This window comes from Sturnira hondurensis, unplaced genomic scaffold, assembly GCF_014824575.4.
Source record: "Sturnira hondurensis isolate 20B ecotype Veracruz unplaced genomic scaffold, ASM1482457v3 Scaffold0004136, whole genome shotgun sequence".
Taxonomy (NCBI): Eukaryota; Metazoa; Chordata; class Mammalia; order Chiroptera; family Phyllostomidae; genus Sturnira; species Sturnira hondurensis.
In genome coordinates this window covers 32,165,088-32,235,909 of record NW_028076767.1, presented here as the reverse complement: position 1 = coordinate 32,235,909, position 70,822 = coordinate 32,165,088, and the positions used below count along the sequence as shown (strand labels likewise).

General features: G+C 44.6%; 3 protein-coding genes, 1 non-coding gene and 1 pseudogene across 9 annotated transcripts in view; 1 reads left to right on the top strand and 4 right to left on the bottom strand.

Annotated features, from left to right (window-relative positions):
- The window catches only part of PTPRA (protein tyrosine phosphatase receptor type A), a 142,334-nt gene extending 109,113 nt beyond the window's left edge, over nucleotides 1-33,221 (bottom strand). For 2 of the 3 annotated variants that reach the window (XM_037044322.1, XM_037044323.1), the window contains exon 1: nucleotides 32,937-33,221. The gene's annotated coding sequence lies outside the window, so the exon portion shown is untranslated. The remainder of the gene's footprint in view (nucleotides 1-32,936) is intronic. The other variant, XM_037044324.1, reaches the window with a different exon arrangement.
- Nucleotides 19,900-20,403, bottom strand: LOC118985622 (60S ribosomal protein L21-like; annotated as a pseudogene).
- Nucleotides 33,222-38,943: 5,722 nt separating the features above from the next.
- Nucleotides 38,944-64,235, bottom strand: VPS16 (VPS16 core subunit of CORVET and HOPS complexes). The gene is made up of 24 exons (XM_037044317.1): nucleotides 64,092-64,235; nucleotides 45,511-45,599; nucleotides 45,190-45,287; nucleotides 44,973-45,101; nucleotides 44,739-44,883; nucleotides 44,498-44,613; nucleotides 44,273-44,395; nucleotides 44,097-44,152; nucleotides 43,658-43,747; nucleotides 43,458-43,552; nucleotides 43,229-43,305; nucleotides 42,637-42,768; nucleotides 42,403-42,530; nucleotides 42,233-42,268; nucleotides 41,931-42,039; nucleotides 41,638-41,772; nucleotides 41,437-41,545; nucleotides 41,250-41,347; nucleotides 41,062-41,166; nucleotides 40,662-40,739; nucleotides 40,397-40,566; nucleotides 40,220-40,316; nucleotides 39,337-39,440; nucleotides 38,944-39,221 (listed from the first exon to the last, which is right to left on the bottom strand). The coding sequence occupies exons 1-24, from the start codon at nucleotides 64,142-64,144 to the stop codon at nucleotides 39,077-39,079; spliced, it is 2,517 nt and encodes an 838-aa protein (XP_036900212.1). The 5' UTR covers nucleotides 64,145-64,235; the 3' UTR covers nucleotides 38,944-39,076.
- Nucleotides 56,583-56,724, bottom strand: LOC118986053 (small nucleolar RNA SNORA48). The gene has a single exon (XR_005066286.1). It is a non-coding gene; the product is annotated as a small nucleolar RNA SNORA48 (small nucleolar RNA).
- Nucleotides 63,907-69,756, top strand: PCED1A (PC-esterase domain containing 1A). Of its 4 annotated transcripts, none has more exons than XM_037044319.1 (8): nucleotides 63,907-64,053; nucleotides 64,996-65,137; nucleotides 65,660-65,739; nucleotides 65,849-66,087; nucleotides 66,188-66,338; nucleotides 66,453-66,699; nucleotides 68,574-68,837; nucleotides 69,173-69,756. In XM_037044319.1, the coding sequence occupies exons 2-8, from the start codon at nucleotides 65,014-65,016 to the stop codon at nucleotides 69,418-69,420; spliced, it is 1,353 nt and encodes a 450-aa protein (XP_036900214.1). In that variant the 5' UTR covers nucleotides 63,907-64,053; nucleotides 64,996-65,013; the 3' UTR covers nucleotides 69,421-69,756. The 4 variants fall into 4 exon arrangements, with proteins under 4 accessions (XP_036900214.1, XP_036900215.1, XP_036900213.1 ...); XM_037044318.1 differs by lacking the exon at nucleotides 63,907-64,053 and adding an exon at nucleotides 64,246-64,708; XM_037044320.1 differs by lacking the exon at nucleotides 63,907-64,053 and having other exon boundaries at nucleotides 64,245-65,137; nucleotides 66,188-66,278.
- Nucleotides 69,757-70,822: the final 1,066 nt, after the last annotated feature.

Here is a 70,822-nt window from a genome sequence, read left to right as displayed (position 1 = left end):
AGGGCTGGGGCAGAAAAACAGGAAGGAACTGAATATCTTGTTCCATCAGAAAGTAAGGAAGGGATGTAATCAAAGAATGATAGGACTTGCTGAAAGGATACAGGAGCCAGCTTAAAGCCAGGGCTTCCACTGGGCAAATCTGGGACAAATTCAACATCGAATAACAAATTATATTAATAGATAATAACTAATTCAATGAATAAAGTAGGAATCCATATATCCTTTAATAAATATAATAAAATAAGGAAAAAAGAAAGCTTTTCCTTATAATGGCATTTCAATTGATGAATGTGGGAGAAATGGTGAAACTAGAAAAATCACCATTTGGCAACCACTGTAGTAATAATACAGCCAAGAAATATCAATGATGCTTAAACTAGTGGGTCAAAGTTTGACAAGAAATGATATTACCATGGTCACAAAGTGCCTCTTTCTCACAAAAGGCTTACTGACTACAAGTGGAAAAAAATAGATAAATTTACAGTAGAGAAAACTGGCAGACACCATCTGAATCAAGTGATCAAGGTTAATTAACATACATAAATGGGACACAGAAATTGTGTACCTCTGACAGGCTAGAATAAGAATACAGTACAATTTATGTGGTATTCCTGACAAAATGCATATTCTGACTCTAACTATGAAAAAACATCAAACCCAAATGGAGGAACAATTCTCAAAATAATTAGTCTATATTCTTCAAAAGTATCAAGATGATCAAGTCAAAGACAGACAGGACAACTAAATGCAATGTGTGACTCTGAACCGGACCCTTCTGTTACACAGGATATAATTGGGACAACCGGTACAACTTGAGTGGGATCTGAGGGTTAGCTGGTACTACTGTAACACTAAGTCCCTGATTTTAATGGGTGTGTCATGGTTACGTAGGAGAATACCCCTGTTTGTAGGAAATGCACACCAAATATTTAGGGCTGATGGCCATCAAGTAAACAATTTACTTTCAAATGGTTCAGGGAGGGGAAAAGCACTATTTGTACTATTATTGCAACTTATCTATAAATTTTAAATTATTTCAAAATAAAGTACAAATGCAAATACCAAAAAAAAAGCACATACCCATGTCTCAGTATTATAAATACCCAATTCTTCCTTAGTAAAATTTCCAGATAAAAAGTACTCCATTACCCCTACTTACTTTTACTAAGTTTTATAATACTGTATCAAATTTTCACACTGTCCAACAGAAATTTCTGTGATGTTGAAAATGTTCTACATATATACTGTCCAATATAACAGTACATGAGGCTGATGACTGTCATATTAGACAGTGCAGCTCTAGAAAACAGAAGTAAAAGCCATAAAAGATTAAAAAACTTTTTCATAAAAATGTTTTAATACTAATCAGATTGTAAAACAAGTTATGTTACTTTATTTTTTCTATACTTGCTGATAGGCTAATGCCCCATATATTTTTCAAAACTCTTATCTTCTAATTTCTTAAGTCTGAATATCTATTAGAAGTAACTACCTACCTTTGGTTGAGAGCAGTTTTTGTTTTTCTTTAAACTGACTTCCCTTTTGGTATACCACCCTACTGAGTCACACCCATGTCTTCTCCACTTTCTGAAGTATGCTTTTCCAAAATCTAGGGATGGGTGCATGTCTACCCAATATCCCCCACCTCTGGCTCTCGCAAAGTTACATCACAAAATCACTATCTCCTAAACTTCTTATAATTTACACTTCATTTTTACTCCTCTTCCCCCAGTTATAGCTGCTAAACTATATATAATTGGCATTACAAGTTTATTTCCTGCCATGCTCAAAATAAGGTTCCTCCTGATCAGATCAGTTTACTTCAGGAAAGTATACTAGTCCTTGTCTACATGAAACACGCTAATTATCACTTACCCAATCATTCCAGTATTTTAAACCAAGCTCTAAAAGCCCAAGTCTAGTTTAATGATATCATCTACATAGACTATAAGAAAAGAAAAATAGCATGTTTCATGTACATCAAATTCTACAACTTCCGATTTGAAAAGAAATGCAAAGTAGAATTCTCATCCCTGGTGATACACCCTGGTAATCTAAATGCCTTGAGCAAATGCAACAATACCATTCACTCACCTACCAGGCTGTTTTTATTCATGACTGACTTAATTCAGAACTAGAAAAAGATGCACCCATGAAAGTAACACTTATGCCAACCATCTTCAGAAACATTTAACAAATCTAGAAAAGTCTAGAATCCCACCAAAGATACAACTACTTTTAGAAAAAGATGATTTAGAAAAACCCCTTCTGCCCTGGCTGTTGTTGCTCAGTGGACTGATTGCTGGCCTGCAGACTCAAAGGTTGCTGATTCGAGTCCCAGTCAGTGCACACGCGTGGGTTGTGGGCCAGGTCCCTGGATGGGGGTGTGAGAGAAGCAATTTACCAATGTTTTCCTCACATATTGATGTTTCTCTCCCTTCTTTCCCCTCTCTCTAAAAGTAAATTTTAAAAAGTCTTTAAAAAGAAAAATCCCTCCACCCCTTGCTTCTATTAATAGCTATTTAAAACAATAAAAATAAAATTAAAAATCAATTCTAAATTCTTAAATTCAACTATTATTTATAAGATGCTTAATGAAACCAACAAAGTTCTATCTCATTTGAAAAATCAAACCCTCAGCTTTGATGTTAACATGGCATCAATGCAGGTAGTGCCCACTAGGTTGCTCTTGTAAAACAACCCAGGAAGACCCAAAAGCCAAGACTTGGTAGGAGAATCCGATGGAGCCTATACGTCACATGTTCTGTCTTCTGAACAGAACACGTATAGATAGCTAAGGCAGGAAAGGAAAAGGACTAACCCTCTTCTCTCTACTCCATTCAGGGATACAAAACACAAGACAAACGCTTTCAAACAGATTTCCCTGTCTCTTGATAAGCTGATAGGTGTTACCAACATTGCTCAGTTGATGTTTATTCAGGGAGTCAATGCCAAGTTTGAAGTGAGCAACTAAAAAACAGAAGTTGAGAAAACAAACTAATTCAGCACAACCTAAAGTGGAAACTGCTAAGATGTGTTAATATAATTGAGGATAAAAATATGTGTGAAGTAGCCCTGGCTTGTGTGGCTCAGTGGCTTGAGCGTGGGTCTGTGACCCAGAATATTGCAGTTCGATTCCCAGTCAGGGCACATGCCTGGGTTGCAGGCCAGTTCCCAGCAGGGGACACACGAGAGGCAACCATAATCTCTCCCTCTCTCCTTCCCTTCCCCTCTAAAGATAAATAAATAAAATCTTAAAAAATATGTGTGAAGTAGGAAAGGGCTTATGATATTTTTCATCAGCAAGTACTCAGGAAAATACTTGAATTTATCACGTGCTCTTGAACCAACAATGTTGATGGTGAACTCCATTTGCTGTCATGGACTTAACCATCATAAATACAAGCTGAATAACCTGATTTACCTGACCACACAACAGCCCGACTATTAGCAGTAGTAAAAAGTTTTACTGTGATTTGTTTTTATTTTTTAGTAAAAGGTGAAACACTTATATGATCTGAAGAGAAATCAGACTATAACTTATTTTTTTAAAGCCAGGGTTGAGATTGAAATTTTTCAAAAGAATAAGACCTCTTTTGGCCACTATTATCAAACAATGATAATTGTTTCACCCAAGTTTCTAAACCAGAAACTTCGGTTTACTGTTGATTTTATAATATTTTAAAAATTCAACCAAAAATTACAGGACCAAACAGTACTTACATGAGAATCAGAAACTGCATACAGTCACATGGTTTAGATAAAAACTAATATTTGAATGTCAAGGTGGTTTATACACTTCCCATGCTGTCAAAAGTTGATATAAGAGGAGAGATCTCAATTCCCAAACAAATTTTCAAGGGATACACAGGGTGGGGCAAAAGTAAATTTACAGTTGTGAGTACATGAAACACAGGATTTATTCTTATATTATTATTTATTGTTGCATTTTTCTCCATATGAACAATTGTAAACCAACTTTTGCCTCACATTGTTATTTTCTTAGCTCAAACTACAGTTCTCTCTCTCTCTTTTTTAAAGATTTTACTTGTTTAGGACTTCCGCCAAGATGGAGGCATAGGTGGAAACACTGTGCCTTCTCCCACAACCAAGTTTGAATACAACAAAGGTTTGGAGAACAAAGACACAGCCAAAGAACAGAAAATTGAATTATACGGAAGTCCAAGAACAACTAACCATTCAACCAGGATGGTAAGAGGGGCAGAGCCAGCAGCAGAGCAGGGTCGGGCAGGACAGATCCCCCGACCTAGGTGCACAAGTGGCCCGGACCCAGTCAGGGTGTGGGGCAGACTGACCCAGTCGCACATTCGCCCACAGTGAGGCGGATCACCCAGGCCCCAGGGGGCGAGGGCTGACGGCAGTGGCACACTCGCGTGCAGTGGGACGAAACGTGCGGGCCCCGTTGACGGTGGCAGCTGCCACACCTGTGCAGGCCACGGTAGAAGACGGCAGACGGGACGCCATTGCTCCTCTCTGACCCCGCCCCCACACACAGCGTCACAACCCAGCGACTGAGTTGCCCTGCTCTGGTGAACACCTAGGGCTCCGATCCTGCTGCGGAACAGGCACGAACAGGCCAAAAGATGGTGCAAGAAGAACTCAAAGTCCCAGAGTTGATAACTCTAAGAGAAAAACAAATAGCGAACCTCTCAGATGCACAGTTCAAAATATTGGAGATCAGGATGCTCACAGAACTGGTTGATTTTAGTCACAATTAGAGGAACATATGAAGGCTAAACTAATTGAAATGAAGGGAAATGCACAGGAAACCAATAGCGATGGAAAGGAAACTGGGACTCAAATCAATGGAATGGACCAGAAGGAAGAACGAAACATCCAACCAGAAAGGAATGAAGAAATGAGAATTCAAAACAATGAGGAGAGGCTTAGGGACCTCCAGGACATCTTTAAACGTTCCAACATCCGGATTATAGGGGTACCAGAAGGGGGAAAGAAACAGCCACGAGTGGAACACTTATTTGAACAAATAATAAAGGAGAGCTTCCCCAGTCTGGCAAAGGAAATAGACTTCCAGGAAATCCAGGAAGCTCAGAGAGTGCCAAAGAAGTTGGACCCAAGAAGGAACACACCAAGGCACATCATAATTACATTAGCCAAGATTAAAATGAAGGAGAGAATCCTAGAAGCATCAAGGGATAAGGGGACAGTCACCTACAAAGGAGTACCCATCAGACTGTCAGCGGATTTCTCAAAAGAGACCTTACAGGCAAGAAGGGGCTGGAAAGAAGTATTCCAAGTCATGAAATCCAAAGACCTACAGCCAAGATTGCTTTATCCAGCAAAACTTTCATTTAGAATGGAAGGACAGATAAAGTGCTTCTCAGATAAGGTCAAGTTCAAGGAGTTCATCATCACCAAGCCCTTATTATATGAAATGCTAAAGGGACTTATATAAGGAAAAGATGATGAATAATATTAACAGTGAAAGGACAGCAAATTCACAGTTATTAACAACCACACCTAAAACAAAAGCAAACCAAGAGGACAGCTAGATCAGGAGTGGAACCATAGAAATGAAGAACACATGTAGGGTTAGCAACAGGGGATTGGGAGGAGGAGAAGGGGGGAGAAGGTACAGAAAATAGCATAGACAGTAGGTAGAAAATAGATAGGGGGGAGGGCAAGAATAGTGGGGAAAATATAGAATCTAAAGAACTTGAGACACGTGGTTATAAACTAAGGGGGGGAGAATGGTGGGGGAGGGGGTGTTGTAGGGGGGAGGGGAATGAAGAGGGGGAGTAGAACAACTGTAATGGTATAATCAATAAAATATATTAAAAAATAATATTATGAAATATAATCAGTTTTGTTTCTAAATATGAATAAATTAAAAACTGAACAAAAAAAAGATTTTACTTGTTTATTTTTAGAGAGGGGAAGGGAGGGATAAAGAAAGGGAGAAAACATCAGTGTATGGTTGCCTCTCATGAGCCCCCTACTGGGGACCTGGCCTGCAACCCAGGCATGTGCACTGACTGGGAATTAAACCGGCAACTCTTGGTTCTCAGGCCAGCACTCAATATACTAAGCCACACCAGCTAGGGCTCAAACTACAGTTCTAGAGGCATTTTCAGGACTTTCAAATGCAGGTGCAAAGAAAACTTCTTTGTTTAAAAATCAATTTATTTTTTATTTTATTATTTATTTTTTAATAGTGCAAATATGGAGCTTCTACCTAACCTTCAAATCAAAGTACTTAATCTGCAATGTAATGATATGCTAAATGGCAAATATTAAAAGAAAAATCTAATATAATTCTATAAATGTTTTTTCAAGTTATTAATATGCTCAATTAAAATCATATGCTTATGGGTTGATATTAATACTTGGCTGTAAACCTGTGTAAAGACATTTTCAAAGATAAAATATGTAAAATCTCATTACAGATTGTATTAATAAATATTTTAAACCAATTCTGATAATGGGAAACAGTGACTCTGAACCCCTGCTAAGCAAAATATATCACCCTAAAAAAGAATTTCATTTTCTCATCAGTGTACTTATATTACAAAAAATTGTACTTAATAGCAATTCATTATTTAGTATTAACAAAACATTATATTTGAATTTCATTAATAAGAAACTTGTGAGAATTGTGTTTTCTCTTGTTATAAAGGCTATTTACCTATGTAATAGCCTCAATTTTGCTTTCTGGCCTGCAAAGCCTAAATTATCTACTCTCTGGCCCTTTACAGAAAATGTCTGATGACCTCCTTTGGAGAAAAGTTTTCCTTCAGAGTATATAAAAACATCTCCTTCATTTCCTCCAGAGACTGGTAAAAAAACTTTTACCCAACAAACAGAACAGGGGCTGGGTTAGTACAGAAAAAGTACAGTAAATTAGGTAATCAAAAAATACATATAACATATATTTGACTTCTACTTAAAGCAAATATATTTACATTCATTCATCTGCCAATATTCTGACAGAAAGCCAAGGCCTCATCTTTGAGTACAGATGTACTAAATAATATTTCACGTGTTTATTCTTACATATATCATATCCATAATACATGTCTGTGATTTCAAATTTCAATTTCTTTAAAGTAGAGCAAGAACTTACGCAACTCTGAGACAACTGAATGTCAAATCATTAATATGATTTCCCCTCCTAATCTTTGAAAGTATTCATGCTCACAACTAAGACAGTAATTGGGGGGAGGAGGGTTCTGTTTATCTAATTCTTTCAAGATCCTCAACTTAACTTTCTTAAAAACAACTATTTTTTACTCATATTGCATTAGTTTATATAATATGTAATTAGGTTACAAAATCACAATAATAAGTATAACTGGCATAAGCAGGTGTGAAGCATACTGACACCTAAAGTATAAAATTCAACTAGTGACTGCAGAAGGCAGGTGTAAGTAAAGGAGTCTATGAGTTGTTTCTTACTTTAAGAATCAGTACATTCTAGAGAAAGGGTAAAGAATGTGGTTACTTCAGTAATTCAGTAATTAAGTATACTCTATAATCTGGTGATCATTTAAGCATAGACTAAATTAGCAATCTTCACATATTTTTTCACCATACAGACCACTGTTGCAGGACCATTTTATTGAATATTCCACCCTTTACTCCTTGAGTTTTAAATGTTATTTTTTATCACATTATCTAAACTCCCACACATGTCCAGGTCTGTTTTGGAACTTACTATTCTGATCAAAATACTTGCTTGTTGATTCTAACACGAATGTCAAACTGTCTTAAATACCTTTAACCTTCTGATATATTTTACTCTGGAGTCAAGTATTATATGCCTTCCTCATTCCTACCACCCTCCAATTATTGTTCCTTTTCAAAATTTTCTCAACTATAAATTTACTCATCCAAATGAACTGCATGTGCAACCTGTCAAGCTCTCAAAAAGGTGCACCCCACTGGGCTTACGAAACTATCTGTATTAAGTTTGCAGAATAAGTTGGGGAATGCTGACATCTACACAATAACTTTATAATATCTAAGTCTTTCACACTCAGGTACATAGCATCATAGCACCCTCCTATCCCCACATCACTTTTTAAAATTTAAAATTCTGCACGTGTAGCACTTTAACACAGTGTATAAAGAATTAAGCGTTGTGCCCTGGCTGGTGTAGCTCAGTGGGTTGAGCACAGGCCTGCGAACCAGAGGATCTCGGTTCGATTCCCAGTCAGGGCACATGCCTGGGTTGCAGGCCAGTTCCCTGCAGGCCAACTCCCAGCAGGGGACGCACAAAAGGCAACCATACATTGATGTTTCTCTCCCTCTTCCCTCCCCCTCTAAAGGTAAATAAATAAATAAAATCTTTAAAAAAAAAGAATGTAGCATTCTTCATGGAATTCTGGTAAATTTGTTTTTTATTTAAAAAAAAAAAAAGAATTAAGCGTTGTAAGAGGTCATCCGCACTTCATCTTTCTCCACTCACACCCCTCCAAAACAAGAAGCTGTCAAAGGAAGAGGATGTGTCTTACTCACCTTTGAAATCCTATCATCTACCTAGCACGTAGTGATCAATCAATCAACCAATCAATCAATCAGTCTTTCCCAAACTGACAAATATCTTGCTAAGTTATATAGAACAAATACTAAATATTTATAAGGGACAAGAAAATGGGTGGTTTATTCATTTGGGGCAGACAGGCAATTAATTCCTAAATCCTCCACTCCTGTTAACTTGAAAAATAGTACATGTCAACATGTCCTATTGGCTTAAAAATAGTACATGTCAATACCTTTCTTTCTTCCCCTGGCCTGTGTGGCTAAGTTGGTTGCAGCGTCACCCCATGGACTGAAGGGTTGCTGGTTTGATTCCCAGTCAGGGCACATACCTAGGATGTAGGTTCAGTCCTAGGTCAGGCATATAAGGGAGGCAAACAATCTATGTTACTTTGTCACATCGATGTCTCTCTTGCTCTTGTCCCCCTTCCTCTTTCACTAAAAGCAGTGAAAAAATGTCCTTGGGTGAGGATTAAAATAAAAATTTAAAAACCTTCCTTCCTTAAAAGGTCTTTCATGAGTTCAGTACAAACCTTCTCTAAATTTATTTTTCAGTCTCTACAACCTCATCAAGTTTTATTTTTTGTGAATAAATAAAATAGCCAAGTGCTCCCCAAAAGTTTGGTGTATTAGAGAATTCAACTTATTTACTCTTCACCACAGCTCCATGAAGTGGATAGTATTATTCCCCATTTTGCAGATGAGGAAACTGAGGCACAGAAGTTTTAAATAATTTGCCCAATGTTACATTTCTAGCAAGTAGCTGAGATGAGATTTCAACATAGGCAGTCAGCTTCAGAGTCCACAAAATATTTTTTTTGTAATTTTTAATTTTTTTTATTTAACTTTTGTTCAAGTGCAGTTTTCTTTCTTGTATTTATTTTATGTTTTATTTTTAAAAATTTTTATCATCACCCAAGGATATTTTCCTTTAATTACTTTTAGATAGAGAGGAAGGGAGAGTGAGAAAAATCGAAGTGAGAGAGAAACATCAATTGACTGCCTCTGGTACATGCCCAAATGGGGTAAGCACCCAGACTGGTGATCAAACCCCAAAACTAGGTACGTGCTCTGACCAGGAATTGAATCCACAACTCTTTGATTACAGGATGACCCCCCAACCAACTAAGCCACACAGGCCAGGGCCACAAAATATTTTAAAGAGCACATCATTTCATATTTTAATCTCACTAGTGACTAGACTTCAGTGAGTCAGTTGAAAACTTTCATTTTGCTAAATAAAGCTTAGCATATCTACAACTTGTAACATTCTGAATTATAAAATTAAAAATAAAATTCTTATATTATAATTAGCAGTGTTTTAAAATATTCTTAGAAGGAATTAAATATTAATAATTTTATATTTTATAGTTCTGACATTTAAATTAGACATAAAAATCTTGAGTTAAATCACTGAAGTTTTGTTTAGCAACCTGTTAACACTTAACTGAATCACTTAAATCTGTTTAACATCATTCCCAGCCCCCGTCTGGGATGACGTGGAATCATTTGGCACTAATGTTCCCAAAATGTAATATTGAAAAATTCTCATGTTTTTAAAAGAAAGGATCAGACTAGTGCTGGCAGCTGCCAAAGATTGAGTTTACTGAGTTTACTGCCTGGTTTCCATGACTGCATCTGTCTGAGACCAGCGCAAGAGAGAAGATGTATCCTTGGAAACCAACTCTTCGCTTCCTTCAATTAATAAAGGAAGTAGGAAAAAAAGAAAGGGCTGCAGAATAATTTAACTTGTGTTCAATATGCCCATGGTGCATGGTAATCACGGGCAAAAGCCCTGTCCTGCCTGACAAACTGTGAAGAAGTTGTGCAGCACTGAGTAGAAAACCGCACACTGGTTTTATAAAGAACATCTTATGATCCATATACAATATGTACACAGGTAGAGCAAAAGTAGATTTACAGTTGAAACAGAGTGTATTCTTACATTAGTACTTATTAATCATTGTATTATTTCCCATACAAACAACTGTAAACCTACTTTACCCCACCCTGTATCTTGGTTTCAATTTTTAACAGACAATAACAGAAGAAACTGTACCAATAAGAACTTTATAATAATATCTAATTAGTAACAATATTTAGTATTCCTTCAATATCCTTATTGTAAACTGCATGCAACCATCTAAATTTTTACACACTTCCTGCATAATCTACAAATGTCCTTTGCTTTAGGTGTTGCAAACTGTAAAACTTCAAAATGAAATTTTTTTTCAAATGCAGGAGCAGACTGAATATATTTATGAAAATACTTATACTTCATAAATTATAGATTCATTCATCTCAACTACATTTCTGAGGTAAGAACTTCCTATGAAGTACAAATGAACTTTAATGAAACATATTAAATATGGCTTCCCAGGTTTTCTTAAATCAGGACCCTTCTTCCCTGAACTATAAATATATTTCCTGTAATCAATAGCAATGGCTGGAGCAAGCCCCAGGTTCAAAAGAACTAAAAATACATTATTGTACATATCCTTTCTTCCGCTACCCGCCCACCATTCCAAGAGGGACGGACAGAGGGCAATGCACAGTTGTGTAAAGTTCGGCTGAAAGCAGTGCAGAGATTGTAGTTCTTATTTAAAAGGCTACCTTCGATTTAATGATGTCCAGGAAGGAATTAATCAGCTATTACAGGATCAGAGTAAACTTTTAATTTTTTGAAAAGCCATCCCTGGTTACAAGTTAGAGTTTACATTTCGTTAACTGATACTTAGAAACCTGTTATTTAATTAAACCATGTTAGTAGAAATCCATGCATATCAGAACTGAACAAAGTGAGAATTAAACTTTGTGAGAGAGGTGAGACAGAGGTGCTCAGTCAGCACTTCAGGGGGCTGGAATTGATGAGATGGCCCTCATGGTCAGGAGGTGTGATCTACAGAGGGTAGAGCAAAAAGGATAGAGAGCCAGAGTCTCAGTGTCAGAGAAAGGACATATGAATTCAGAAAGGGGAAAGACTGAAATTCATGCTTTTCAATATTTGTATGCAGATATGGGTGTCTGCATGTTTATATGCACATGTATGCATATACATGAAAATATTACAAACCCTCCAACCACAAACTCCAACATCTGTGTTTTACTTCCTAACCAACAGTGGATGTTCCCATCACTACAGTAACAAAGCCTCTCACTGTTTTCTACTCCCTCTTCTGCCTCCTGACTGACCCTGGTGCTTCCCTCCTGTGGCCCCGCATAGCACGGTGTCCCTCCTGCTTCTAGGAAACTATGAGTAATAAACATTCTTCACTGATATTGACCTCATCATGTCATACTTATAAATTAAGTCCCATGTACATTTTAAAACAATATCCTATCCTATCTCTGACCTCTAATAGAGCCTAAGAGCAATGACACCCCAGTAGCAAGAAATACACCTGGTGTCCAGGTCTTTTTTTCTAAGTCCATCCTCTGATAAAAGGAAGCAGAGTTCCCTGATAAAATGACTGATTCCAAGACTCAGGAAGTAAAAGTACAAGATGAACATGGAAAATCTCATCGTAACAAAAAAGTAAGAAAAGTAAGTGATCAAAGAACGATGGGGACATGAAAAAGGGGCACAGGAGCCTAAAAGAGTTCTGGGACAATTTGAGTATCAAAATAAACGAAAAATGACTGAAACAGAAATCCAGGAGTCCGTGCTGATGNCCTGATAAAATGACTGATTCCATGACTCAGGAAGTAAAAGTACAAGATGAACATGGAAAATCTCATCGTAACAAAAAAGTAAGAAAAGTAAGTGATCAAAGAACGATGGGGACATGAAAAAGGGGCACAGGAGCCTAAAAGAGTTCTGAAACAATTTGAGTATCAAAATAAACGAAAAATGACTGAAACAGAAATCCAGGAGTCCGTGCTGATGTGTTTGATTTCAAAAACAAAAACAGAAATAGAAAGCATTTCCTCACAATAAAATGCTGTATGATAAATGCAGAAGGAATGATGAAATTAAAAAAGTTAACTATTTGGCAACCACTACAGTGATAACTAGTTCAGGCACAAATCATCAATGCATGCTAAAACACATAGGTGAAAATTTAATTTAAAAGTAATAAAGCATTATGCCTGCAATTTATTTCTCAAATGGTTCAGAAAAATTATAGGTATAAAAAGAATAAGGTGACAAAGATAAGGCAATTATGGTAAAATGTTAATGATTTAACATTAACAATGTGGAATGTGGGTGAAGGATATACTAGGCCAAGCAGAAAATAAACAATTTCCAAAACGCTGAAATTATATAGACATATTCTTTAGCTGCAATGTAATTAATCTACAAACCCACTACATAAACAACTACAGAAACCTCACATTTGAAAATTAAGACACCTACAAAAAAACCCATGGATGAAAGAAGCCACAGCAGAAATTAGAAAACAGTCTGAACGGTTATTGAAAATAAATTCTAAACAAAATATTGCCCTGGCTGGTATAACTCAGTGGATTGAGCGCCACAGGCCTGCGAACCACACGATTGCGGTTTGATTCCCAGTCAAGGGCACATGCCTGGGTTGCAGGCCAGTTCCCGGTTCCCGGCAGGGGATGCATGAGAGGCAACCATACATTGATATTTCTCTTCCTCTCTCCTTCCCTTCCCCTCTAAAGATAAATAAATAAAATTTTTTTAAAAACTTCTAAACAAAATATTAGTAATCTGATGCCATCAACATATCAGATAAAAAAGATAATACAGTACACATCATGATCAAATTGTGTTTAATGTTAAAAGTGAATTAATGAAAGGTAGTTGCCAGAAGCTAGAGAAAAAGAGAAATGGGAAGCTACTGTCTAAACAGTAACTTCAGAGTCTCAATTGGGGATGATGAAAAGTTCTGGGGATGGATGGTGGTGATGGTAGCACAACAATCAATATGTGAATGCACTCTGAATTGCACACTTAAAATAGTTAAAATGGTAAATTCTGTTATTTATATTTTACAACAAAAAAATAGATAAAACAATGAACTTAAAAAATAAAACAGCATTTTCTCATTAACTAGGTTAATGAAACTCATTGAAAATTTAAAGAAAAATCATATGAATATCAACAGATGCAGAAAAAGCATGGGATAAAATTCTACAGTCATAAATATTCTTTGCAGACAAGAAATGGAAGGGAACTTCCTTAATCTGATAAATGGTATCTACAACCAAAATGCCCTAAGAATCACAGGGTTGGATTCAACAGATTCCTGCCAGATCAGATACCACTGCAAGGAATATAAAATTTTTACCTTTCTGGTCATGGTTTGATTCTGGGTCAGGGCACATGCCTGGGTTGCAGACCAGGTGCCCGGGAGGGGGCTCATGAGAGGCAACCACTCATTGATATTTCTCTCCCTCTCTCCTTCCCTATGCCCATCCCTGTGAAGTTAATCACAAGGATTAAAGAGTTGATCTCTACTATTATGATTATTTGAAATGTATAAGGCAAAAAAGGAGCTACCTCCTCTATGCCAAGAAACATTATTTTGATGTCAATGACCTCAGAAAATGGTTTTTCTAAGCTACCATCAGGAAAAAAAAAATGCCTTAAGATCAACAACCTTAAAATCAAAATCATCCTTTGGGAAAGTTAATATCCAACAATTTCTTTAAATACTACAATTCTAGCCCTGGCTGGTGTAGCTCAGTGGATTGAGCGCAGGCCTGCAAACCACATGATCGTGGTTCGATTCCCAGTCAGGGCACATTCCTGGGTTGCAGGCCAGTTCCCAGCAGGGGTCTCATGAGAGGCAACCATACGTTGATATTTCTCTCCCTCTCTCCTTCCCTTCCCCTCTAAAGATAAATAAATAAAATCTTTAAAAAAAAGAATTGTGTTAGTGAAATCTTTAAATTCTACTTTCTACAGTTACCTGTTGGACCCACCAGGAAATTATGCTGTTTGAAATGGGGACATTCCATAGGCAGATTACCAATATCTTTCTATAGCTAAAATGAATACCTGGGTACTCAACTCTGACATTTTTTCAGACTAATTTCATTTAAGTCATGATCTCTTCAGTTGTAGAGAAAGTTGAAGCCTGATTTATTCATTCATTTGTGGGTTGGAGCTCTTGAACTTTTTTTCTGATAATTGTCTTGGTCCTGCCTGCAGATGCTCCATGTAGAGACTGAATAATCACCTATTAAAGGCAGTGTTGTCTTTAACCTCCTTTATGGTTCCAGTAAGATGGATTTATCACTCATCAAAAACTGCACTCATTATTTCAAAGTTTCTCTTCCAAACTAATTGAAATTCAATTATGAGAAATGAGGTACAGAAAACTGCCTTTCATTTGGGCATTTTTGGACTATGCTTAAAATGAGTAAAGCTGTGACAGTATCTATAGCAAAAGCACTACTACAGAGTTTCTCAAATTTGAGAGCTACAGATCCTTTTTAAAGGACAACAAACATTCTTGCTTGGCCTACCAGTGTCTCAGGTGCTTAAAGCATCATCCCTCTCTCTCCCTTCCTCTCTATAATACATATCCTCGGGTCAGGATTTGGGGAAAAAATTCTTAACACACCTCCAAGTGCTAAGTTGAAATTTCTATTAATAATAGAAACATAAAATTGCTACCATTCAGCTATAGAAGCAGAACAAATTTACAAATTAAATATAAAATATAAAACTAATGAAATTCAGATTAACAATATTAATAGATTGCAACAGATTTAATGCTGAAATCAAATCATCACTCACAACACAGACATGGTATTGACTACTACCGTTTGCTTGCTTTTTAGTTTGGCATGCCTAAACGTAATAAATAGACCATACACCAATTCTCCCACCACTCTCCCATTCAAAAAAAAACTGCAAAGGTGCCCTGTGTGGCCAGCATTACTTGGCCTTCCACTGGTCCCAATAACTACTTAATTCCAAAAAAGAAGTATATAACCAATGATCCTAAACATACACAAACATGGACACTGAAATTGTGTAGCAATACTCAGTTAAAAGGTGGGCAGTCATTCATATACTTACTTTTCAAATTAAAATTTAAAAATCTACTAGAGTCTACTCAGAAGAACTTCTCTCCAAAATATATTCAAGGACTCCCATTTGAGATACTGCACTACAGTATGACTGTAGCAATATTACTGAAAACCTCTCCCATCATATCACACAATACCCCTTTTAAGAGAAAAATACCTCAAACCTTGGTGGCAGGGAAGGGTGTTTTCCACTACTAATGACGGTTTGTATCTTGTAAGTCAAGTGAATCTCTTCAAACCACTTTGCTTTGATCTCAGTATGTGTGTATAGTCTTCCTTAATTAACGGCATAGGATCTAATGGACTGCACTCTCTGTACTAATGTTCTCATGCTGCCTCTCTCTTGCCATGAGACCCTCACAACCCCTTTACTCTGATTTTTATGTATATATTTACATATTTAAATTTTATTTGTCCTTACTGACTAGGTAATCAAGCATATATTATAAAAATCAAAGAATAGAAAAAAAATACAATGAATAGAAGGGATCCTTCCCACCAGCCATCTAGTTCCGCCCCTGCAGAGGCAGTTACTATTACTGGTTTCTTCTGTGTCTTTCTAGAGAACTCCTAAACCCTCTCTCTAAATACATACACACTACATTCTGGTGTTACATGCACTGTAGCAAATCACTTCAAATAATTCTTATGATGAATTATGGGTGAAAAAGGTGAAAGGGTTAAGAACTACAAACTGACAGTCACAACACAGTCACAGGGATGTAAAGTACAGCACGGGAAATATAGTCAATACTATCGAAATGACTATATACAGTGCCAGGCAGGTACCTGAAATATCAGGTGGAACTACTTTGTAAAGTATGTATGACTGTCTAACCATTATGCTCTATACCTGAAACTAATACAAAAAATATTAAATATAAATTGTAATTGAAAAATAAAATTTAAAAAAACACATGCTCCTCAATAAATAATTTTCCTCAATAAACTACCATGAAATCAGACAAGAAAAGAGTAAATTAAAATACACTGTGATTAATACTATAGTTGTTATGTCAACCCTAAAAGAAGGAAAAATAATTTCTGGGAGAATTTAGGAAACTTCACTAAGTAGGTGATACTTTAGCTAGGTCTAGAAAATCAGTAGTAGCATGGTTACTTAGGCTTTTATTTAATGAATTCAGTTTCAAAGAAAAAGATACAATGAATCATATATATAGTCTTTGGCAGTTACAGTGAGGGCCACAACCTGGTAGCACAGTTTTAAAAAAAAGACTGCAAATTCTTTTAGATAGGCCACGGAATCCCCCGTGTGGCACAGGACCCAAGAGATCTACTGCTCTCATTCATTCTGACTGCCTGGCCTCCAAAGACATATCTGAGTTTGCACCCCCACCACTAAATGCCAAAGATAAGGGGGATAAGACGAGGAGAGGAGAACAGAAAGGCATCTTAAAAACCTTCTTCTACCCTGATTGGTGTGGCTTGGTTGGATGTCATCCTGCAAAGTAAAAGGGAGCAGGTTCGATTTCTGGTCAGGGTACATGCCTGGGTTGCAGGTTTGGTCCCCAATCAGGGCACAAGGGCAACTGATTAACGTTTCTCTCACACATCAATGTTTCTCTCCCTCTCTTTCTCCTTCCTTTCACTTCTCTCTAAAAATAAAGTCTTAAAAAAAAACCCTGAGTTTTGAGGGCATTATAGGGGCATAAAGTTTCTTATTTAAATGTGTTTTCCAGTTTTGGAATCAGAAACTAAAACCTACAAAACTAGAAGATGAACAGGAAAAATGAGAAATAATAAAAAGACAGTTTTAGATGCTGAGTGAGGTTAGGCTCACTGAATAGCTACCTGCTGCTACCAGACAAAGTGCAAGCAATATGAATCTATGCCTCAGCAAAATTACACATTACTACACATTTTGGACCATCAGAATCCTTCTGAGACCATTAATCTGCACATGCCAATGCATGGATTATCACACAAAATAAGTGATTTTGATAGAAATAAGCACAGGATCCATACCTAGATCAGAGTTGAGACAGTTAGTAAAGTAATGCTGATTGGAGGAGCTAATCGCTATCTAAGAAATTATAATGACAGGTAAAGAAGAGGTAGATATGCAGTTCAGCCAAAGGCAGAGGGCATGGAAAAAGCTAAAGCTAAAGGTTAAGAGGAGTTGGATTGCTCAAGTTTGCTCTGATAAGAAGTTTGGATTTTATACTGAGGATTTTAAGATAGAGAATGCTGTGACTAGATAAGGAAGTCAAAAGGATCACTCTTGGCGGCAATGTGATAAATGACCGGAACAAGAAAGTAACAGTGAGTAGACAACTAAGGAACCTGCAGCAGTCATCTAAGTGAGGAGAACCCTGAAATGAGCAACTGAAGAGATGAGGGAAAGCAAGCAAATCTGAAAGATATTAAAGAAAGAAAACAGACAGGAATGTATTACCAACCATATGACCAACATTATCCTGGTCTGTGGGTTGGGTTACTGGGCTGTGCCATCTATTGGGATAGAGGATATAAAAATAACACATTTCAAGGGAAGATGAGCCCTAAAACTGGTGTGGCTCAGTTGGTTAGGCATCATTCTGCAAAATGAAGGGTCACTGGCTCAATTTCCAATCAGGGCACATGCTTGGGTTGCAGGTTTGCTCCCCAGTCGGGGCACCTATGAGAGGCAACCCCATCAATGTCTCTCTCTCTCTTTTTCCCTCCCTTCCCCTCTCTCTAAAAATAAATAAACAAAATATTTTTTAAAAAAATATAGGGAAGATGAGGTCTGTTCTGAGTGTGTTGTAGATGCCTGGGAAACAGCCCAATGGGCATGACCAGTAGGTTGTTGGCTATTATCCAGTCTGTGCTAAGGATAAGTTTTCTCCTAATTAGCAAGGAGCTGGAAGCTGAAACCATGGGCATAGGCACGTGCTTCCAGGAAAAACATGCTGGGTACAACACAAGGATGGAATCTCTGATAAAGCCAAACAAGGGCGACTTAAAAAGAGGGGCCTAAGGAAACTGAGGGGTGGCCACTGAAGTTGGAAAAAACTAAAAGAGTGTGTCACCGAACTCTAGGGAAGATAGTTCAGGGGGTAAATGTAATTCTTCTCCACCTCTCTTCCCTCTCCCATCCTTTCCACATCTTCCCCTGTTAAAACCAGGAAGATAAAAATTATTCTGTGATAATTCATATGGCTACACCATATCCCAATCAACTACTAGGGAGGAAAGACAGATACAATCAAGATCATTATACTATTTCCTAACATTTATTGAAGGCTTACTATTGCTAAGAACAATATAAGTACTTGACTTGCACTATCTAATCCTTCAACAAACATATGCAGTAAAAAAATACTAGTGTTGAACCCATTTATTAAGAGAGAAAACCGAGTCTCAGAAGGGTGAAGTACTTCGCCCAACTAGGTATGGGCTATGATCCTAGTCAATTCAACTCCCCAAATTAAAATAACTATATGGCCTCATAAGAAATATATAGAAGAAATTAAACATCCAATTTGATTTGGAAAAATAATTAAGAACTTGAAAAAAAATATGTATAGGAGGTTGCCAATATGGGACTCCTCACTGATGCTCAATTCAGACTCTAATACAAAGATGGGCACCTCTTAAGTAGAATTATCCTGGAAACACAGAGTCCTTAGTTCTCTTCTCAGTCTCAAACCTCTGACCAATAAATAACTATATTGTAGTCCTATATTTTCAACCCAGTAACCCTGGCTCTATTAGATGAAAGGCTGTCCTCCTTAATTGGGTGACATTATAGTGCCAGAAGAAAATTTTATAAGCAACAGGATGAAGCATATCAAACTCACAGTACTAATACTTTCAAGTTAAGTTTAGGATATACATTTTTAAAAGATATTATTTTTAGAGAGGGGGAAGGGAGGGAGAAAGAGAGGGAGAGAAACATTGAAATGCGTGAGAGAAACATCCATCACTTGCCTCTCATGCTCCCAACTGGGCACCTGCCCTGCAACCCAGGTACATGCCCTGACTGAGATCAACCAGCGACCTCTCAGTTCACAGACTGGCACTCAATTCACTGAGCCACACTAGCCAGGGCAAGATATGCAATTTTTAAATGTTGATAATTCAGATTCAGCTAATGAAAAGCACTGCAAGTCTTAGGAGAACCTGTTTTACTACATTTATGTTTAATTTTTTTGGTATTGTTCAAGTGCTCAAGGAGATTGTTAAGGAGGTAACTCAGACCTGTCAAGCACTGGTTGTGCTTGACAGACTGAATGTATAAAGGTATTTTTAAATATCTAAAGAAATTTAATTCACTAACATAGTTGTATGGAAGAATTTAATACGTTAAACCTGAGTTAACATTAATTAAAGAGCAAGTGAAAGTTATTGTTTCTTTTTTATCAGTATAGAAGTCTTTTATTTTTTCCACACTTATCATGCCATGAATTCGCAGGGAATGGGTTCCAGCAGCTCCCTCCTTTGCATTAGTTCTCACAAAGTGCGCTTCCTGGGTGGAGCAGGTTGATGCTTCAGTTGAACCCAGGCACCTTTCTCTCTGGTTTCCTTCTTTTTCTGATCATTTTCCTTCACACATTTCAAGATGCTATCTCAGCTCTTAAAGTGCTTAATATGCTCAATTCATACATTAATTCTCTTGGCAAGAATCTTGCCCTTAACTTGTTTGTTTACAACAATACCCACCACATGCTGGCTGACACTGACGACTCTTCCCGTTTTACCATGGTGACATTTGTGGGGCATTCCTTTTTAAACACTGTCCATTCCCTTGATATCTACAATATCACCTTTCTTGTAGATCCACATGTATGTAGCCAAAGGAACAGCTCCATGTTTTCTAAAAGGCCTAGAGAACATATAACAGGTACCTCTCCTCTTTGCCTCTCCTCACGAGAGGCAACCATATATTGATATTTCTCTCCTTCTCTCTTTGTGTTAGTCATTTTGGTGAATTACTAGAAGATGGCGGTTCCAGCCAAAAAGCTATAGTTCTTGTTTCTGTATGAAAAATACAATGCTTACAAGAACAACAAAACTAAAGAAAACTAGGTTTTCCCTGGCTGGTGTGGCTCAGTGGACTGAGAGCCCGCCCATAAACCACACGATTGCCAGTTCAATTCCCAGTCAGGGCACATGCCTGGGTTGCGGGCCAGGACCCCAGTAGGGGGGCACATGAGAGGCAACTACACATTGATGTTTCTCTCTCTCTCTCTCTCTTTTTTAAAAAGATTTTATTTATTTATCTTTAGAGAGGAAGGGTAGGAGAGAAGGAGAGAAATATCAATATATGGTTGCCTCTCGTGAGTCCCCGGCCAGGAACTGGCCTGCAACCCAGGCATGTGCCCTGACTGGGAATCGAACCGCGATCGTGTGGTTCACAGGCCCAAGCTCAATCCACTGATCTCTCTCTCTCTCTTTCTCCCTCCTTTCCCCTCTCTCTAAAAATCAATAAATGAAATATTTTTAAAAATAAATTTTCTTCATTTAAAGTCATGTATGTATCATGATTTTAAGAAGTAGCAAGATCCCTGGCCAGGCTAACACCCCAGACTGGGGAAAGAAACACCAACCAGAAGTTACTGTGAATTTAGCCCCTATTAACAAAGTAAACAGATCCAGGTGGGAAATAAGAAACACTGGGGAGCAGTGGTTTCACGGGGAGGGGGGGGGCAGGAAACCACTGATAAAGGCACTGCCTCACTCCTTGAAAGGTAGGTAAAGCATTCATATCACTGGAGCCATGGAAAGGGCCACCAAAAGAGAGGCATCCCTGTAAGAGCTCTGCTCCCTCAACCCACTCTCAGTTCCTTTTAGAAAAACAGTGGAGGGAGTAATAGAAAACTGTACTTGAAAAATAATTAAATAAAAAAACTGAAAAAAAAAGAAGAAAAACAGTGGAAGTCCTGGAACTATCCATACTGCTCTGGTAACAGCACTGCTGACATAGCAATGAAAGACATTCTCTTTATTAATAGGTAGTATTAATGCAATTATAATATTGTAGTAAGCCACCTGTCAACCAATGTTTGAAAACTAATTGCTGGTTAAGCTCTTTGTCTATCAATATTTGAGAACTACTTGCACCACTCACAGCACAGGATTCAACTTCTTCCCACATACAAAAGCTCAGTTCACTACAATCATTTCTGCCAAAAAGCCAGAAACATGGAACCCTACTAATGCCTCTACTACTCAAATCATACTTCCTCACACAGCTCCATACCCGTCACCGCTCCCGCACCCCAAACCAGTCCAGAACACCATCATCCCTGGCCAAATCTGCTCTAACATCACCAAATTAGTCTCTATGCTCCGTCCAGTTCATACTTCACTGTAATAACAATCAAATCTTTTGACTACACACCGGCCAATCAACCAATCACTATGTACATCCTCAACATACATTCACTTACAAACATGACAAAAGTACTAATATAGTATGGGCCAAAAGTAGGCTTACAGTTCATATGGAAACTAATACAATAAGTAATAAATAATATTACATGAATAAATTCTACCCCTGGCTGGTGTGGCTCAGTGGATTGAGTGTCAGTCTGTGAATCAAAGGGTTGCAGGTTCGATTCCCAATGTAGAGCACATTTCTGAGTTGCAGGCCAGGTCCCCAGTAGGGGGTGTGAGAGAGGCAACCACACACTAAGCTTTCTCTCCCTCTCTTTCTCCTTCCCTTCTCCCCTCTCTAAAAAATAAATAAATAAAATCTTTAAAAACAAAAAAACAACGAACTATCACTTAACATCCACTAAGATAGCTGTAATGAGAAAGACAAACAGCAGCAAGTGTTGGTAAGGATGCGAAGAAACTGAAACCCTTGTGCACTGCTAATGGGAATGTAAAATGGTGCCATTGCTTTAGAAACTAGTTTGGCAGCTCCTCTAAAAGTTACAGTCATTAACCAGGAGATTCCAATCCTAGGTATAGACCCAAGAGAAATAAAAATATATGTCCACACAGAAACTTGTCAGAAACTTGTACATGAAAGTTCATGGCAGCACTATTCATAATAGCCAAAAAGTGGAAACAATCCAAACATTCACTAAGTGATATACAGATAAACAAAATGCAATCTGTTCATACAAAGGAATAATATATTATTCAGCTGTAAAAAGAAATGAAGTACTGATACAAGCTACAACATGGAAAAGCCCCCCAAAACATTGTGCTAAGTAAAAGAATCTGGTCACAAAGGAAACATGCTGTAGATGTCAAACGTTCACATCAGGTGAATCCAGAGACAGACAGATCAGTAGTTGTTAGCAGCTGGGGGAAGGTATACTGGGAGAGAAGCTAACGGGTACAGGGTTTCTTCTTGGGGTGATGAAAATGTTCTAAAATTAGATAATAGTGATGACTGCACAACTCTATGAATAGACTATAATTTTACCACTGTACACTTTAAAAGGGCGAATTTTATGGTATATAAATTATATCTCAATAAAGTTTTTAAATGACCTATCTCATAGCATGTTTCTTTCCAAGAAAAAAGGAGTTACTTTTTCATTCACTGTTAAAATAACACCTTTACTTGAAGAGACAGATTAAGGACATTAATTTTTCAAATAATATTTGCTAGGTAGCCATTTATCACAGGAAAAGTTGGCATTTTTTTAAATAAAAGAAAAATGTCACTCTACCACAAGACAACCAATGAATGAAAACCTGCCTCAGGGACTTTTGGCCAAGATGGAGGCATAGGTGGAAACACTGTGCCTCCTCGCTCAACCAAAATTAAGGACAACAAAGATTCAGAAAGAAAAAACACAATCAGAACAGATAGAAAACTGAACTGTATGGAAGTTTGACAACCATTCATCCAGAATGGTAAGAGGGGTGGAGTTGGCCACTGGCGGAGAGGGGTCGCGGCAGGAAAAGGTGGTGGCTGGCAGACCCCAGGCACAGGGGGTGGCAACGAGAAGACCCAGTGAGGCACACGAGGCTGTTGGCTGACGGCGGTCACACATTTGTGCATAGATAAACAAGGCAAAAATGGGCAGTGAGACAGACTGTGCAACCCAGGGCCCCAGCCAAGAAATAAAACCCAAAAGCATCAGGAGAGACTACAGCCTAACAGGAGAATCCCACAGGGTCCTAGGATGTACACAAGCCCACCACCCAGGAACCAGCACCAGAAGGGCACAACTTGCTTGTGGGAAGCAGCAGAAGAAACCGAAATGAGTGGAGCAAGCACCATTGTTCCCTCTCTGAGCCCACCCCCACACACAGAGTCACAATCCAGCAACTGGGTTGCCCTGCCCTGGTGAACACCTAAGGCTCCACCCCTCATACATAACAGGCATGACCAGACCAAAAATATATGGCTCAACTGGAAGAACAAATCAAATCCCCAGAGCCAATACTTTTAAGTGACCAAGAGAAAGCCAACCTATCAGATGCACAGTTCGAAATATTGGTGATCAAGATGCTCACAGAACTGGTTGATTGTGGTTGCAAATTAGATGAACAAATGAAGGCTACACTAATTGAAATGAAGGAAAATGCACAGGGAACCAATAGGGATGGAAAGAAAACTGGGACTCAAATCAATGGAGTGGACCAGAAGGAAGAAAAAAATGACCAAACAGAAAAGAATAAAGAAACAAGAATTCAAAAAAATGAGGAGAGGCTTAGGAACTTCCAGGACATCTTTAAACATTCCAACATCTGAATTATAGGGGTACCAGAAGGGGGAAAGAAACAGCCACGAGTGGAACACTTATTTCAACAAATAATAAAGGAGAACTTCCCCAGTCTGGCAAAGGAAATAGACTTCCAGGAAATCCAGGAAGCTCAGAGAGTGCCAAAGAAGTTGGACCCAAGAAGGAACACATTAAGGCACATCATAATTACATTAGCCAAGATTAAAATGAAAGAGAGAATTCTAGAAGCAGCGAGATAAGGGGACAGTCACCTACCACAGAGTTCCCATCAGACTGTCAGTGGATTTCTCAAAAGAGACCTTCCAGGCAAGAAGGGGCTGGAAAGAAGTATTCCAAGTCATGAAATCCAAAGATCTACATGCAAGATGGCTCTATCCAGCAAAGCTTTCATTTAGAATGGAGGGGCAGATAAAGTACTTTTCAGATAAGGTCAAGTTCAAGGAGTTCATCATCACTAAGCCCTTATTATATGAAATGTTAAAGGGACTTATCTAAGAAAAGGAAGATGAAAAATATGAACAGTGAAAGGACAGCAAACTCACAGTTATTAACAACCACACCTAAAACAAAAGCAAACTAAGCAGACAGCCAGAACAGGAGCAGAGCCACAGAAATGGAGATCACAAGGAGGGTTAGCAAGAGGGGAATGGGAGGAGGAGAGAGGGGGGAAAAGGTACTGATCCTTCTTGGGTTGAATTATTAAAAGAGAATTTACCAAATATATGCTAGAAGCTCCTGTACTTTTGTTAACTATATTGCAAAACTCCAATTTGCAAAATTTGTTCTAATATCATTCGTTCAAATCTTCAGCAACATTTTATATGCATATTATAAGAGTATTTGCTGCCCTGACCAGTGTGGCTCAGTTGGTTGGGCGTCATCCAAAAAAGCAAAATTTCAAGAGTTCGATTCCCAGTCAGGGTATATGCCGGGGTTGCGGGCCAGTCCCTGCTTAGGGCATGTGTAAGAGGCAACCAATGGATGTCGTTGTTTTTTTCCCTCTCACTAAAGAATAAATAAATAAATAAAATATTTTTTTAAAAAGAGTATTTGCTGATAAAGGAATGCATTTTGGTTTCTTCACATATTATTTTCCATGTACCAAATCAGTTTTTTTCCCCTAATGGGCCTTTTCTTGGTGGGAGGGAGAGGGGACAGACGACACAGGAAGAACTTGCCAATGGTATGCACCTTTTGTCTTTTGTAAGAACCAGAAACCTCAAAATATATACTTTAATAATTAGGTTAGCCCTGGCTGGCGTAGCTCAGTGGATTGAGCAAGGGCCTGTGAACCAGACCATCGCGGTTCGATTCCCAGTCAGGGCACATGCCTGGGTTGCACGCCAGTTCCTTGCGGGCTAACTACCAGCAGGGGACGCACAAAAGGCAACCATACATTTCTCTCCCTCTCTCCTTCCCCTCTAAAGATAAATAAATAAATAAAATTAAAAAAAATAATAATTAGGTTAGTAAAATTTTGTACAACATCTGATTGAATACCCTAGGACTTTAAACATCATTGGGGGGAAAACACAGAGGTTCTCTTTATGCTCCAGATGCTTAGTTTTCAAATGTCCCAATGTTAGTGATAGCCTCATATTTTATTATTTAATATTTCAAGGTTCTACATACTCTCAAAGCAAGGTTCCTATTAATGACAGAGGGTGTAAATCCATGTTTTAACACGGATTTAATATTCTTGATAATTCCAATGTAACAGGAGCTGACTTATTTAATCAGATTTAATAGCTCACCAAGAATTCATAGTAGAAGATGGACAAGGGGACAGCTCTGCCATTTTGTTTATGCTCGAATTATTAGTATTTTCTTCATCACTGGTTTCTTTGCAGAAATAATTTTAAGCCACTTGTCCATTTTGTAAAGGTCAGTTTAATGAAAATTGCACAATATACACCATTACCAATATGTTGTAATACACTGAAAGCAAATGTATAAATATGGCTCTGCCTGCTCACTGCAGAACTCTCTTCTCTACTCTCAGGACACTCCAAGTTCTAACATGGTAACACTGACTGACCAGCAGACCCCAAGAAGATATCAGTGACAACTCCTAAGTTTAATGTTTTATCATTTTTAAGATAAAAATAATAAAAAGCAGCTCTAAAATTTTCTTTCAGCATCCCAGTAAATCACCTTACCAGCCTCACTTTGAAAACTACTGTTCTAGATTGCTGCCACAGTGGACTTTTTTACAACTGCAAATCTAGCTGAGAGATCAGTTCACTCTCCTCAAAATCCTGCAATGGCTTAGCTCTACCTTCAGGAAAGTCCAAAGTCTCTGCATGGCCCTGGCTGGTGTGGCTCAGTTTGCTTACCAGCAAACCAAAGAAGGGTCACCGGTTGATTCCCAGTCAGGGCACATGCCTGGGTTGTGGCCCAGGTCCTCAGTAGGGGACACACATGAGGCAACCACACATTTACGTTTCTCTCCCTCTCTTTCTCCCTCCCTTTGCCTCTCTCTAAAAACAAATAAGTAAAAAATCTTTTTAAAAACCCCACAAAGTCCTTGCATGGTACATGGGGTCCTCAACTCTGGCCCCTTGCATCTCTCCAGTCCAGTGCTTCCCAACCCTGGCTGCATACTGAAATCACCTAGGGAGTTAAAAATATGAAGTCTGTCCAGAAAAAGGCCAGCCATTGTTAATATAACAACGATGGTTTGTGCAACATCCATGTAACCTGGCAGGCAAGGAGAGTGGACTGGAATGCTCATGTGTGAACAATAATGACTTCACTGTACTAGTCAGTGTCCGGTGGTAGGCACCCTTGAGTAAGCATGTGTAGTGCATGGCCGTTGCATTCAAAATGACTGAGCGAGTACAGCAACAAATCTGCATCAAATTTTGCATTAAGCTTGAACATTCCTCTACAGAAACTATTCAGATTCAGAAGGCTGCAGCTATAGGCAACTGGTGATTGGCAGCTTCATCATGACAGTGCACCCACTCACACATCATGTCTCGTGCAGAGTTTTTTTTTTTGGCGAAACATCAAATTGCCCAGATGATTCAGCCCTCCTATTTGGGAGGGTTGAATCCCTCCAGATTTGGTGCCTTGCAACTTCTGACTTTTTCCAAAACTAAAATCACCTTTGAAAGGGAAGAGATTTCAGACTGTTCATGAGGTTCAGGAAAATACAACAGGGCAGCTGACAGTGATTGGGAAGACTCTGTGAGGTCCCAACGGGCCTACTTTGAAGGAAACTGCGGCATCATTGTCCAATGTACAATGTGTCTTGTACCTTCTTCAATAAATGTCTCTTTTTCATAGAGATACATGAAGAGATACATAGAGATTACATGGCTGGATACCTTCTGGACAATAATATAATAATAAAGTCTGTTTCATGTACTTACAATTGTAAACCTACTTGTGCCCACCCCTGTATATATACATTCTCAGGTTCCATCCTAGACCAATGAAATCAAAATACCTGGGGATGGGGCATTTGCATCACTGATAGTTCCCCAGGTAAATCTACAGTACTGCCTGGGCAGAGAACTACCTTGGTCAGTCAGCTCCTGGCGCTCACTAAGCTCTCAATTAGGCCTTCCTACTCCAAGTCTGACCCACCTACCAGTAGCATCTGCCTCACCTAGGAACTGGTTAGTCATGCAGAATCCAAAGTTCCACCCCAGACCTACTGAATCAGGACTTGGCATTTTAACAAGCTCCCCGGATTGTTCGTGTGAACATTCAAGTTAGAGAGGCACTGCCCTAAGGTACCAAACCTGTTCCCAGTTCAGGGCCTTTGTAAGTGATGTTCAGCTACGAACGTCATTTAACGCTGAACTTCTCTGGCACTCACAAAGCATCCTATTCTTTCCCTTTGATTATACATGTAATTACCATAAAATGGTAAATGCCTGTCTGTTCTATTAGCCTTCTAAGTATCATCAGGATAGACATCAATCCATGATACTCTGGGGTGTCCCCAATTCATGGCACAATGTCTGGTATTTTCAATCAAACAGCATCTAGTCTTTTGTTTCATACCAATATGATCTTATCCTAAATTTCCATAATATTTCTGTCCCATCAATAATACCTTTCTTAAAAAATAAGCTGGTTTTAACTCCATAACTCTTAGATATGATATATATCGCAGCACTATATTTATCTCAGAATCTAAAGAGCTACTAGTCTCTTTTTCTAAAGAAATATAAATTAAACATAATTCAGAGTTCTATTATATTTCTTTTAAATTAATAACATCAAATATTAGTTTTTGTTTGTAACAGCATTGGATGGACTGTCAGGAAATGGCCACATAAATTGCTGATGGTGTTGTTAATTAGTTCCCCCTTTCCAGACAGCAAGTTGGTATTGAAGCCATATACTGAGTCAGGGAGCCCACTTTAGTAGTAAGAGTCCAAGAAAATACTTCCAAGGAAGTATCTGAAGAAACGATGCTCAGAAGTACTATATATATATATATATATATATATATATATATATATATATATACACCAGTAAAAAGGAGAAAAAATTTAAAAGAATGCACAAACTGTAGGAATCAATGTATAGAATACTATTCTATCATTTAAAATAATATACATAAATAAGTAAACATAAAATAGTTGGTGCTATGCAGGAATACAAAAACATGCCCTGACCAGTGCAGCTCAGTGGGTTGAGTGCCAGCCTGCAAAACAAAAGGTTGCCAGTTCAATTCCCAGTCAAGGCACATGCCTGGGTTGCAGTCCAGGTTCCCAGCTGGGGGCATTCAAGAGGCAAATGATAGATGTATCTCTTGCACATGAATGTTTCTCTCCATTTCTTTCTCCATCCTTCCCCTCTCTCTAAAAATAAATAAATAAAAACCTTTTTTAAAAAGCCCTGGCTGGTGTGGCTCAGTGGATGTGCCAGCCTGAGAACCAAAGGATTGCAGGTACAACTCCCAGTCAGGGCATATGCCTGGACTGCAGACCAGGTGCCCAGTTGGGGACGCACAAGAGGCAACCACATGTTGATGTTTTTCTCTCTCTCCATCTCCCTCCCTTCCCCTCTCTCTGGTAAGAAATCTTTTCTTAAAAAATCTGTATGTACTGATTACAACTATTAAAATTTATGCCTGTATACTGACACAACTGGATATGAATTTAAAGTTTCACATTTAATGGATTGTGTTTAGAGAAGATATTAAAGCAAATTTTAATGTTCAGTTATTTGTGGGTTTGCTGGTCAGTTTTACTAAGTAAGTGTTACAGCTATTTTTACTCTCAGACTCACTAAAAACAAAAACATTTCTCCAGCTTTGGCATTTGAGAACATTTATTAGTTATTGAACTAGAAGTAAAAGACAAGATTCTGTATTTGGCCAGCTTCCTGCTTATACCTCAAACTCCATCTGCATCTCACTTTTTTCCACATGAAGGTGGAGACTACTAACATAACAAGGATTACAAATCGACTCAGTACCTCCAATGAAAGGTGCTGGGCAAATACAATGTCACAGCTGCTTAAAAAACAAACCACCACCCACACTGACTGTCTTGCACAAGTCACTTTATCTTTCTGAACCTCAATGTCTTCCTCTGTAAAATGAAAGAAATACGTTAGAATCACATGGTGGGAGGAGGTTAAGTAAGGGAAAAGTAGGCACATGGTATCTGAAAAAGCACCCCAAAGGATCCTGATGAATATCCCTTGAGTCCCATTCACACTTTAAGGGGAGAGGATAAGTTAATACAATCACTTCAAGGGAGTGGTGATTTGATTACATGTCTAAAACTTAAAAAAATGCACATGTATCCTTTGAGCCAGTAATTCCACTTTTAGAAATATACTGTTCAGATAATTTTATACATGAGCACAAACTGTATATACAAAGACACTCACTGTAACGCTGTAACAGAAAAATCTGGAAACATACATGTTGTTGAACCCAAAGATCAGTTACAAGTTATAGTGTACTCAATGAAATAAGGAAAAGGATGTCAATTAAAGAAGTGAATGGCTCTATATATACTAATATGGCATGATTTCCTAAATATGTTAAGTGAAAAAGAGCAAGGTGTGATGGTGTGGTACCACTGGGGAAGGAGTACGGAGGGGGAGACACATGTTTATAAAGGAACAGTGTCTACACAGAGCCACAGAAACTGGAAACTATAGCCATCTCTGGGGAAATCAGGGTAGGAGGGAGACTTATTTTTCTCTACATGCCCTGTTGTACTGCTGGAATTTTTTCTCATAAGTACTTACTATCTTTTTTCAAAACTGAGCAAGATTCTCTACAGGCCTCTGAGTCTTCAAAAGGTTGTGATTGTGCCTCTGTGGAGCCTGGCCACTGTCTCCCAAATTGCAGGGGCAACAGCATCTGGCCCCACACTACCTCAAATGACCTTTCCAAAGTCCAGTCAACCCAAGTCCCTGACCTCCTTTAAAATCCTCCAACAGCTTTCCACTGGCCAAACTTTAACACAGCACACATAGCCCGTCAAGCTCACTCAAATCTCATCTCCCATCCTTCTTTCCTCTATACAGTCCAACTACGTGTAACCTCTAGGGGCTCCCCAACAACAGTGGGCTCCTTGCACCTCTAAGCCCACCTGTGCTGCTCCCTCTTTCCAGTATTCTGTCCACCACACACAAACTCCTACATGCAACGCCCTTCATGATCCAAAAGCCGCCTCCCAGTAAAGCTTTCTTGAACCACCTAAGGAGGGAATGCTCTCTATACAACCTGGCAGACGCCCTGGAACTAGACTGCCAAGATTCAAATCCCTTCTTCCCTAATCTCATCTTATCTGCCCACTTATCTACAGTCTCAGTTACTATTCTTGTCAAGTAGGAATAAGCCCCTATATGACTGCTGAACACATCAAATATAATTTGTAGAAATGTATTACACAGTTTGTCACAAGGCAAGTAAAAGAAAATTGTTATTATTATACTTTCATACCACTTGTGATATATTTGTATCCATCTGTCCTTCATTGGACAGCGACCTCCTCACTTTTAATTTGTATCCCAAGGACTTCCCCTAAAAAAGGGCACATGAATGTACTTCAGTCAGAGGACTGGCCTTTCCGGTTCTGAATTTTGCCCACATGGTAAATAAGTGGCTAAAAGGTGCCAGTGAACAGCCTCCAAGATCCCACCATGCCTTAGGGTGCACGTATCAGTCAGATCACTTCAGGAAAGCACAGGTGGAAAGAGGCCATGGGGCTTTTGGCTTTTCGGAGATAGTCAAGCAGATTGGATGCTAGTGGGATATGAGACTGACAGTGCCTGCCTGCTCACTGCTAATGGGGGGTGGAGGGGCTGGCAGGGATGGAAACGGAGAGATGGGGAATCAGAGATACTGAAAGTCCTAGGCATGCACTCCAAGAAGGCCTTCAAGAAACAGTCAGAAAAGATTCTTTGGGGAAGTGGGTACATGGAAGTACACAGGGCCAATACATAAGGGGGAAGAGACGGGATAGAGCCTACAAGACAACTCGGAGGAAGAATTCTCTCAGCATGGGAGATGGAAAGGTGCATAAGACACAGCTCCTTTCCTCAAGAAGCTTCTCTAGTGAAAAGGGATTTAAAGGAAAAGACAGAGCTAGCCAGGTAAAAGTGGGGAGGAAAGAGGATCACACAAGCAGAGACATCTAAACGTGTGAAGAGGCAGAGAAGTGGCTCTGGGTGGCTAGGGAGGGGGACAATGGGAAGGAGAATCAAAATTCAATTACAACTAAAAGGATAAACTGAGGCAAGACTGTCCAGGGCCTTGTACGACTTGATAAGACATTCTGGGCTTCCCTCATCCCATGGGAAAAGGAGAGTGAGGAAATTTTTAAGTAAACAAGTGACAGCATCAGATCTGTGTTTTGGGAAGGAGTGGCCAGGCAGGAAGATGATGTTGCCCGTCTTCCACGTCAGTCCTCTTCCCACCCACCATCTTCTGGTTCTAGGGCTGCCTTCACCGCAAGCAGGTGGCAGTGAAGAGATCGCTGGGGAGATGTGACTGGTTCTAGAGCAGGAGTCCGCCACCCTGGGCAAAGGCTCCTGAAGGCATTCACCCTGTCTGGGGAGGTTCTGCACATTCTTTTCCTGTCTTACAAACAACATGACCTCAAACACACACACACACACACACACACACACGGCTCAGCTCATTATTATTTTTATCTTCAGGAAATAAAATTAGGAGTTAATTTTTCAAAAAACGATGTTCTTGGTTTTATTTACCAGAAAGTAAAAAAGGAGGGGGGAATCTGCATTCCCAATTGGTTCGTTCTGAATTCTGGACAGCTCTGAGACCCTATTTCCCTTCTTAAGCCGCCTCAACAGTTGGGAGTGGGCGGAAAAAAGAGGGGCCTTGGGGGGGCTCTAAAGGAAGGAAAAGTTGGTCTCTGCAAAAGCAAATTTTCTCATGGCGGGAGTTCTCTTTCTTCCCATTACATGGATCTGAGCAAATTCTGTTCTCACTATTCCAAGTTTCTTCTTCCAGAATGAACTACGGCAGCCCTGGCCTGCCCCCAGGAGGACGCACGCAAAGTTCCCGAGCAGTCCACAAGGGTCAGCGCCCTGTCCCGCACGTTTCCGGGGATCCCCACCCCCGCCCCCGGACAACCTAAGGATGTGGGAGCCTCCTGGATTCTAGACACCTGAAGGATTCTACTCGGAAAACATGGATTGGGGCTCCAGCCACGGACCCCTTCCACGCGCGCGGGGAGCCACCACCCCCCCCTGCTTCCGAAGCCCCCCGGGGCGGCTGCGGCCGCGAACACTCACTGAGTCCGGCTCTGGGCGGGACCGCTGGGGACGAAGACGGCGGCTCCGCCTCGGCTCCGCGGCGGCGTCTCGGCCCGCCACACGCCCTCAGGGCCGCCGCCTGGTCCGTGGCTCGCAGCCCCGCAACGGCGGCGGCGGCCTCGCCTCCATGGCGAGGGGAAGTGGCTGAGGGGCGACTGGGCGGGCGGCGGTGATGGCGGCAGTGGCCAGGGGTCCGGACTGGCTCGCGCGCGCGCGCGCGCGCGTCTCTGTCAGCGCCGCACTCACCGCAGCCTCGCTCCCGATCCGGCCTGGGCTGTAAGGCACCTCTTTATTGGCCGTTCAGAGACGGGCGCTGATTGGCCCAAACCGAAAGGGCGTCTCCCCGGGCCCTCCCGGGTCCAGCCCGTGCGCGCCTCCGAGCGCTCGCTCATCAGTCCTGGACGCAGAGCAGGGTCTCACTATCTCAAGTGTCACACACGATCTTGGGGTTGTGCGCCCCATCGCAGCCCTGTTGTCGGGGAAGCGAGACTCCGGGAGCACTGACCACCCGTGCACCTACGCCTTCTGCCTCTCTACAGCCCCAGTCCCTTGGACATGGGCCTTCTTCCCAGTTTACAGATGCGGAAACTGAGGCCAAATACAAGTTACATCAAAGTCCAGCAACAAGGGCGGACCGGAATTAAAATGCCATCTTTCCACTCCTCCCTCCAAATGTGTTCCACTTGAATTTTTAATTTTTTATTTTTTTCCTAATTGGAACACGGTATTTAAAGCACGAGGGCTCTCTCGGGGGCGAGAGAGGAACCTGCAAATCCCCCAGAACGAGTCTGGCATCATGGGTGTGGTTTATATGAAGTAAGCCCACGCCATCCCCACCCGAGCCCCAGGGAAATCTTCGCTTTCCAGATGCACGTACGGGGGCCTGGCTCGCCACAGAGCCGGGTAGAAAAACTACACATGGTGCTCTGCGTTGGGGGTGTTGTTTGCGTCAGGCCTGGCGCTGGAGGGAAGGGGAGGTTCAAGGCGCAGAGAGGACCTGGAGATGCGTTCTCCCCACCCCACCCCGCACCAGGAACGGGGACGGGGTAGGGGGCGCGTAACTCTGCCAGTGCTCCCCACCCTATGTGTGGTGCCCCAAAGCCAGCAGGAATGGGTTCCCAGGCTGCAGGACTTGGGCGTCTGCAGCTGAAGGCCGATTACAAAGTAGTGGTGAGTCACTCTCCTGGTTATGACCCCCTTGTGGCATCTTTCAGACAAAGCCGGACCTACAGAGGGAGAGTGGCTGGGTGCCTGCGGGGTGGAGACAGATTGCACAGTGGTGTGCAAGCTGAGCTTTGCTGGGCCCCTTCACCGGAGACCTGGAGTCTTCCCTGCCTGGGGTGGGTGGCGGCAAGCCTTCCCTCCTGGCCTGCTGCCCCTGAATCCCTCCTCTCCCACTTGCCTGGCAGAGCCCCACAGTTCAGCGCACCACAGTGGAAGGGTCTGTGGCCAGCATCAGCTCCTCCTGGCGGAGTATGTGCAGTGGAGACATTTGGGGGCAGGCGAAGGAGCCCGCATCAGAAGCCATTTTCACAAGCTTGGTTCCCCTACCATGCCAGTGCCCACCACTCCCAGCAGTTGGGGCGCCAACTTAAAAATCTATGCACCCCACTCCCCGGTATTTGTGGAATAAATGAATGTATGCCAACCAGAGTTACTGCCTGCGAATACGGAGTGCAGTGGGCCTCCTCTGGCCATCCCCTCGCCAGCAGAAAAGCCCCTTCTTGGGTGAGAGCTGTGTTTTCTCACTCCCTATCTGCAGGGCTTGTCCAGAACTGCCCTGAAATGGCCAGACCCAAGGGGACCCTACAGAACATACAGTTCAGCTCAAAGATCCCTAGGCCACATACAAAATCTCCTTTTAGACCCAATGAGAGTACGTTCTTTCGCATGCTCACCATTTACATTTCCCAGAAAGTCCAGGCTCAATCTATCCACACACCAACAGTAAAGTGAAAAGCCTACATTCAAAGTGTTTAGACACCCTGAAAAACAATGACCGAGAGTGTAGGAAGTACTTGAATAGCTAGGATAGCAGCATCTTAGGACAAACCCCACCAGTGTGGTTTTACTTTACCTACATTTGAGCTACACTATTATTTCTTAATGTGTTTCTTTTGGCTAATTTATGTTTTATTTATACTTTTATTTATATTGCCTAAAAAGTTTTGACCTGCCACTTATATTTTCTAGCATTAAAATAAATAGCTGGCTGGTGTGGGACAATGGAGTGAGTGCTAGCCCGTGAACCAAAAGGTCACCAGTCAGGGCACATGCCCAGGTGTGGTCCAGATCCCCAGCTGGGGATGTGCAAGAGGCAGCCAATCCATGTGTCTCTCACACATCAGTGTTTCTTTTTCTTTCCTGCTCTCTAAAATAAATAAAGCTTAAGCCTCTCCATTGGCTGGGTGACCCGAACCTCTTTCTGCTACTCTTCCTGGAACCTCCCAGGCCTATACTGAGAATTGTAGGCATGTACAGCTTGGCAAGTAACCTGTCTCAGTAAATGCAGTTCCTTTTCTCCGTGAGACAGCAGCACTGTGGTCAAAACCATTTTTTGTGTGTGTGCAGGGGTGACAGAACCTCAGACCAAGAAGAGGTAGGGTCTTGGGTGTCTCATTCTAGAGACCCGGGGAAGGAGAATTCAGCTTGGCAACCACACACACCCTGTTTCCACTGGAAAAAGACTGAGGCCCATCCTCAGCTGCCCACCGGTGGACACCTGCCTGACCTCCCCTTCCCAGCTGATACCCAGGAGGTCCACAGTTTCCCCCCATTACTACAGGACAAAGGGCTGTCTTCAAAGAGGAAAGGAGAAGTGAAGAAGTCAGATAAGAAGGGGAGGCGGGCTTCCTGTATCCAGGCCCACCCAAGTGGAAGGCCGAAGTCTTCCCCCCAGTCCTGGATTAGCCCTGCCCCACAGGAACACATACCTACAGAGAGATGCCCTCAAAAATCACAAGAGTCATGAGAAAAGGACTAGACTAGAAGGAGAGCTGGAGGAGGGGGGTAAAGAACTCTTTCTGTAGAAAAGTCACCCACCCTCTCAGGGCCTCCTTTCCCCATGCAGTAAATGGAACAATGAGTCATTTACTCAACAAATACTTATTGAATGCAGACCATGTGCTGGACACAGCAGGGAATAAGACAGAAAAGATCTCTGCTCGTGAAATATTTTGGATGGGGCAACAGACAATAAACAAGTGAACAAGAAAACTTACACGCTGTAATGAAAGTAAAGCAAAGCAGTAAGATAGACAGTTGAAGTAAATGAGAGCCAAATGCCTTTCCAGGCTACTGTTCTACTCCCAAGGGTCATTTGCCAGCACTGCCTACAAGAGACTGCAACCCGCCTCCCCACCCCCAACTCCATGAGAATGTAGTTTGTAGGAGCCTTTGCTCTGCCTCTCACTCCAGGGCTGCCATTAATATCCTAAGCTAGAAGAAATATTTCCAAATTCTCTGCCCCAGCCCTAAAAGTCCTGGTCCCAGGCCCAATGCTAGTCCCAAGCATTGGCCAAGAGTTGGCCCCACCCATGACTGTGGTGCAAATTGTTCAGGGTAGGAGGTATTTTATACACATTTCAATTGATCAGTCAAGGATTTGGGGGGGAAATCCTGGTTGTTTTTAAGATATCACTATAGGTGTATCCAGTTGTCAAAACTCAGCAAATGTACACAAGATCTGAGCATTTTATATATGGATTTTGTCTGAAAAAAACCCCTGCACATAATGGACTCTAGTTAATGAAATGCATTCTGAAATATTTAGAAGTGTACTAATGACTGCAACTTACTCTGAAATGCATTAAAAATAAGACAGATTAGTAAAATGGATATAGGGATGGATAACAGAGATGTATGAAAAATATGTTAAAATGTAGAATCCAGGTGGTGGGTGTACAGGTATTCACTATAAAATTCTTTCAACTTAGCATATGCTTGAAAGTGTTCATGATAAAATGTCAGAGAGAAAAATCAGGGTTTAACTGTACAAAAAAGTGCACAAGCCTGCCTTTAATTTTCAAACAACTCTCCCCATGAACGATCCCAGTGCTTCTCTACATGGATTCACTTCATATGAAATTGTAATCACTGTTTGTATGTCTTCATTGTTATTTCTCACATGTTTCTAAAACCTCATGTGTTCAATGTTTAATGTTTGCATGCATAAATATGCTGTATGTTACATTGGGGATATAGGCTTTTCATTGTGTTCATTCTAAAAGCACCACGCAAGGTCCCCCTTCCACAGGGTGTACTGGGAACAATGAGAAAAGCTGGAGAAAACATTTTTAAAAGTCATTGAAGAGAAGTGAGGAAAAGGGAGGACTGGAGAGGAAAAAAGCCCAGGAAGATGAGCCTAGTATTGGGCATCTCCTTTTCTTTCCTGGGAGGTGTCTGCTGGTTCTAAGAAAAGAGAAATCTGTTAAGCTGGGCCAGAGTGTGATTCCAAAAACCAGCCACATTTCCAGTTCTGCACATTCTTCCAGGACCGTGCTACTCCTGTACCAAGAGGTGAAGTCGATTTCCCTTTGAGATTGGGTGGGGTCGGCCTAGGTGACTCGCCTTGACAAACAGAATGTGACAGGTGTGACTCCCAAAGCTAGGTTAGGGAGGCAGTACAGCTCTGCCTGGCTGTCTTGGGATGCTGCCCTTGGGAGCCGGCTGCCACGCAGCGAGGTACCGCAGGTTGCAGGTGTTCTGACCAAGAGCCCCAGCCAAGGCTCTAGGCAACAACCTCTTCCACTGGCAGGTATGAGTTACCAAGCCTTCAGATGATGTCAGCCTTTAGCTATGAAGTCGCCTTCAACCTTCAAGTCTTCCAGCTGTTGCCCCAGACATCGCAGAGCAGACAAACCATCTGTTTTATCCTGTCCCAATTCTTGACCCATGTAGTGGGTGGTAAGCATAACCAATGGTTGTTTTACAATTTGATTTAAATCTGCTGGATTTCCAAAAAAATTACTTTTCTAAGTCAGGTGGGAGAAGGAAAAGAAACATCTTACTAGGACTCTTTTTTCCAGTGGCCGGAAGATTTGGTGAGGCCTATCCTGCCTGTGGGCTTCGGTTTCCCCTTTTGTCTTCCTTCTAGAGTAGCAGGGTGACAAAAGGAAAAAGTAACGCCCTCAGTGCTGGGTTGGGGCACTGGGACACAGAGCCGAGGTGCACTGAAGTGTGAACTGAAGGCTAGGGGTAGGGTGACCAGGGGCCAAGCAGGCATGCCTACTGACTGGGGGTGCAGCTTCCCTTGGGGTATGGTGGAGTCAGGAGTCTCCGGCTTGCAGTACTTCCTTGGCAGAATTGTCAAAAGAATTCCATCCTTTTCTCTTCAGCCCTGAGACCATCCAGGAATTGCTCACCTCTGCTCAGTAGGAAGAGTCTCCAAAGGCACCTCCTCCACCCCCATAATCTGCTGCCCCACTGAACTGCAAACAGGGCAGAGCTTGTGAGCCTTGCTCACACTCCCGGCTCACAAAAAGGCCAATTTCAATTTCAGCTCTGAGTCATGCCTCCTCTGTTGCCACAACATCCAAGGAGAAACTCTAAGATCCCCAAATGTCCAAAATGGCTTCAAATCCATTTTGTCACAAATTCCCTGTTACCAAACCTCCCTGGTCCTCATTCTGCTCTTCTGTAAAATGGGGTTATGTTACTGATCTCACAGGGCTGTCGTGTGGGATAAATGAAATAACGGCCAAGTGTTTAGAATGGTTCTTGTGTCTGTGTAAGTATAAGGCTTTTCAGTATAGCTCTTGATGAGTTATTGCTTCCATTTCATGCCATCTCTCCCCATAACCTTTCTAGGGGCTGGGACCTTAAGAGGGTTTCCCCTGGTAACTATGCAAAGGGGCAGGTCTCTTGTAAACGTAGAGGGAGAGGATCCTTCTCCAGACTCAACACAGACATGGAGTTTTGCTGAGGTGTCTCTATGGTTCTGTCTCTAGCTTGCTTTTGCTTGGGTGGGATGGCATGAGACAAGCACTCTAAAACATTCCAACTTTATTTACAACCAGACCCCTCGTTCCCCTCCCACCCCTGCCCCTCGGCTTAGCTCTGAATGAGCAGTGACACTTCTGCCAAGCCCAGGACTCGAGGAGACATGCAGGGCGGGCCCCTCACTTCTTCTGGGCTTGTGCCCTGGCTCGCTGAATCTTGTCAGCTGTGGCCCCATCTGTGGCTCCCGTGCAGTGGGACAATACGAGGCTCAGCTCTGCTTCATTCCGGCGTTCAATGGCCACGTCAGCAGCCTGAGCCACATCCCTGTCATTTGAGCAGGAAGGGAGATGGTGCTGGGCTGACCAAGGATACAAGCTATGCCCATCCTCAATCCACTGGCCCAGCCGCCCAGCACCCACAGGGCTCTCAGCTGACGCACCCAACGAGAAGCAAGGCCTTGACTTTCTGCTCAGGGCCCACGCGGGAGGCATACTTCTTGGCCTCATATTTGTTGTGTTGCTTCATGCAGATCTCCACAAAGGGCTTAGAGAGGAAGTGGGCAGAAGGAGGAGATAAGGCAGAGCCCTTATCTTGTCATCTCCCTTATGAGTGAAAGCCCACTGGATAGACTACTCCTGTTTATTTTACACACCCTTTGGTGTCTACAATACCCCATCCCTGCCCCAACACACCTGCAACAAGTGTGATCTCAACACTCTTAGGGCAGAAACAACCTAAACCAAAGATCTGTGAGAGCCCTCAGACCAACTATTTCCACACGTCCACCCCACCAACCACTGCTATCTCCTCACAGCAGGCGTTTCCTGTCCTCTTGGGGCCTGTGTTATCTCTTGTGGCTGTCCCACCTACCCACCACACCCCTGAACTGCCTGCCACAGAAAACAAACCCCTTTGGTATCTTCCACTGCCTGGCAGATGCGCTTTCCCTGTCCACCCTCCGCCTTCCACTCAGATAGGACTTTTCCTTCACATTTGCAGGCTGACTTGGGCCCATTCTCCCCTGTACCTGACCTATGAATGTGTATACACAGGAAGCACCCACTAACTACCGTATTTTGCTGTGTATAATGTGCACTTTTTTGTCCAAATTTTTAGGGAAAAACAAGGATGCACATTATTCATGGGTATAATAATCCCATGTATAATGTGTACAAAACGTGGTGTGCATAATACATGGCAGAATACGTTATTTTGGCCAGCTGAACACATGGGTCAATAGGTCATCAGCCTATCTCCAGGCCCAGTCCTCTCCCTCGGACTACTCTCCCTGGCAGGGGGTGGGAGGAGGGCCCCCACCTTACCAGATAGCCAATGGGTGATTTCTTGCTCTTAGAAAATTTCTCTAGCTCCTCCCAGTCTTCCAGATCTGCCAAGGCGGTCAGCTTCAGCCACCAGAGTCTGTGGGAAAGCTGGGCTTGGAGGTGCTACAGGAGGGGCAGGGATCCCACGCCCTACTCACAGCCTGGGCCCTCACGTACCTCTTGTCAGGGATGCGAAAGTCACGTGCCAGCTGCTCTGCACGCTTGTTGTGGCCATTGAGGATGAGGGTGGTGACCGTGTCATGTAGAGACAAGTCTAGGAACTGACGCCCAAGCTCGTCCTCTAGGCGTCGCTGTAGCCGTAGGAGCCGCATTTGATCCTCTGTGGCCTGGAGGCAAGAATAAAGCAGGATGGGGATGAGAGGGACAAGGAAAGAACACTGGGAGAGAAAACAGGAAGCTTTTAGAAAAGAGGAGGCCAAACCTTGGCTGCAAACTCATTCTTGGCCTTGTAGAAGGCATCGGCTGCTGTCTGCAGAGCTGCAACCCGCCCCTCAATGCGCTGGAAGGGCGAGAAGGGAAACCTGAGCTTACAGGTTAAGGGACCTCAGCCCTCACCACCCAGGTTACAGTTTTCTCTCTGATCCCTGTGCCAAGAGTCACCAGGGCCAGCCTTGCCCGTTAGGTGAACCACTCTGGTGTCCCTAGTAGGAAGGCTAGCTCCTCTGGGACCAACCCTCATCCCGGCCTCCTGTGTTCTCAGACTCTCCCTCAACAGTGAGGACCAGATGGGGTGTATACCAAATATGAGGCCTAGAGACCTGGTGGAGGAGCCACATCAACAGCCCAGCCCACAGGCCCCACCCGCCCTGTGGGCCTCGGACCTCCTCTGCATAGCTGGATCGGATGTGGAAGCTGCCCAGCTCCTGGTGGTTGTCGTCCTGGTTGTAAAGGTCCTTCAGTGTCTCTAGCTCCTGATGCTTACAGAACTGGCGCGGGGGTAGGCAGGCAGTCAGCAAGGACAACTCAGGGGCTCAGGCGGCTCCAGCCCTACCGCTGTCCCTGCACGTACCTGTCGGTACAAGCTCAGGGCCATGGGCTGGTTCCGAAGGGTCATGAAAAAATCTCCTCGGTTGAGCTCGTTCTTCAGGTGCAGCAACACCGTGAACACTGCAGGACAATAAGGTGGGGTGAGGACTCCAGCCTGGCCTCTTACTTAACCCAGGCCCTGGCCCTGGCCTCACCCAAACCCTGCTCACCCAAGTCAGTGTCCCCGCTCTCGATGGCCTTGCTCAGTGCCAGTTTGCTCCTCTTCATTTTTAGGAGAAGAGGTACCTGCTCCCCAGAGCGTGGCTCATACTCCAGCAGCTGTGGGGTAGGGAGAAAGACACAGAGAGGAGCTGGCCTGGGGGCCTTGGATACCCATGTTAGAGCTTTCGGAAAGGGTTGGGCATCCACACCTTGATGGCCAGCTCCGTGCGGCCACAGCCATAGGCCCGCGCAGCAATGTCGGAGTAAGAGACACCAGGTGTGTCTCCCAGCTTCTGGTTAATGGCCCGAGCAACATCCTCATCAGACACATCCTTCTGTTGTACCTGCACAGGGAAGGGGTGTCATGCACACCTGGATCTCACACCTCACCCCAGTGGCCCTCACTAAGGACCTGGACATTCAGCCCTACACTTCGTATTTCCTATACCTTACCGGGGCCTGAAGTCCCTAAATGCCCTCGGAGCCTCTCCTACCTCCTCACCTTGTAGCAGGCCCAGTGGGCCAGGATCCTGCTGACACCCTGCACTTCAGGAAGGCGCAAGTACTGGCATATCTGGATGGCCAGGGGGTAAAGCCTCCGCAACACAAGCCTGGCGGGCAAGGAAGATAGAGGGTATGGGGGTGAAGTAGAGTAGAGAGAGAGGGCAGAGTGGCCACAGTCTGAACTTGGGCCTCCCGGATCCCAAAACATTTAGTCAGGAGCAGTGGCCATAAGAGCCCACCAGTGGCTGTAATGCTTGTCCACCTAGACCCCTCCTCCCAGCACCATTGGGCTTGCTGTACCTGTCCAGCAACACCTGGATGGTGAGCTGTTTGTATCTGCATTTGACTTGGTTAAGGATCCAGCTGGTGAATAAGCCGTTTGCCAAGGACCTTGAGGTGGCACCTCCAGCTCCTTCCCCTTCCCCTGCTAACCCTGGCTGGGAACACCCTTGTAGCATGCTTGGGGATACTGGCTATAGGTGAGGGGGATCCCGATGTGATAGTCCCGAATGGCATTGAGCACACGCAGGTCCTGACACATGCGCACGAAGCTGTCAGGTGGAAATCTGTCGAGGAAACACTTTCCGAAGGAGGCAGCCTGAGAAGAGCCAAAGGGCAATAGAGGAGAACTCCACACCCCCACCCCTGCCGCCAACCCACCCCCACCCAGTGCCCCTCCCACTAGCCCTGTAGTCCAAGCCAACCCTAAGCAGACTCTTCTGCATGTCTGGCCGGTGCTCATGTCCTGCAGCCTCAATGCACTGCTGCACAGCCTGGGTCAGCTGCCCCAGCTCCTGGATCTCCCGCAGGTATTCATCTGCCTTCTGGCTCTCTTTCTGGGGGTAAGATGCCAGGGACACAGCATCATGATGGAGAACACACCCACATCTAGCCCCCATCCCTCTGGGATGTGGTTCAAATGGGCTGCAGAGACTAGCATCCAAAGCACCTCAGTCAACTCGGTCCACCCAAGGTGCTCACATATTCCCCATTATGAGTCCACAAGTGCCTGTGAGAGGCCCTAAGACCTCTTAGTAGTTCTGACTTGGGCCTGGGCTGGGAATAGTGAGGGTTCCCTGCCCCTCCCCATCACCACGTGGAGGACACCACGTGACTTTAGCCCACCTGAGCCGGCCCTCTCTAGCCCAGTCTAGTGTCCTGCCTGGGCCCCTCTTCACAGATGGCATCTAGCTGTGTCCACCCATGGCCAGGAAGGGGCATAGGGCTGAGCCAGTCAGGGGAAGGGGAGGGGGAAGAGGAGCATCTTGGGGCCTGGGGAGAAGCCCAGAGCTTTACCTCATATTCCTTCTGGGCCTCTAACAGCAGTGCTCCAGGGGCCATCGAGGCAATTTTGAAGATCTCCTCACTGGCCACTGGGAAAGGGAGATGGTGAGCAGGGTATGGGGACAGGGGATCCTCAGCTCTGCCTCAGTGCCTTGATCCTGCTCTGGGGCCCTGGCCTACAGGAGCTATGTTTCTGAGGTGCCCCACCCTGGGTCACATGGCACCCCTGTGAGAGCCTTACCTGGAACCTCGTGCAGGAACTCATGGGTGCTTCGGGAGAAGATGCGAACCCCATCCAGCTCAGGTACCAGGTAGGAGTCCTCATCCAGTACAAACCTGAGCTTGGTCAAGGTTCCTAAGAGCACCCAGAGATGGGACAGGGCAGGTGACCCCCCTCTCCCCCCTCCTCTGCCACCCCCACAGGCAGCCCTTCAAGGATACTGGATGCTCTCAGGTGCATCACCCACCACCATTAGCCGCCTCTCCCAGGCCACCACAACAGCCCGCTCCTTGCTTCGAGGACGGCTGCACCTGCGGGCGGCACCACACATACATGTCTGAGCCACATGCAGGATGCCAAGCCCACAGCCAGGTCTCCCACATCACTGCTTGTATCACTCTGCCTCGGGACAGCCCTGTGTATGTCCCCTGCTCCTCGTCACATCCCTCTGACTTGTCTGCTTCCCTTTTACCCTATGCTGTCAGCTCCCGGGTGTATCCAGGGCCCACAGTGGGGCTGGGGGTTCCCTCAAGTGTGCACTGGCAAAGGAGATATGATGCAAGCTCCACCTGGCTTAGGCAGTAGACAGGATGAATCAAGGTATCCCAGGAAACAAGCCTACGTCCACCCCCAGCCCCAGCATAAAACCCCCTTCCTCACCAGACCATCTGTTTAGGCGGGGCTCGGATGTTGCAGTTGAACTCACACAGCTTCTCCTGAAAGGACGCGGGGAGTGTCATGGCTCTGTCGCAGTAGTCAGGTGAAAAGCCCCTCCCAGATCCCAAAGAGATCTCCCCCGGACAAGGCACAGTGCCCCTGTTATCCCAGGATCAAACCTTGAGTGAAGCTGTCCCCATCCAGATACAGCCTGTGTCTGTGAAGAGTGCCAGGTGTCGGTAGGTGAAAGAGACAGCCATCTGCAGGAAGCTACTCACTCCTGGGGCCAGGCCAGGGGGCGTCTGGGGCAGGGATGGGGAGGACACCAGCGATGTTAACTTCTCAGTGCCTCCCTGTGGTCCCCTCCAACCCCTCCATTTCACTCCCACTTCAGAGGTCCTCACCACTGAGGAGCAGGCTGCGTGGTCCAGGAGGTAAAGATCAGGCCCCACAGCCAGCAGAATGTGTGCCACTCGGTCCTGGCACAGTATGGTCCAGCACGAGGGTGCACTCTGCAAACCTGTGGTCAGGAACAAGGACAATCTCAGGATGACTGGAACCCACAGCTTCTGCCTCTGCGGATCCCACAGTCTGGAAGAACACCTATGGGCACCGAATGATTGTCTCAGGGGTGCCAGCACTCACCTGGCACTTCTGGCATTCGGCGGAGTTTGAGGTCACCCACATTGGCACTGAGGGTGAAGCGGTGGGCCCCTGTGAGGATGGCCACTCCAGAACCAAACTCAGTATGGAAGATCCGGGCATCTAGAACCCGGTTCTGGAGCACCTCCTGGGAAGAGGGGCAAGCGTAGAAGGGTCTTGAAGAGGCCACAAGGTCACAGACTCTATCCCTTTCCCCCAGCCTCCTGTGGCCCCTACATTGCCCATACTGAAGTGTCTCCGGAAGTCACCATGAAGCCCATAAACCAGCACTACACCATCTTCCTGCACACAGAGGAGCTCCTCTTCAGCTGACCAGCCCAGGGACACCACTGGTCCACTCTTCCACTGTAGAGGAGATGAAGTTCATGAGGCTGCCTTGGGATGCAGAAACCCTGCCCATCCCCCAGCCCCCGGGCATGCCAACGGGGCTCACCAGCAGACTGGCCAGAGGCATGCCGGAAGCAGAGTAGATCTCAAGTACTGGCCGTATACTGGCAGCCTTCTCCTTCTGCCAGGGGTTTCTCAGCAGTGCTGCAGTTTGAGAACAGACCTCCTGTCCTAGCTCCCTAGGCCCAGCTCATGTGAAGCAGGCCTCATGAGAACCAGAATCAAAAGCATCTCCATGGGGGTGGAAGTAGGGGCAGGAGGAAGGGTGGCATAGGCCAGAGAGAACCCAACAACAAGACCCCCAGGAATCAAGAACCTTGAGTTCCTCTCATGGTCACAGAGCATGCAGTGGCAGAGGATAACTTACCAATGGGGCCCCCATAGGGTGCAGCAGCCACCAGGTAGTCCCTGAGTTCCTCCTTTAGGTCCCAGTCCATGCTGTACAGCTCGTATTTCCTACCCACAGAGAGGAGAAGGGATTAGCTTCCTTTGGCCCATGCATCCGGATGAAGTGAGCCCCAGAGGAAACCCTAAAGCCTCCATTTGTCCCCTGCAGGAATCTTGAGGAGGCCCCTCCAGGGGTGAGGAGGGAGGGTGATGACTAGAAATAGCCAGAGGCATGCTTAGCCGCAGCAGACAAGGGAGTGGAGGCTGTTGGAAGGAAGGATGTGGTTCTTAGGGCAAGTAAGCGAGAATGGCAGGGGTTCCTGGGACAGGCAGGCTGTGTGGCCAATATCCAGAGCACAAACTAGGTAGGTCTAGGGTAGGGTGGCTGGCTTGGGCTTATATTAGCAGGAGATAAAACCCTCTAAGAGGGTCTCAGGGTACACAGCCTTTCTTCTATTTGTTTTTTGTTTATTTTTTTATATCCTCACCCAAGGACATGTTTTTCATTGCTTTTAGAGAGAGAGGAAGGGAAGGGAAAAAAACATCAATGTGAGAAAGAAATATCAATTTGTTGCCTCCTATATACGCCCAGACTTGGGATCAAACCTGAAACCTAGGTATGTGCCCTCATTGGGACTGAACCCGCAATCCTTTGGTTACAGGAGGATGCGCCAACCAAGTGAACCACACCGGCCAGGGCTCTATTTCTGGTTCTTAACACTGAATCAGGCTGTGGGCTTTATACGCAGGGGGGTCCAGCTCAACACTGGTTAATGAAGAACTCAGTTTCAGAGCTACCAAGTTAGCAGTTCCTGAAAGAAATCCAAGAGAAACTCTTCAGTGAGTCCAGAGCTGGAGAGAGTCCTGTGTTACAGATGTCAATCTGTGAGTGCTTGGCTCATAACGAGTAACTGAACTCCCAAGCTGGCATGAGATGACTGCAGTTTGAGATGTGTGAGGAGAGAGTGTGTGCTACACGAGAACACAGAGTAGGAGGGGAGAAGAGACAGAGAAGGAGTGGGCACTATTCCAGGATGCCAAGAAAAAAATGATGGTTAAGAAGGAGAGTGTTCTGACTGGTTTCAGTTCAGGAGCCTTCTCATTAAAGATCACAAAGATGCCCACCATTGTGCGCTTTCTATTTCACATCCTTCTTGGGGTTCTGGCCCAAATAATTTAGGAAAACAGCAGGAAAGGGAGTGAGAGTGCTACTATTTGCAAATAATGTGATTGTCTACTTAGAAAGTCCAAACCAGTATATGGAACAATGAATAAATGAGCTCAGTTGGGTGAGCAACAAATATCAATATATTTTCTATGCTAATTATCTATATACTATAAAAACAATCAGAAACATAACTTTAAAAAGATCCTAATCATGAGAGCAATAAAACTATAAATACCCCCAAATAAACATAATAAAAATTTTTACAAAGGCAAATCAAAGTTAACTGTGGATACAGAAGACGTGGAGAAAAATATTCTAAAATGATCTGTATATGTTCAAGAATTCCAATAGAAATCAGCCCCAATCTTGGGGGGGAAGGGAAGCACAAAATGATTCTACAGTTCATCTCAGAAAAATTTCACCTGACAAGAGAAAATACTGGAAGACATTTAAGAACATTTGAAAATATGAGAACATATGCATATGAGATATCAAGTACACTATATGAGTATAAAACTAAAGTTAATTATAACTGTTGTTTTGGCACAGGAATAAGCAAATAGATCAATGGAAGAGAACAGAATCCAGAAAAAGTCCCAGGAATGAGCATGTAACAAAGATGGCATTTCAAACAGGTGCAAACTGATACCTGAACTGAGACTATGAATAACCCATATGGGAAGAATTACAATAAATAGTATTTCATTACTTAATCACTAAAGATTTTTCCAGACAAAATTCCAAATTTTACTTTTTAATTATATTTATTGATTATGCTATTATTGTTGTCCCAATAATTCCTTCTTTACCCTCCTCCACCCAGCACCTCCTAATCCCTCACACAATCCGCACACCACTGTTCATGGCCATGGGCCATGCATAGATTCTTTGGCTACTCCATTTCCTATACTGTCCCCATGGCTATTCTGTAACTATCTATTTGCACTTCTTAATCCCCTCTGTATTCATCCATTCCCCCATACGCCCCTCCCATCTGGCTACCATCAAAACGCTCTCCACATCCATGATTGTTTCTGTTCTTCTTGTTTGCTTAGTTTGTTTTTTAGATCCAATAGTTGATAGATATGTATTTATTGCCATTTTATTGTTCGTACTTTTGATTTTCTTTTTCTTAAGTAAGTCCCTTTAATATTTCATATAATAATGGTTTGGTGATGATGAACTTTAGTTTTTTCTTGTCTGGCAAGCTCTTTATCTGCCCTTCCATTCTTTTTTTCTTAGATTTTATTTATTTATTTTTAGAGAGAGGGGAAGGGAGGAAGAGAGGGAGAGAAATGTCAATGTGTGGTTGCCTCTCACATGGCTGCCTCTGGGGACCTGGCCCACAAACAGGCATGTGCCCTGACTTGAATTGACCCAGTGACCCTCTGGTTTGCAGACCACACTCAATCCATTGAGCTACACCAGCCAGCACTGCCCTTCCATTCTAAATGATAGCTTTGCTGGGTTGAGCAATCACGACTGTGGGTCCCTGCTTTTCATGACTTTGAATACTTCTTGCTAATCCCCTCTAGCCTGCAGAGTTTCTTTTGAGAAATCAGCTGACAGTCTTATGGAAACTCCCCTATAGGTAACTAATTTCTTTTGTCTTGATGCTTTTAAGATTCTCCCTTTATCTTAAACCTTTGGCATTTAAATTGCGATGTGTCTTGGAGTGGGCCTCTTTGCATCCATCTTGTTTGGGACTCTCTGTGCTTCCTGGACTTGCATTTCTATTTCCTTCACCAAATTAAGTAAGTTTTCTTTCATTATTTTTTCATTATTTCTTTTCATTATTTTTTCAAATAAATTTCCATTTTCTTGCTTTCTCTTTTCCTTCTGGCACTCCTATGATGTGAATGTTAGAACTCTTAAAGTTGTCCCAAAGGCTACTTATACCATCCTCATTTTTAGATTCTTTTTTCTTTTTGTTATTCTGATTGGTTATATTCCACATCATTGATCTGATTCTTGGTTTCATCAATGCTACTGTTTTTTCCCTGTAAATTTTTCTTTATTTCAATTAGTGAATCCTTCACCTCTGACTGGATCTTTTATATGCTGTTGAGGTGAGGTCTCCAAGTTTCTTAAGCATCCTTTTAACCAGTGTTTTTTTTTTTTAATTAATATATTTTTAGAGAGAGGGGAAGGGAAGGAGAAAGTGGGAAACATCAATGTGTGGTTGCCTCTTACATATCCCCTACTGGGGACCTGGCCTGCAACCCAGGCATGTGCCCTGACTGGGAATCGAACAGGTGACCCTTTGCTTTACAGACCTGTGTGCTCAATCCACTGAGCTACACCAGCCAGGGCAGTATTTTGAACTCTGTATCTTGACAGATTGCTTATCTCCATTTTCTTTAGCTCTTTTTCTGGAGTTTTGATCTGTTCTTTCATTTGGGCCATGTTTCTTTGTCTCCTCATTTTGGCAGCCTCCTTGTGTTTGTTTCTATGAATTAGGTAGAATTGCTATGACTCCCTGTCTTGGCCATATGACCTAATATAGTAGGTGTCCTATAAGGTCCAGTGGCACAGCCTTCTCTATCACCAAAGCTGGAACCTTGAGGTGCATACTTTGTATGGGCTGAATACACCCTCCTCTTGTAGTTGAGCCTTGATTGTTGTTGGCAGGTCAAATGGAGGGATCTACCCAGGCCAGTCAGCTGCAAGGACTGGCTGTGATCATTGACCATCAACCTCTGCCATCCCCAGAAGATCAGCTGTGTAGGGACAGGGTGGTGGTGCTCTGACGAGGTCTGTAGCTGTCCACTGGGTGCTCTGGCCCTAACATTTCCCAAATGGTACACGCCAAAGTCAGCCCCCACTTGTGTTCTGCCCAGGGCCACCCTGAACAAACTATAAAGCAATCTGTGATGGCTGCTAACTTGTGCTGGGCTTGGAGACTCCCAGGTGAAGCCAAACTGTGAATCTAGGCTAGCTGCTGCTAAACCATGGCAGGGCCACTTAGCAAGAAGTACCAGCTAGGGGCTTACTAAGGCCAGCTATTTCTTGTTTGATTGAATTTAGGAAGTTGTGAGGCATGAGCCAAGCCATTTACATGGAAAAATCACGATTAACAGTTTGGGTGGGCCCATAGATTAGGTGGGATGGAGTCTCAGGGGATCTCTAGGGCAGGGAAAACAGTGTTTGCCAGGTTGATGGAGTCTCATATGGCACCTACCTGCTGACTCTGTGAGGGTAGGGAGCTCAGTCATGGGACAATGACCTCTGCCCACCTTTCTGTCTGGGAGAAAGCTGTCTCCTAGCTCTCACCTTGAAGCCAGACACTTCAGTTCCTCCCTGTATGCCACTGGTGCCTTCCAAGCTGCTACACTGGTGCTGGAGCCTAGAGGGAGTGAGTATGAGTAAATCTGTGTATGAGTTCTTTAAGGGGAACTGCTTTGGACTCCAGAAGTTTCTTCCACTGATTCAATACCCACTGGTTTTTGCAGGCAGAAGTTATGGGGACTTATCTTCCTGGCACTGGAACCATGGGCTGGGGCTGGGACTCCTTGTTCCCAAGTTATCCTTCCCAAATTTTCACCCACTACATGTGGATGTGGGACCAGCCCATTTTTGCATCTGCACCTCTCCTACCAGTCTGAATGGATGCGGTTTCTTTAATTCTGTAGTTGTCAACTCAATTTTTGATGGTTCTGAGTGACGGGTGTTCTATATTTTAGTTGTAATTTTGATGTGGTTGTGTGAGGAGGTGAGCTGTGCTTACCTATGTCACCATCATGACTGGAAGTTATCAAAATTTAAATGTTAAAAAAAAGAACACATGGGAAAAAATCTTGGATAGTTTAACAATTCCATATGAAACCCAGAAATCACAATGAAAAAGGCCAACAAATAAAAATTAAGAACCTCTGTTGTTTTTAAGAGGTAAAAACAACACATTTATATTTGCTTCTGTTTGAAAATAGACACTTTGGTAAGATTTATAAGACTCTAGAAACAGTGGTTACTTATAGGTGAGGGGTGGAATCAGCTGAATAAGGACAGGAATAGTATGAGACTTTGAGTTTTTAAACATTAACAGTTATTTATAAAATAATTAACATTTTTAAAAAATCCATCAAAAATAAAGCAGAAAGGCAAACTATGAAGAGGAAAAAATGTTTGTGACACATGTGAAAAAGAGATACTTTTCTTAAAAATACAAAAGTCTATTTTTTAAAAAACAAAAACTGAAAAATAGTCAAGGGCCATGTCATACGACTTTATGTGAAATATTTTTAAAACTAAATATCAAAATCTTGAGAAAATATAATCTAATATTTTTATAATGTGAACTACACAAAAATCTTTCAGAGCAAGACAGGAAACCCAGAAATTATCAAGGAAAAGTCTGAGAGATTTTATTACATGAAATAGCCATTCAGCTTTTCAATGTGTACAGCCTCTAACTTAGCAGTTTCTTTCCAAGAGTCTAACTTAGGAAACTACTCACACAAGTGCACAAAGGCATGAATTCACTGCAGCACTGTTTAAATTATATTTTTTAGAGATTTTATCTATTTGTTTTTAGAGAGAGGGGAAAGGAGGGAGAAGGACAGGGAGAAAAACATCAATGTGTCATTGCCTGTCACACATCCCCCACTGGGGACACAGTCTGCAACTCAGACATGTGCCCTGACCAGGAATTGAATCAGTGACCCTTTGGTTTGCAGGCTGTTATTCAATCCACTGAGCCACACCAGCCAGGGCTAAAATAGTTTTTAAAAATCCTGGAAAACTTTTAAAATGTCCATTAAAAGAAGACTGGTTAAATAAAATAGGATATACCCATTCTGTGCAATATTATGTGGCCATCAATAAGGTTACTCTGTGTATACTGAAACGAAATGATCTTTAAGACATATTGTTAAATTAAAATGTAAGCTCCAGCTCAGTAAGAACCATTTGAACTCATTTACATAATTTTAAAAACTGCATATATTTTTGACAAGCATATTTACATACAATCACATGAACATGTATAAATACATAGAAAACTACTCAGAGGCTTTCACATTAAGTTGAACAGTGGTTACCTTTGGGCAGGGTGGTGAGTGAGGGAAGGAGATAGGGAGGCTTCCAATTTGTAGGGTATATACTTTTGCAATATTTGATTTTTTAATAACTGCACATGCATTTCTTTTGACACTTTGTTACTAAAGTCATGGATGAAAATCTGATGGCAAAATAGATTCACACAGACCTAGCATGCCAGTTACCAATTCACTGCCACTCAGTTCCAAATCCAGGCTCAGAGGGACAGCACCCCTTTAAACAGCTTTCCTTCACAGTGAGTGTGATGTTAAGCTTTCTCAGAAGAGGGCGCAGGAGGGACACTGCACGACGAAAAGGTTCTCCTGCTGCTTCCAACAGGGCTTAGCCAGCAGCCAGGGCATGAGGACATTGGTTGGTTATCAGTCCCAGCCGTGCAGCAACCTAGAAGGCCTGCCCAGACTGCTGATCACCTTCCCATGGCTCCCTGGACAGACACTACATTCCTGGCCTCCTGGCCACACTGGGCTGTACTTCCTCTGCATGCCAAGCTGCCTGGCTACTGGCTGCCCTGCCTGCCCACTTGAGTCTCCACAGACCCCTCTGCATACGCATGTGACTCACCTTACAGACACCGCGTGCTCCAGGTTGCCTGTGTGCACCACCTGCCCCACTCACCTTGCATGCCCACAGCCCTGACTGCCAGTTGCAGCTCCCCTGTGCCAATCTACTCCTGAACCCAAGAAATTGCTTCTTGCTTTCCCAGAAACTATGGACCAGCTATGGCTGGCAAACCAGTGAACTTCTCTGCCATCTAGTGGGCTGCACTACGAAGGAAGGGCGAAAGCACGTTTACAGTTGTGACTATGCAAAACAGCATCATTCTTATATTTGTATTAATTAATTATTGTTGTTTTCCATACAAACAACTGTAAACCTATTTTTACCCCATCCTGTATTTTTCCAATGAGGTCTCAACCCTAGCCTGAGGAAGGGCCCCCCTTCCTGAATTTGTCATTCCTTGGGTACTCCCCAGACCAAAACTATGACGCTTCCTTTTCTCTCTCTCTCTCTTTTTGTTTCCTTACATCTTACAGTTATTCTTTTATTACAGTTTAAGAATTCTTTATATTTATTAAACTTTCCCAGTTTAAGTCTCCTAACTGAGCCCAGACTGATACAGCCTTGGCTCTGAGAGTGGTCCCAGGAGATAGACCCCTAAGGATAGAAATTGAGGGTTAGTTTGGTCATGTGCTTAAAGCATGGGTGCAGTGCTGAGCCCCCTGAAAATGTGGAAAAGATGTTAGTATCTCACTGCATGCAGTGACGTCATAGTTAATCAAGCCTGCAGTTTTCTGTGATGAAACGCCAAGTCAAGTGTATGCTTTGGGAGTGACTTCTCTGCTTGACTGTACAGCAGTAATGATGATTTTAAGGGCTGTGATGTGGATGGATTATTTTGAACGCACTTGAACATTTACAAAGAGAAAATGACAAGGTTGGGTCCATTAACTTTCCGCTCAAGTCATGGTCTGAGAAGCGGAAAGTGTCTTATAACAACAGCCTTAAAAGAATCTTGGGTTTACTGCAGCCACACAGCTGCTCCTGTCAAAAGTCAAAAACAAAATTTAATCATATGGGTTGTTAAATTATAACAGTTGAATTAACCAACATGCCATTTCTCATGTGAAACTCAGGGCACTGATTAGGAAAGAAAGGAATCCTGAAAGTTGGAAGAAAGGTACCTGGTTGGACCCAGATGACAGCCCTGAACCCTAACATGTTCTGAGCCTTCCTTCCCAGAGCGGCTTCTTTCCTTTACCTGTGGAGACTTACATTCCTCTGCTTGAAAACCCTGTGATGAGCTCAGTCAGAGTAGACGTCTTAGGAGCCTCCCTCCCCAAGGCTGACTAAGCTAACACCACTGCCAAGTGAGTACTCTGTCACTGGCCCAGACGGACACTGGGCTCCAACACGGTGCCGTTCCCAGCAGGACCAGCCTGCGAGTTTGCATTGGACATCTTCCATCATGGAGGGGGAAAGACGCGTCCTCACTGGAACACTGACACAATCTGGATGTGCATTTGTCTTCCTTATCTGTAATGCCTTTCAAATTTTATTTTTATTACTATTTTTAAAATATTTATTGATTTTAGAGAGAGAAAGAGACATCAATGTGAGAATCACTATTGCCTCCCATATACGCACCAGCCAGGGATTGAACCTGCAACCTAGGTACATGCCCTGCTTGGATTTACAGAATGCCTTTTCTAAGGGTGTAACATTCTGCAAAGCACTACGTCTAATCAAGGACCTCATTTCACAAAAAAGAAATGCAGCAGTGGGCTCAAGTCCATGGAACCAATTAGCCGTACCAGGAACCCCACCGCCCAGAAGTGGCTGGCCTAAATTCACAGACGGCTTAGTCACAGCACGAACTGGAGGCCATATCCTAAAAGGATGGAGCTCCATCTCACGGGATGTAGCTTACGCTTTGCATCAGAGGCTGTTATATGGTGTTGTCTCCTCCACAGTCAGAGTCCACGGGACCCGGAATCGAGGGGTGGAAGTGAGAGTGGCTCTTCTCATTATTACACCTTAATGACTCTTATGAAAATGTTGCTTTCAGTCCCAGTAACTTTGAGATCCACGGGTTTTGAGAGCTTAGTCTCTACGGGGAGAATGTTTCCCCCAGGGACACAACAATGGACTTACTGAATCAGAAGATAAGGAGGCCACCTGCCATTTTTGGCACCTAGTGTCACCGAACCAATAGGCGTAAGAAAATGGGGTTAATTTACTGGCTGAAGTGACTATCCTTGATTACCAAGGGGAAATCGAGTTGCTGCTACACAATGGAAGCAAGGAGGCCTGTGTCTGACACCGGAGGACGGGGGGTCCTCTGGGGCACCTCCTGGTACTTCCATACTTAACAGTAAAGGTTAATGAAAAACCTCAGCAACGAAAAAGAGCAGAATGATGAGGAATGAAGGTTTGGGTCACTCCGTTATATGAAGACTGCAGGGCAGTGGAGGTTCTGGCGGAGGACACCTTTGTATCCTCAGGGTGGGCAGTTGAAGGAAGCCATAGATATCAACTGTGATCTCATGAGTGATTACAGAAATGAAGAGTACAGTCACTTTGCACATGTTCTTCATGTTTGTTATATGCATGTGTTTATATACATACTCTAGCCATTAACTCTTCTCTCCTTTCCATTTTTATTTAGACGCAAATAATTGGAGGTTGACTTTACAAGTTAATTTTTAGGTGATACAATGAATATTCAGAGAGACTGGAAGAGAAATTAATACAGTGATGGATATACTGACTGTTAAGACTATATGTCTTCTCATTTGGGGGAAGATTATTTACTTGTAAGAAGGAGGGAGTTCCAAAGTGTGTAGAGGGTGCATACAGCAGCGGAGTAGCCAAAGGGTAGGCTGCTGATTTTCTATTTATTGTCTGTCAACTCCAAAGTCACCCTTCAATGCGTGCTCCACAGTGAGCTGGATGTTGACCTTTCTCAGGAGAGGGCACTGCAGGAGGAGGGGCCCTCTGGCTGTTGCCTGCAGCGGCCAGGTCTCTCAGCAGTGTGGGTATGAGTGTGGGTCTGGATAGTGGTTGCGCAACAATGTGAAAATACCTAATGCTACTGAATTGTACGCTTATTCATTTAGAATAAATAAGATGCCTGGCGTCCAGCTCCCTGTGGCTCTCTCCACACAGACACTGCATGCCCCAGGCCTCCTGCTCACATTGGTGCTCCCACTCCCTGTGCAAGCCATGAACCTGGCCACCAGCTGTGACTCACCCGTGCCCCTCTGTGCCTAAAAGGGCTGTCTACTGCTCGCCCAGTGACTGTGGAATGTGCTCTGGCCCAGGCCAACCAGCAAACTTCTCTACCGTCCAGTGGGCTGCAACTACACCTTTTTCATCAAGGGTGGGTCACCAGCTCCAGGACGGCAACCCTCTTCTAAGTCTGTCCTTCTTTCTCCTCAGCCCTAGGGGAGGACAGTTTTATTTTACCTTACAGTTTCTTTGTTATCATAGTTTCAGAGTCCTTTATATGAAACTTCTCTTGTTTAATCACTATATGGTCTCTGTCTCCTGATGAGACTCATACTGATGTAACGGGTGTAGCATCCCACCGAGCACCTGCTTGTTATAAAGGGGAGAATATAACTTCGCAGCGGAGGATGTGGCCACTACCATCCTAATCCCCTAGTTAACGTCAACTTCCCTCATAGCAAACACCCCAGCATAATGCTGACTCCAGCTGCGACACAGCACAAACACCATGTCATCACCTACAATGCATTTCCGCCAAAGACGTTCAATCTGCATCTAATCACGTCTTGAGATATAACACACAGTTTCAGGAAACACAAGTAAACACAAGTATGACAGAGAAAAAAGGCTGCACAAGGAAGCAATAGGACAAATCCAGAAAGTAAAGTAACTTGGTCTCTTAAATAAGTCGGTGTCATGAAAATAAACGGTAGGGGTGGGAGTGGGGATAACTGTGCAAAGGTACAAGGGACTTGATTAAGAGAGGCAAGCAAATGAGTAATTCTTATCAGGGTCTCAATCTGAACAAATCAGTTACAAAAAGACATTTTGAAGGCAACTGGAGAAGTCTGATATTATGGTATTAAGTATAAAGTAGTATTGTGGTTTCATTGGAAACTATCATTTTTTAAATTAAAGTAATACACATTGAAGTTATATCTGTAATTTACTTTAAGAAATACAGCAGAAAAAGTATTCCATTAAACATATGTCTGGGTTTGTTTTTAAGAATTTTATTTATTTGCTTTTAGAGAGAGGGGAAGGGAGGAAAGAAGGGAGAAAAACACTGATGTAAGAGAATTATTATTTTTTTAATTTTATGTGCCCCAGGCATGAACCAGCTCTGGCCACCAATGCGGGCAACAAGCTAGGATGAACTAAGGACTGTACAACTGCCTTGCCCCTGACTGATATAAAAGAAACACCACCAATCAGGTGTGTCCTCACCCATAAGAATTATTGATTGGTTGCCTCTCGCACATGCCCCAACCAGGACCGGCCTGCAACCCAGGCATGTGCTCTGACCAGGAATTGAACCAGGGACTCCCTGCCATGAGGGATGACACAAACCAACTGAGCCACACTGGTCAGGCTGGGTTTTTTTGTTTTGTTTTTTTAATTTTTCATTTATTTATCTTTAGATGGGAAGGAGAGAGGGAGAGAAACATCAATGTATGGTTGCCTTTCATGCGTCCCCTGCTGGGAGTTGGCCTGCAGGGAACTGGTCTGCAACCCAGGCATGTGCCCTGACTGGGAATCGAACTGCGATCCTCTGGTTCGCAGGCCTGTGCTCAATCCTCAATACACCAGCCAGGGTTGGGTTTGTTTTTAAATAGTCCCAGAAAAGTGTATGTATTGGTGAAGAGGGATAAGTGAACAGAAAATGACAAACTGTTGGCACTTGTTGAAACAGGGTAATGAGTACTTAGATTATCATAAAAGTACATTCACTGTATTTGTATTTGCAGTGTTCCTTATTGTTTTTTTACTTTTAAAATAATTGAAGCAAATATTATTACATAACAATTTTTAAGGCTAAATGATGGCTATGGGCCCTGGCTGGTGTAGCTCAGTGGATTGAGCTCGGGCCTGCGAACCACACAATCGTGGTTCGATTCCCAGTCAGGGCACATGCCTGGGTTGCAGGCCAGTTCCCAGCAGGGGACTCACGAGAGGCAACCATACATTGATATTTCTCTCCTTCTCTCCTTCCCTTCCCCTCTAAAGATAAATAAATAAAATATCTTTAAAAAAATGATGGCTATGGGTGTTCACTCTACTATTCTACTTACATTTGAAATTTCTCAGAATAAAAGGTTAAATACAATTTCCAAGAAAGGAAGCGAGGGGTTCATCTCTATGCAGTGCTCCAGGGAGTCAAGCTCAGGGGAGGCCTGAGTCGCCTCCACTGCAGTAACAGCACGCCACGGAGAACAGGGTTGTGGGCCCAGAGCGGGTTGTCACTGGGAAGAAAGAAAAAGCAAGGTGGATGGATGGCAGTTTCAGACCTTTGAGATGGGGAAGAAGAAGATGGGGCAAGGAGGAGTTTGTTTTTTGAATAGGGAAGTTTATTTTTTTGTAAGGATGGGGAGATTTGAGTGTACTTGAAGTCCGGTAGGGGGCACTTGGGGGTAAGGATGGTAGAAAATGGTGCAAAGCAGTGGTCCTCGAATTTCCCTGCTGCAAAGAAACACCGGGGTGCTCGTTACAGTACAGATCAAAATCCCAAGACTGACCCCAGAGATGACACAGAAGAATGGGTCCAGGAAGCTGAGTGTAGCCAGCCTCTTTGGTGATTTTGATGTAAAGGGTCCCAGACAACAGCAGAAGCACTGGCCGAGGAAGGGTGTGGGTGGGTGGAGCATGGTTCTCAGAGGGCAGGGAATCACATGCTCATTTCCTCAGGGGGGTGGGAAAGACAGCGGGCAGGTTTGGCTGGGGGAAGCCTAGGTCCTTCTGTGCAATGGCTTCCGGTTCTCTGGAACTAGAGAAATGAGGTGAAATCAACTGTTGAAAGGAGGAACCAAGGAGTCTTCAATTTTCAGCATTCCCAAAATGTTTTCATTGTTTACAATGAAATGCTTCTCTGTGTCATCTTCTGAAAGGAAAAGCAGAGCCCTTGTGGTGAGTGTAGGCTCACCCCAGGTAACAGGACTGTGAGGGCCCAGTGGAGGCGGATGGCCATGGACTTGTAGCAGGACTCAGCAACCTGTGTACAGAGATGGTGAGCGGCGGATGTGTTGGGAACTGGCTCTGTGCCAGTCAGGTGCAACCAAAGGGCAAAGGAACAAGGTTGTCAGGGGAAAGGCCAGAAACTAAAATGACTGACCATGGCTGTTAAGTCTACCCAGCTGGGCAGGGAGGGGCGCATTTACAGGAAGAAGTTCTGCATGCGACACAGAGAGAACAGAGGACTCCAGGAGTGAGGGTCCCAGTGAGGTTGAAGGACAGGTGTATTAGAAAGTATCGGAATGTCAGTGAGGACAGGAGCTTGTGGCCAGAGAGGCACCTGTCTGAATTCACTTTTCAGTGTCGGGTGTAGAGCAGCTCAGGATGGCACAGGGGCAGAGCTGGGGGCGTGTGCTGAGGTCGATATCACAGAACCATGAAGCCAGGTGGTCGGTAAGTTACCCTGGAAGGTGGCAAGAACTGAGATGCTTAGGAGGCTGTGGACAAAAGTCTCCAATCAGTCAGTCAGTGAGGGACACGGTCCAGGAGGTTGGCAGTGATACGGACCAGGGTGGGAAGGAGACAGAGCCCCTGCACGGGGTACAGGAGTACAGGTCAGAGTGAACAGCATCAAAATGCGGACCACATCTCCAAGCCTTCAAGGTAAAGAAGCGTTCTCAGGGACAGTGAGGTGACTCAAGCTGTGCCTCGAGAGTGGCACGGGGTATGAGTGGGCAGAGTGAAGGGCAGCAGGTAGTGTGGGCTCTCAGAAAAGCCTGGGGGAACAGACTTCGTGAGGACAGGCCACACCCTCAATGAGGAAGGGTGGCTATACCTTTCTCCTGTACTTGCAGGTCCCAGAAGTGGAAATCCCCTCGGTGGCAGTAAATGGAGCCTGGACTCTAATGCCAGGAAATGGCTGGCTCTGGCAGCCTCGATCCCAGGCCCCTCCAGGAAACAGTGAAGAAAGTCTCGTGGCGATGCGGCTGACCTGCCAGGACAGCCTGGCCCACCATGGTGTGAGAGGAGAGCTTGTGTGAAAACAGATGATCTCCAGCCTGCTGAGGCCCGGCAAACAGACCACCGGGGATGAAGAAGCACATCACACCCAGCCTTGGGGAATGACCTAGTAATCACAAAATACTCAGGCCCTAAAGAGAATCCATCACCACGCGTGAAATCCCTTGACTCCAGTCTGCCTCAAAAACAAACACCACTAAAGAACTTTCGCCCTGTTGCTGGAAATGTGAAATGGGTCAGTAACCGCAAAAAAATAGTACAATGATTCCTCAAAATATCAAACACAGAATTGCCATAGGAACCAGCTACTCCACTTCGGGGTATATATATATATCCAATAGAAATGAAGACGGGGTCTCCAAGAGGTATTTGTGTGCTGCTATTCAGAGCAACATGATCCACAACAGCCATGAGGTAAAAGTAACTCGAGGGTCCGTTAGCGGATGAATAGAGAAGAAAAATGTGGAACATGCATAAGATGGAATATTATTCAGCCCTAACAAGGAAGGTAATTCTGATGCATTATACAACATGGGTAATCCTTGAGGACAACAGTATGCTAAGTGAAATAAGCCAGTCACACAAAAAAGCAAATACAGCATGGTCCCACTTATATGACCTAACTAGAGTGGTCCAATTCGCAGACATAGAAACAGCATAATGGTGGTTGCTAGGGCTGGGGCCGGGGGTGGGGAGGAATGAGGAATCATTGTTTCATGGGAATAAAGCTCCAGGTTTACAAAATGAAAAAGTTCTGGCTAGTGCTTACGCAACAATGTGAAGACACCTAACACTACTGAACCGTGCTTTAGAATGAGTAAGACAATAAATTTTATATTACAGGTATTTAACTACAACTTTGAAAATGTTCATCTTTATATGTATAAAAGAACAAACCAACCCTCAAACTCCAGAAAGCCGACAAAAATAGTCTACTTCTAAGAAGAGTTTCAGAAATACACAGGGGTTGGCAAAAGTAGGTTTACAGTTGCTCGTATGGAAAAATATATAGTACATACAAGAATAAACTGTATTGCACGTACTTACAACTGTATACCTACTTTTGCTCACCCCTGTAAATGTACCTGCAGGTTCCCTTCTTTGGTCATAAAGTATGTTTCTAAAGCACCTGAGACATGTTGAAAATGAAACTTACCTTCTTCCCCACCAAACTCATTCTTGTTTTCTTATTTTCTTAAAAGCCAAAAACCAAAGTCATCCTCTATACCAGGTACAACCCATCACAATCTCCTTCAATTTTATCTCCTAAATATCTCAAATGGGCTCCCTTCTCTCTCCCAGCACCGTTACTGCCCTACTGCTCGCCACCATCAGCTTCTCCCTGGTCTATTCCACCAGCCTCCTGTTTCCCTTCTTGCTTCCCCTTTCCAACTCGCACCCCCTCCCATTGCCTCCAGAACACACAACCACACACACACGCCTACAAATCCAATCACATCAGTCCTTTCATTAAGATCCTTTCCTTTAAGCTTCTCACTGTTCTTCAAATAAAGGTGGTCTATGAGGCTCTGCACATTGTGACCCCTTAGAGGAGGGCATCAGCTGCATCTCGTCTGTCCCCCACCCCATCCCTGCCTGTGGCACTCCATCCAAACTGGCTCTTAAAAAAAAAAGAAAGAAAAGATTTATTTATTTTTAGAGAGAGGGGAAGGGAGAAAAAGAGGGAGAGGAACATCAATATGTGGTCGCCTCTTGTGCACCTCCTACTGGGAACCCAGCTTACAACCCAGGCATGTGCCCTGACTGGGAATCCAACCAGTGAACCCTTTGGTTCACAGGCCGGCACTCAATCCACTGAGCCACACCAGCCAGGGCCACACTGGCTCTCTTTAGTCAGGTCATTGAGAGTGCCCAAGTCTCTCTCGCCTCAGGACCTTTGTATATGCTCTTCTCCATCCCACTCCCTGCACCTATGTTCTTTACTTCCAACTTACCAGTCTGTTACATGCTGTCTTAGGACCCTGTACCTCTCCTTCACAGTGATCATGGTCAAATACTGAGTCATCAGTGTTTATCAACAGTCTCCTCTGCTGGCTGTTAAGTTCTATGAGGGCAGACAGGGTCCACGTCTTACTGGTTGATAAACACTCAGCCTGGCAAAAAGTTGAGCAAAATTAATTAATAGGATTTAGCCCAAATTGGCTTTTTAGGATAAAAATGGCTAAAATTCTGAAACCTCCTATGAATTAGTCACCATTCCCTCTCCTTGCCTTTCCAAATTAGTAAATTTTCCAGACCACCCACCTCCAATGAAAAAAATTCCCTTATACATAGGACTCAAAATGCACTGGCTGCTACCTGCTTATCATTCACTCGCTTTACTTGAACATATATTAAGTCCTGGCACAAGGTTATGCACAAATGCAAATAACCACAAGTAACTGCAATTAAAACATTTCTACTCTGGTGGAGTAGCTAGAACACACTGTTTTATTTTCCTGTAAACAAACAACCCTGTGCATTAGCACAGGTTCGTAGTCTAAGGCTGGGTTCCAATCCCCACTCTACTACTTACTGTGTAACCTGGTCACCTAGCCTCTTCGTGCCTTAGCTGACTCATCAGTAAGGTGGGCTTAATAATGATGCCTACTTTGTGCAGTTGTGAGACTTAAGTTACTACAGATAACGTACTTAGCAAAGTGTACAGTACATAGAAAGGCACAATGTCCATTAGCAAAAATAACATATGCTCCACAGCAAGGCTTAGACTTCTACTCCTTTATGGCAGTATAATACACACAGATAAACATAGCCTAGCCACACAAGCCATGTCTACGGTATGCCCTCAAAACTTACACTCATTTATAACTTTACTGGGGTTTCAACAAAGCTAAGACTTGATATCATAAACAGGAGTTTTGTAGTAACAAGGTCATCATTTTTAGTACTCTCCTATCTAACAAGCCTGTGTAGGCAACATGTATTTTCTTCTCTTCTCTTTTTTTTGAAGATTTTATTTTTTTTGAGAGAGGGGAAGGGAGGGAGAAAGAGAGGGAGAGACACATCAGTGTGTCAGTGTGTGATTACTTGTCATTCACTTCCTACTGGAGACCTGACCCACACCCAGGCAGGTGTCCTGACTGGGAATCAAACCAGCAACCCCCTTACCTCATAGGTGGGCACTCAATCCACTGAGCCACACCAGCCAGGCAACATGTATTTTCAAAAGTAATAGAAGTCAATGTTTTCAAAAGTGTGTGCTGTGTTGTAAACACTAAATTACAGGCCAACTGACATCCCTTCTCCACAAAACAGTTAACAGCATTGTTATTTCCTACTAACTTCACTAATTTTAATTAAACTTCTGCATTTTTTCCATTTAGTAGAGACATATTTATGAGATAAGAATTAGAAATAAAGAAATTCAATAGAGCTATAAAATGCCACAAGGCATTTGCCCCTCTTAAGGGTTGACATTTTTTTAATCAAAAACTACAAAGAAGTACTAATGCATGAATATCAAGGTATAGTTTCACTAGCACAAACTGCTGTCTTCTACTGAAATAACAGAAGGAAGTGTCTTTGTGATCTTTAGCTGCAACAAGTGTTTTTTTTAAAAACTTTATGGGGCAACTACATAGCAGGCGCTATTCCAAATATGCATTGGAGATAAAGAGATGCAAGAAACATGCTCTCAGCCTGAACGAAACTTGGTTTAGCAGAAGAAACCAACATTGCCCTACTGTGCCATACATAACAGGCCCTGGCACTAGGGCCAAAGGAAAGTCAGCTGTCTCTATCCGGTTAGATCAAGAATGACTTCAGAAAAGACCCTTGAACTTGGTCCTGAAGGGTGAACAAGAATTCTCCACAGAGGTAGATGAAGAAGGAAATGGCAGTGCCCACAGAAGGAACTGCAGGCTGCTGCAAACACAGGGAGCCACGAACCATCACGGTCGAGTGAGCTCCTGTTCTGCGCCACCGAACACACAATTTGGATACGAGAGGAGCAAGTAAAGTTGGAGAGATAAACAGGAGCCGATTTACAAGACCTAACCAGAGTAGTTTGCACCAGGGTAATTTTGTAATCAGTGCACACTTTACAAAGATTAGTAATTTAGGATTCTATGACTCCCACGAGAGGGAGGCCTGCCCCTGCCTGGGGGTGCTCACTCGCATTGCCCCTGGATTCGCCAAGGGCTGCATGGCTTGTTCGTTTCGCCCAGCCTTGGTCAACACTGCTATGCTACTCCGCCCGCCGAGCGATCCTGTCCCCCACCCTCGGGGAGCCCCTATAGTCTGATTTCAGCAGCACCTCCCGGCATGAGACTGGACACTCACTGTCACCAGTGGGTGGCCTCATTCAACGTGATCCGAGCATCCTTCCGGAGGCTGACAGACCTAGGCTTCGGTCTCTGCCTCTTAGCGTTCGGCTCTGCCTCTACGTGTGTGACCACCAGGCTTGCCTCAGTTTCCTTCTCTGGAGTAAAGGAAGTGCCCGGTTCCTAACAGGCAGCTGCTGTACGTTAAGTGACAGACAACAGGGGAGAGCTGGCGAGGGGCGGACCCCAGGGCCCGGAGTGACGGGGTCGCGCGCTGCCGGCTCCGCCCCGAGACTCCAGCCGGTGAGCAAGCAGGGTAAGCCAGACCGTAGGCGGGAGGGCGGGGCGGCTCACCGGTAAAAGGCAGATTCCCCGAGCGGGTTCCAGTTCGCCGTGTAGCAGTCCATGGCTGGAGAAAGGGGGTTCTGAACACCGCTGAAGGGACAACCAGCCTAGCGCGGGCTCTAGGCCGGCACTTCCGCTTCCGCCCGCTTCGATCACGTGGCGAGGCCCCCGCCACAGCCATCAGCACTGTGGCCAGCTGCATTTGGCCAACGCCGCTCCCCCGCCCACACCCAAGCCTTGTGCCCGCCTGGGTGGCCCCGGCCCTGGCTCCTGCCGGGACTGGGCAGCCGGCCTTGCGTCCTTCCTTTCCCCTCTGGCGTTGAGGGTAGCGCAGGGCGGGACATGGATGAGCGGAAGTGGGATCTGTGAGCGACGTCGCCCGGGGCGCCGAGGCCCGAGGCGCCGTCGGGGCTACGGCGTTGCGAGCGAGGAGAACGAGGGGCGCCAGGCTGCGCACCCACATCTAACCCGGTCGCACGGGCTCGGCGGGGCGGGGACTGTCCAGTAACGACCGACCTCCCGGTGCACGGGAACATGAGGCCAGGCTCGGAGCTCACTGCAGGCGAGGCGCGCAGTGCGCGAGCTTGCCCGGTCCGCGGGTGAACTGCTCGGAGGCCCGGGATTTGGTAATTGGCGCGAGCGGGCGCGCACGCATGCGCGAGGCGGCGGCGGGCACGTGGCGGGGCGCTGTGCGGCGCTGCGCGGGAAGCGCCTCAGTGCCCAGGTGGCCTGCGTGTCTGGCGTTCACCCGCCTTTGGTGCCAGATGTGACTGAGGTCTGCGTCATCATGGGTCCCACACTGCCACCGCCACTGTCTGGTCCTTGTAGCCCTGAACAGTCCAGGACGGGCCAGCACAGGTCTCATTTTTCCTGAGTCCCCACCCTCGCGCTGCTTAGTGGCCTCTTCCTGCAGCCCGTTGTCAGCGGCGGCATGGTCTTCTGTCCGGAGAACAAGGAGCCACGCCGCCCGCTGCGAAGCACCATGGTCCACTTCCAGGCCTCGGAAGTCCAACAGCTGCTACACAACAAGTTCGTGGTCATCTTGGGGGACTCAAGTGAGTGCTCCTCCAGGATCACACGTCCCAGCCCCGCAGCTGCGGCCCATTTTCTAAGTCTGTACCCTTTGTCTCCATTTCTAACCTGCTCTCTGACCGCTGGTCTGTTCCAGTCCAATAGGTTTTCTTGTTTTACTTCCCCATGCACCTTCTACAGGTGTCCAGATAGATACAGCCTGGCAGGCTTTTCACCCATTCTTGCTTAGCATTTTTTCTCTCTGATATCCCCTATAATTTCTCTTATGGGAGCAGTGGATTGTGTTGTTTGTCTCCCACATGACTTGGCTGGCTTCTGCTAGGTGATCTTGGGTGGCTGTATACTAAGTTGGGAGTGGTTCGCAGCTAGAAGGATCAGAGACAGTGCCAAGACTCTTAAACCTCACCTTTCCTCTTGCCTCAAAATCAACACTGCACAGAGGTGGTGTTGGACAGTCCCAGCCCAGGGAAGGTAGGGAGGCTGGACTTGGGAGAAGCTGGGATGGGGTGAAGCCTGCCTTCGCCCTGTAATCTGTCTCCCTGCAGTCCAGCGAGCTGTGTACAAGGACCTGGTGCTCCTGCTCCAGAAAGACTCACTGCTCACAGCCGCCCAGCTGAAAGCCAAGGTGAGGGAAGCTTGATAGCCATGGCAGTGGTGGGTGGGCACAGACCCTGGCCTGGCAGGGTCTTCCTCCCTGGCATGGGTCTGACCAGCTGGGTTCGGGGGGCGGGCAGGGGGAGCTGAGCTTTGAACAGGACCAGCTGGTGGCTGGGGGTCAGCTGGGCGAGCTGCACAACGGGACGCAATACCGGGAGGTCCGCCAGTTCTGCTCGGGCTCTGGCCACCACCTTGTGCGCTTCTACTTCCTCACCCGAGTTTACTCCGAGTACCTTGAGGGCGTCCTGGAGGAGCTGACATATGGGCCTGCCCCGGACCTGGTGATCATCAACTCCTGCCTCTGGGATCTCTCCAGGTTGAGGCGAGGGGAGAGGGAAATACTGGTTGGGGGTGGAGGTATGGCTTAGAGGCCATCTACCCCTGTGCTCTTGCCCACCTTACGTGCTGCCCAATAGGTATGGCCGCTGCTCAATGGAGAGCTACCGAGAGAACCTGGAGCGGGTGTTTATGCGCATGGATCAGGTGTTGCCAGACTCCTGCCTGCTGGTGTGGAACATGGCGATGCCCCTGGGAGAGCGTGTCACTGGGGGTTTCCTTCTGCCTGAGGCAAGTGACCCAGCCTATCAGGATCGGGGAGGGGACAGCTGATTGGTAAATGGAGGACCCTCTCTCTCCCTCCTGCTTCATTCTGTGGCTCTTAGATGCCGCACTTTCTCCCAGCTCCAGCCATTGGCGGCCTCTCTGCGGCGGGATGTGGTTGAAGGTAACTTCTACAGTGCTACGCTGGCTGGGGATCACTGCTTCGATGTCCTGGACCTCCACTTTCATTTCCGGCATGCAGTACGGCACCGTCACCGGGACGGTGTCCACTGGGACCAGCATGCCCACCGCCACCTCTCACACTTGCTTCTGACCCATGTGGCTGATGCCTGGGGCGTGGAGCTGCCCAAGCGTGACTACGCCCCTGGTGAGCCCTGTCAGGAGTGGGGAGGGTAGTGATGTAGAGAGGGCCTTCCGAGCACAGGTCTCAAACGGAACAGGACAGAGGTACTCCGGGGGAGCAGAGGCCCTTTGAAGGACTACTGTGGACCGTGGGTGCTTCTTCCTCATCCCCTGGGGAGGGTGAGATCACGGGAGCAGCACTGCAGCCCAGGTTCTGGTTCTGTCTGGTCTAGCCATGTGGTGACCTCTGTGTACACAGACAAGCTTATACATGCCGTGAGTACATAAATCAGCATGTCAAAAGGTCCCTCCCCTATAGATGAATAGGAAAGAAAAGGGTGTACTTGTAGCTAGGTGTGGAAGTGGCAGGCAGGAAGACAAAGGGGGGAAGGGCTGTCCAGGTAACATGGCAGAAGCACAGAAGCCCCTGGCGGTGCCATCAGCCTCTTAGTTCCTGTCTGCTCACAGAGTGGGTGTTGCGGGCTGACCGTTTCCATGTCTGCTTGTCCTCTGGGTCATGTCCTGAAAACGAAAGTTCCTGCCTCCCTTGTTGACAACTCACCCCTTCTGGCCCCGGTGTCTAGCACAGTCACTGTGTACACAGTACCTACAGGGTAGTGTTTGGCGAGTTGGAAACACGAGCCATGTTAGAAGGCTGTTTGTGGCAGCACTGGAGGGGATGGTAGCACAGACAGGCCAAGAGTATCAAACAGGCAGACTTCTGGGCCTTGGTGGCTGGGAGTTGGAGTATTAGGGAGGTAAATTTTGGACTTTGATTGTATGCTGGTCCAATTTCCTTGTTGGTTTTCAAAGAGAGAACTGGTCCCCAGGAAAAGCAGGATGCTCTAAGCTTGTAAGGCCAGATTATGGTGCCTCAGGTCTTCTGAACTCAGTTTGGAGCTACTGAAATAGGGATGTCAGAAGGCAGAGTTGGGCGGGAGGCTGAGCTGGTGAGTTTGGTCAGGACAGTGCTATTCCAGGTACCGCGGAATGCTGGAGTAGATTTGGAGTCGGTGGTGTCTGCAGAGAGATGGAAGCTGAGGGCGAGAGTGTGAAGCGTGAAGGAGACAGCAGGACAGTGGCCACGTTTTGGAGCCAGAAGGGAAGAGGGGCTAAGGGAGAAAACAAAAGGAAGTGAGAGTAGAAGAGGCACTTCCGGGGAGGATGAGGATATTGGCCATGCCATGTGACTGTCAGGAAGCAAGGAATTTGTTAAATTTGCCAGGAAGTGGCTACATTTAGTTGGAAAAGTGTCAAAGGATTGGAGCAGGCGTAAAGGAGGCAGTGAGCAGTTGATGAGGGAATGGAAACTGGGCACCATGCTCTTTGTGGAAGTTTAAAAGGGGCAGGGGACTATTAGGAGAAGGGAGGGACAGGATCTTTATATTTTTAGGAGAGGAGACTTAATAAACTTAGTACTTGGTCTGCAGGGAGTTGCTCGGAGGGAAAAAACTAAAGATGCAGGAGCTGGACAAGCAAAGGGAGAGGACTCTGGAGCAGGGGTGTCAAACTCATTTTCCCCAGGGGCCACATCAGCCCTCAAAGGGCCAAGTGTAATTTCAACTCCTTAACAGTTAAGAAGTCATTACATTTGTACAGTCCTAAAATTATCTCAGCTCTTTGAAGGCAACCGCTAGGCTGATGTGGCCCCCAGTGAAAATGCGTTTGACATCCCTCCTAGAGGGAAGCCTAAGGTCAGAGCAAAGGTAGATCCACTGACTTTCGAGAAAGGCAAGGAGAAGGAACACACCTTGGGCTTGGCCTGAAATGAGAGGGAATGAGCAACCCTGGGCAGAAAGCAGAGGGTGATCCCACCTACAGGAGGGAGTAGAGGGTTGGAAGTGTGAGGGCCGAGCCCAGGGCAGCCTGGCCCACCTAATAGAATCATCCCATTCCTAGACCCGTGGACTGAGGACTGGCCAGAGCCGGATCATCTGTTCCAGGGGAGCCAGGCGCAGCCCCCAGACTTCGGGGAGCAGCTGGCCTTGCCCCCACCCCTGCCCCCTCCCATGCCTTTTTTCTACCCCCTTCCTCAGCCCTCCCTGCCTGCCTTGTTTCCATCCCTGCCCCAGGATGTCCCCCTTTTCCCATGCCAGCCCCTCCCACCCCATGAATTCTTCAATTGTAATACAACGGAAGACTTCTCAGTGCCACCCCACTTAGGTAGGTGCCGCTGCAGCCTCATGTTACACCTTTCCCAGCTTTCCCCTGAACCTCCCCCAGCCTAGCCTCCTGTGTCCAGGCAGGCTGAGTGCAGCTGGACCACCCTTATGCTCCCACCCAGGATTGGGTTCAGTCACAGCTGCATCTGAAACAGTATCTGTAGACTCATTAATCAGCTCATTGTCACAGTTCCACGGGTAGGGGTGTAGTATTGCCATTTTGCAGATGGGAAAACTGAAGGCCAGAGAAACCCTGAGGACCAGAGTGGCCTGAAGGCAGAGCTGGGCTGACCCTGGCTGGAAGCTCACTCTGATAAATGACTGGTTCTTTTGTAGGATGTGGCCCTGTAGTGAACTTTGTGCCTGGCCCCCTGCCACCTCCAGTCCCTGGGCCTGTCCTCCATGGTCAGCACCGGGGCCCAGTGGTCCACCGCGGGATGCCACGCTGTGTTCCCAACAGCCCCTACGATGTGCCAAGGATGGGGGGACCCTGCAGGCAGCGGCTCAGACACTCAGACAGACTGATCCACACATACAAACTGGACAGACGGCCTCCTGCCCACTCGGGGACGTGGCCTGGTTAGACTGGATCCTGGGCTGGGGCTGGATGTGCCAATGGTCCTGCAGGGCCTGCTTGCCACCCCAGGTGCTGGGCCTGGGTGTCTGCTGCACTTGGCACTGTTCTTTTCCATTGCTGTGACCAGTAAAGGCATGGAAGACGAGAGCGGCATCTTCCTGTGTGAAGGAGCGGGTCTCCCAAACCATGACCTTAAGGTTGGAGAGGCTGCCCCTGGGCTCTCTCCAACTTCAGACCTTCTTCCTGACACTGGTTAGAAAGCACTGTATGCGTCCTTCTTGCTGCTTCACATACTCATTCTCACCAGAACAGAAATGTGCTTAATAAAGATCCTGGAGGGGCTCCCCCTGGTCAGCGGCTCTCTGGGATTGGGAAATAGCAAAGGCTAAGTTGAAATTGCCAACATTTTGTGTGGGATTTTGGGATCTGACGAATTCTCACCTATACCAGTTTCATGTATTCATGTGTACATTCGGCATTCATCTCTTCCTGGAGATAGACACGTAACTTATCTTGCATAGTGCTTGGCACACAGTGGACACTCAGCAAGTGGTTAGAACCAATTGAGAAGCTCCCAAACCCAAGTGGGAGACTGGTTAGAAAGCCATAGAGCAAAATGAACATAGGCCAACTTCTTTGGGGGGGCGGGAGGGTGGGGGGTGGCGCGGTAGAAGAAAAGGAGAATTCCAGGGTTGGGGGTAGGGAGACTGTGCCAAACTCCATCAGGAAGAAAGTACAGGGTCTCAGCTTTGATTGAGAGGCTTGACCCTTGGTTTTGACTACTAAGCATCAGGGGTGACGTGTGAGCTAAATGGGGGCAGGGGGTGGTGGATGGAGAATGACAGGCTGGTGAGTGGAGTGGGGCCAGAAGAGAAGGAAACAGAGATCCCCTAAGAATCTTCCAGTAGAATTGGATGGGAGAGAGGGATGCAGAGTTCTTGCATTAACTTCCCATACTTGGTAGTGAAATTTTACCTTGGCCAAGGTTGTAACGTCTAACACAAATGGAAATAGAAATAGACCACAAAGGTGTTGATCCTTGCTAGCAATTTAAGTGTAAATGCAGGTGTGAGATTAGCACGCACTGGCGCTGCAGAAACTGGCACGTGAGTTAACGTCTCGTAGAGAGCAACCGCAGCAAGGCAGTTGAGAAACCAGAGCGTGCAAAGGCACCAGCACAGTGTCTGAGACATGCTTGGTTTTCTTTGGTTTGGACAAAAGTGTAATGGAACATACGAAAATGAAAGAAAGCCTTTGGGAGAGAAGATTTCAAGTAATTGTTTTTTTGCAAAAATTAATTTTTTATTTTTGTTAATGAAACCCATCCTTGGAGCAGCCCTCTCCAGCTGCATCTAATTTGTCCCATCCCTTGGTCACTCCTGCCTTTCCTCAAAACCTAGTCTCTGTCT

Coding starts and splice junctions, on each gene's coding strand:
- VPS16 (XM_037044317.1), bottom strand. CDS start 64,144: ATGGACTGCTACACGGCGAACTGGAACCCGCTCGGGGAATCTGCCTTT. Junction 45,288..45,510: donor ACCCTATGGGGGCCCCATTG/GTAAGTTATCCT, acceptor CTCAAACTGCAG/CACTGCTGAGAAACCCCTGG. Junction 44,153..44,272: donor TGGGGACAGCTTCACTCAAG/GTTTGATCCTGG, acceptor GCGTCCTTTCAG/GAGAAGCTGTGTGAGTTCAA.
- PCED1A (XM_037044319.1), top strand. CDS start 65,014: ATGGTCTTCTGTCCGGAGAACAAGGAGCCACGCCGCCCGCTGCGAAGC. Junction 65,138..65,659: donor GGTCATCTTGGGGGACTCAA/GTGAGTGCTCCT, acceptor GTCTCCCTGCAG/TCCAGCGAGCTGTGTACAAG. Junction 65,740..65,848: donor CCGCCCAGCTGAAAGCCAAG/GTGAGGGAAGCT, acceptor GGGGGCGGGCAG/GGGGAGCTGAGCTTTGAACA.